This window comes from Rana temporaria, chromosome 12 (assembly GCF_905171775.1).
Source record: "Rana temporaria chromosome 12, aRanTem1.1, whole genome shotgun sequence".
NCBI classification, from domain to species: domain Eukaryota; kingdom Metazoa; phylum Chordata; class Amphibia; order Anura; family Ranidae; genus Rana; species Rana temporaria.
This window is the reverse complement of record NC_053500.1, coordinates 125913981-125986069: the sequence shown is the minus strand read 5'-3', so window position 1 is coordinate 125986069 and position 72089 is coordinate 125913981. Positions and strand designations below refer to the sequence as shown.

General features: G+C 45.4%; 1 protein-coding gene across 2 annotated transcripts; it reads left to right on the top strand.

The window, feature by feature from the left end:
* Nucleotides 1-21316: 21316 nt before the first annotated feature.
* Nucleotides 21317-65444, top strand: LOC120918788 (glutenin, high molecular weight subunit DX5-like). Of its 2 annotated transcripts, XM_040330582.1 has the most exons (9): nucleotides 21317-21419; nucleotides 25252-25369; nucleotides 26589-26676; nucleotides 32447-32551; nucleotides 36024-36134; nucleotides 36950-37058; nucleotides 47432-47492; nucleotides 52407-52483; nucleotides 64110-65444. In XM_040330582.1, the coding sequence occupies exons 2-9, from the start codon at nucleotides 25279-25281 to the stop codon at nucleotides 65220-65222; spliced, it is 1755 nt and encodes a 584-aa protein (XP_040186516.1). In that variant the 5' UTR covers nucleotides 21317-21419; nucleotides 25252-25278; the 3' UTR covers nucleotides 65223-65444. The 2 variants fall into 2 exon arrangements, with proteins under 2 accessions (XP_040186516.1, XP_040186517.1); XM_040330583.1 differs by lacking the exons at nucleotides 21317-21419; nucleotides 25252-25369; nucleotides 26589-26676; ... (2 more) ...; nucleotides 36950-37058; nucleotides 47432-47492 and having other exon boundaries at nucleotides 52404-52483.
* Nucleotides 65445-72089: the final 6645 nt, after the last annotated feature.

Genomic DNA, 72089 nt, shown 5'->3' with positions numbered 1-72089 from the left:
CCGTTGCCGACTTGGCTTCCCTAACTCTCCCTTGGACTCTGATATTTACCTGATTGCTTGGTTCCTGATCCTATTGGACTTCGCCTCTGCTGTTTCCCTGATTACCACGCTGCCCGTCTGTTACCAAACCCAGCTTCCCTCTGACCTTGTTCCTGTTTGATGATTTGGTACTCCGCTGTCCGTGTGTGCTCCGACCTGGCTAGTCTACTTACCTCTGCATCCCAGCAGTTCCAGCCAGCTCCTTGTCCTGATCCTGCGAGAGAGTTGGAGTTCCCCTTATTCCAACTGGTTCCTTCAACTTCGCCTGTGCTCTGTTCCTGCTGGCCCTTCAGCATCTGCAAGTCTTCACCTGCTTCCGGCCACTCTGCAAGCAACGCACAGGCACTCGTGTTCCTCCTAGCCCTAACCGCCGTCTGTCTCACCTTTAGAGGGGTTTGGGCTGGAGATACAAGAGGGGCTGACCTCGTCATACCAGACTCCTACCAGGTACGTGACACCTCCCTACAGTGCAGACCCCCCTGCCTACAGTACAGACCCCCCTCCCTACAGTACAGACCCCCTCTACAATACAGATCTTCCTACCTTACAGACCCCCTCTACAATACAGACCCCCTACATTACAGCCCCCCTCTACAATACAAACCATACAGACCCCTCCTACATTAGAGACGTGACCTGCGGCCCGTGGGTCATCGCGCGCTGCCGCGGCCCACCAGGCATATGCCCGGTATGCCCTATGGCCAGTCTGGGCCTGATGGTCAACCCTCCCAGTTCCTGATCATTAAGACGAAACCAGGAGCTGAGGATGACAACTTTTTTCTTTGTGCTGGGAACATGCCATGAAGCACACTTCCAGCATAAATGGAGAGTGGATATCACTCCAGCTCTCCTATACAGTGCAAAGGATTTCACTGTGTTCTGCATTTTACAGCTCTTTCATAAAATGCAGGCTGTGATGAATCAATCACCTTTGTTCTGCATAACACAGTAGAGAAAACTCCATAATGTTACATGAATTTGACAAATCACTTAATTGGGCACTTCTCTGAGGCCTCGTACACACGACAGAGTTTCTCGGCAGAATTCACCGAGAAACTCGGTCAAAACCCGGATTCTGCCGAGAAACTCTGTCGTCTGTACAGTTTTGGCTCGATGGAGCCGCCGAGGAACTCGACGAGAAAATAGAGAACATGTTCTCTATTTTCTCGTTGTTCTATGGGAGAAGGCGGCCCGCCGAGCTCCTCGGCGGCTTCATCCCAAAACTCGACGAGGAACTCGACGTGCCAAGCACGTCGAGTTCCTCTGTCGTGTGTACGGGGCCTCAGGTTTATTTATTTACTTTAACATGTATTCATTATAATAGCACTATGCTGGCTTTAGAGTCCAGTTGAGATCTAAGTAAATTTGCAAAGCACACCAGTATGCTTCTTACATGTGCATTTTCTTTAAACTTGAACTTTAGGCAGATATAAAAGATGCCAAAGAATGCAGCTATGTAATCATGAATTGTTTATTAAAGCGGAGCTCCACCCTGAATTGAACTTAATCTCAATATTAATAATGCTCCTACACAATTCTTAATTGGATAGTTTCATATAAAAAAGTTTTACAATACCATCTGAACTAGATAGGCTTCCGGTCTGCAGCCCCTCGGGTTTCCGTCGGGTTTTCTGTTGTTTCCTGTCCCGCGCTGTGTCTTCTGGGTGCTTGAGTCATAGCTCCCTAATTATCATATTCGGCCCTGTTACAGCAAACATCGCGCGACTTCGTTTACCAGGAAGTGGCGCGGATGTAAACAAAAGGAGGGCGGGCCTTTTCAAAAATCGACATTACAGCACAGTTACTGATGCTGTAATGAGAAGGGCGGTAACGCTAGCCGTTACTATGGGAACAGAGACGCTGACGCCGCCGCTCACGGGTGCGAGTGCGCGCGGCAGATCGAGCGGTGGATGCTGGGATTACAGCATCGCCGCATCCAGGAAGTCTCTGCTGGTGGGATTCACAATGCCCACAGCGAAGATGGCAACCGCTGACGCCTGCAAATATAACTTATTATTACAGACGGCTAAAGATAAGGACGGACACTAAACACCAGAAACGTGAGTTTATTTAAACAATGCCATGTACTGTTTAACTAACCCCCCATTTAAAAAAAGCAGCGTAATAACCAGAATCTTACCAGGTAACAGTCCCTGTACAAAAGAGCTGGAATGTGAGAAGAAGAAGCAGCACAAGCCTCACAGGTTCTGGCTGGAGGGCACTCTGCCACTTGGGGACAGGGGTGGCATTTGCCTCCTAAGAATTCAAGAAGATATTTATATCCTATACCTACTTTACTTTGCACCCAGGGCTAATCACTGTTTTTAAAGTATATTGGGTCTGGCATGCAGGGCCGCCATCAGGAATTATGGGGCCCCTTACACAGCTTCAGGCATGGGCCCTCCTGGAGCAGAGAACCGGGGGGGGGGGGGAGCTGCCGCCTGAGAAGCAGGGGGGTGGCTGCTGCGACTTGAGAAGCGGGGGGGCCCTTTACAAAAAAAGAAGAAATAAAGAAATGTATATATAAAAAAAGGGGGTTGCCATCCAGGGCCCTGGGGACCTCAGGGCCCTTTAATAATAAAATATATATATATGTAAAAAAAAATAAACAAAAAAAAGGGGGTTTGCCACATGGGGCCCTGGGGACCTCTGAGCTCTTTAATAAAAAAATATATATATAAAAAGAGAAATAATATAAAAAAATATATTTTTTTTTTATACAAAAAAGGGGGGTTGCCATCCGGGGCCCTGTGGACCTCTGGGCCCTTTAATAAGAATATATATATATATATATATATATATATATATATAATAAAAGAAATTAAAAAATAAATAAAAAATATATAATAAATAAATAAAAAAAAGGGGGTTGCCATCCGGGCCCCTTACAGGTGTACTGCCTGTACCCCGCTGTTGGCGGCCCTGCTGGCATGTATGCCCTTATACATGTCACCACCTTTCAGAGTATATGCATGTTTTTCATCATAGAGAGTAGTGGTGTTCCATATACACATAGGTGTGCACAGCCTGTTGCATGAGGGTGTGCACCTCAAAGCTCCAACACATATGCGTTGGCGACATATTTACCGGCCTTTTCCCCGATCTCCATCCTGAAACAATGGGGGGACCTGGGCAGCAGAAAGAAGAGGAACAGGAACAGGAGAGGTGGCATATATTGATACCAGTCCCTTGTATTTTCCTCCTGTGGCAGCTGAATGTCAGCGAGAGGGAGAGGAGGAGAAGCCTACTTTCAGCTGTTGCAGGAGGAATATACAGATTGGTTCCACTAAATTTTACCCCCACCAGCTCTTCTGTCCAGGTTCTGCGGGTTGGCAAGGAAGCATCATGGTTGACCTGTCACTTGCCTGCAATTGACAGGTTGCCAACCCCAGGATTAGGGTGTGCCCAGGCACACCCCTTGCGCACGCCTATGCATATGCATTATTTTGTATAGGGATATACCATGACCATATGGAGACAGTTCTACCAATATACATGTATCTAATCTTTACATTATTCAATATATAAGGCTCTAATTGGGTGCTGGATGAGCAAAATACCCATACAAGGTGAGTTGTCTTCACCTTGTGAAGAAGAGGGTATATGGGGTAATCAGAGTTCCACCGATACCAGTTTTTTAAGACCGAATACTTTTCCTCAAGTACTCGCCGAGACCGATTACTGATACCTATTTTTATTTATTTTTTATTTTCATTAAAAAAAAAATTGGTGGGGAGAGGGGTTACTGTTTAGGGTGGAGAGGGGTGTTATTGTTTATGGTGGAGAGGAGTGTTCTTGTTTAGGGTGCATAGGGTGTTCTTGTTTAGGGTGCATAGGGTGTTCTTGTTTAGGGTTGAGAGGGGTGTTCGTGTTTAGGGTGGAGAGGGGTGTTCGTGTTTATGGTGGAGAGGGGCGTTCTTGTTTAGGGAGGAGAGGGTGGAGGGGGTGTTATTAGGATGGAGGGGCGGGCAGAGGGTTATTGTTTTGGGTGGAGAGGGGGGTATTTGGGAACCCAATCACTGCACTATAACACCCAGCAGACCTGCCCTCCCCCTCCAAGGTTCTGCAACAGCAAAGCCTGGCCCCCCTCTTCAGGGGTCCCACATCGGCGCTGGTGGCTCCTCTCCGCATCGAGAAACCACCTAGGAGAAATTCTCTCCTTGGGAGTACCCATGCATGCGCACTCCCGAGTCCAGCATTTGCGTCCATAGACATAGAATGCCGGCTCGGCCCCGCCCCACGCCACCCTCATCATTGGATTTGATTGACAGCAGTGGGAGCCAATGGCTGTGCTCAGGGCTGCCATCAGGGGGGTACAGGCAGTACACCTGTAATGGGCCCGGAGGTCCCCAGGGGCCTGAATGGCAACCCCCCCCTTTTTTTTTTTGTAAGTCTTCCGGAGGTCCCCAGGGGCTGGAGGTCTATTTTTTTGCCCCGGATGGCAACTCCCCTATTTTTATTTATTTTTTATAAAAATAAATAACAAATAATATAACATTTTATTTTTTATTTTATATACATGTTATTATTTAAAAAAAATGCTATATGTATATAGTTTTGGTCCACAGGGCCCCATGTGGTAACCCCCCTTTTTTTATATAAATGTTTTTTTATTTTTATTTTTTATATGATTTTTTTTTATTAAAGAGCCCAGAGGTCCCCATGGCCCCGGATGGCAACCCCCCTTTTTAAAAAAAATATATATACAATTTTTTTTTTTTTATATATATATATATATTTTTCTTATTAAAGTGCCCAGAGGTCTATTTTTTTTTCTTTTTATCAAAAGGCCAAGAGGTTCCCATGGTCCCGGATGGCAACGCCCTTCTGTTTTTTTATAAAACAAAATTGTAATTTTTATATATATAATTATGTATTTATTTTTTTATTAAAGGGCCTATTTTCCTTTATTTCTTTTTTTTTTGTAAAGGCCCCACCCCCTGCTTCTCAATTAGCGGCGGCAACCCCCCCCCCCCGCTTCTAAATTTCAGGTGGCAGCAACACCCCCCCCCCCCTCCCTGGTTCTCTGCTCCAGGGGGGCCCATGCCTGAAGCTGTGTAAGGGGCCCCATAATTCCTGATAGCGGCCCTGACTGTGCTTCTATCAATCTATCCAATCAGGACAGGGGACACCGGACGGAGCTCGCTTGTTCCTGGTGTGGGAATTACGGGGCTCAGGTAAGTATAAGGAGGGCTCAGGGGAGCTGTAAGCACTACAGAAGGTTTTTCGCCTTAATGCATTAAGGTGAGAAACCATGAGGGTTTACAACCCCTTTCAGCCATGTCTCTGCACTTCCTGGTTGCCAGAATATTTTGACCATATCTTTGCTACTATTCGTTTCCGACCTTTGGCTTGTTTCTCATCTATGTTTCTGTTGAATCCAAACCTGCAACTATTCCTTACTGACCTTTGGCTTGTTCCTCCACTACATTTCTGCTCGATCCCAACCTGCTATATCTGCTACTGGACCCCGGATTGCTCACCTTCTGGTAGGGCAATCCTGAGAACCGCGACCTGGTACTAACAGGAAGCAAATCCCAAAGCCAAAGTGACCTGCGTGAATATCTGGCCTACTTGTCGGTGGGTGCTGCTCCGCTGCTGCTATATCTACTGGCCTCCTAGCCCAACTCCAGTTATGACAGTATGTATGATAACTGCAGCCACCCTGGGTGTAATTTCTAATGAAAGGTCACGCCGCTACTTTGCAGCCCATTTTTTATGACAACAGTTTTACTTTTTGTTGTTATTTTATCTGAATACATTTTGTTCCTGTTTGCAATAAATACTATCCTATGATGCACTTTTATTGTTTATTGCCTTTGCTATTTGGGGATATGCAAACTGAATAAATCCTATGAGAGGAAGAGAGAGGATTCTTTGGAGGACCATATACAGCTGCCTGCAGTTATCATACATACCCTGCTACTGAGATTCCCATGGCGGTGAGTATGCACTGTATAGTGGATGGTGGTCACTGGTTGGCAGTACCAACACAAATTCTGGCATGGTGTGTCACATTGGATTTTATGTGGATTTCACAGATAATTCTACTGCTTTATGTGACAAAAAGATATGTAAGTGTAGCGCTTATAGTGATATGTTAAATATCAAAATACCATAATATATGTAATAAAAATTACACAAAAATAAATAAATGTGAAACATAAATAAACAATGTATGCAACCCTTTGGGAAAAGGGAAATGCCAATGAATGATGTGATATACTTGATGTAATATCCAGTGAAAAACAAAGTCCAAAAAAACTTAGTGTTCATAATAGTTGATAATGTTGAAGTTCATTAATTCCACATTTCATTCAAGTGAGTGAGAAAAAATGAAAAAGATGCGTGACTTCTAAATCGATAAAATCCCACCACCGATAAAAATGCAGGCTTACCAGAACTTATTGACCGCTAGTGGCGTACGCCAAGAGTGGTCAATCAAGGCTTATTATGACGGATGTCAGAAAACGATCCTTAGCCAGGAATTGTAGACCCAATTGGATGATGTATCCGTGGATGGAATAGGTCCCCAGAGACAGACTGGAAACTGTACTGGTGTAGGACTCTCAAAACCAATTGGTTCAGTGAAGTAACGGTGCATAAGAGGGAGAAAAGAGAGGTGGCTACATAGCGTGACTCCGTATGATAAAAAATTGCGAGTTTATTCACAGCTGACAAACTTACATTTGGCTGATGTAAAGATTTCTTGCATGCAAAAATGGGGCGACAGTGGAGTCCTCCCGACGCGTTTCGTGGTCAAAAGCACATCATCTGGGGTGACCCTCCACTGCAGCCCACTCCAATATATATACAGTTCATGTATCCATAGCCAATTAAGTGAAGATCTGACTCACCCTTAACACTTAGCACTCACAAGCAGCTATTCACCTATCCAAGATGGCGCTGCAGCTTGCACTCCAAGCCTCTATATGAAAACTTGTCAGTGAAAACAGGAAGTTGATATAATAAAAACTATTTTAGCTATTAAGTAAAACATCAGAAAAGGAAACATGTAAAGATGACCACAATAGCAATAAATGACCAAATTGTTGAAATCTTTGTAATATGTAGTCTAACTGTGGAGTTTAATAGGAAATAATAAACCGCTGCGATCAATAGCTGGGGAATGCGCGTGCGCAGTACCCAAGCCTCGTTTTCATGAGACAAGACAAGAAAAACAGCCTCTATATGACGATCATGGCTGATAGTATGTTTCCGCGCGTGCGCGGCAACCAAGCCTCGCTCTCGCGGTAACCAAGCCTCGCTTAGAAGGCTGTAACGTGATGTCATCATGCACGCTCTGAAGTTAGAAAGCGCGCGCGTGCGGGCCAAGCCTCTCTCTAGAGGGGCATGGTCACTGAATACCGAAGGCGCGCGTGCGTGTAAATCGAAACGCATTGTAAAAGGGACCGCGCTTATTTGGACCTGGAAAGGCTCCCATACACAGGAGACGGCTGTCCAATCGCAATAAGCATTGTGATACCTATCTGTTCATGATAAACCATGAACTTGTCCAAAAAAGCTGCCCACCAAACGAATGTATTATAATTGCAGAACAAATATGAAATAAAAATTGAATATAAATGTCTATAGGCACTGCTTATAATACCAATCATAAAAATTTAAAAATTTGATATAAAAGTGTCAATTGTGAACCGGAAAGGTATTTATTAACGTAGACACCAAATGAAAAACGATGTATATGAGTAATATAAGACTCATATATAATATTTTAAAATAGACTGTAATAATTTCTATAGAAAATAAAAATAAAAAATAAAAAATAAAAAATGAAAAATAAAAAATGCAAAAGTGTCACTGAATGACTAATCTAATGCGATAAAATGACATAGATACAATGTACCTATACGCCCTCATATACTGAGATTACTGCCTCATGTTTGATGTGAGCCAGATCGTCACTTATAATGACCTACATAACATCAATATTAATAATAATACTAAATGAAAAAATAGAACATTGAGCGCATGTATGGTCATTGAACGCAATATATAAAATTTCCAAAGACCCAGAATATATGAAAAAACAATATACATAAAAAATAGGATGAATACTCATGACATATTAATAAAGGAATTTATGTCCCATTCGACATTCATTCCGAACGGGATATATGTCTGGAGTTCATATATCCAGAAAGTTTCCAAGCGTGAAACACCCCTAGTCATGGCTCCACCTCTCCATGGGGGGGTATATTTGTCTATGATAACAAATTGTGTTCCCTTGGGGTTTCTCTGGTGGAATTCTCTGTAGTGTCGGGGGACTGGATGTTTAGTGTCCCCACCTATTATGAGTGCAATGTGTTCACTCACTCTAATAGAAAAGGTGCGGATGGTCCGGCCGACATATTGTTTACCGCAAGGACACGTTAATAAATATACAATGTACTTGGTCGCACATGTACAAAAGGTCTTTATACTGTACTTCTTATTGGTAATATTAGAAGAGAATTCCAAATTTTTTTTCATAGTTAGAGCATTATGTTGGCACACCTTACATTTCCTACAGGGGAAGAACCCCACTAAGTTGTGGAAGAAGGAGCTCTTAACAGGAGGGTTAATTATATTAGGAGCAATTTTGCTCTGTAAGGAGGGTACTCCTCTAAAAACCACTCTTGCCTGTTCGGGTAATAATGGACCTAGAACTCTATCTCCTCTGAGTATATTCCAATGTTTATTAAAAATACTCTTAATTTGTTTATACTGAGTAGAGTAGGTGGTCAGCATTGAAAATTTAAAACCCTCGTCTATAGGACGTTTAGTTTTGGCACATATTAGTGAATTCCTACTTAATGAAAGGACTCTTTGTAGTTCTGAGTCTACATCACTAGAGAGGTATCCTTTCTCAAGAAGGTTGCATTATGGTCACTGCTGATGTCGCCTCATTATATACTTGTATCCCTCATCATCTGGGTATACAAGCAGTAAAACATTTTCTAAACAGTGAGGTAACTCTTGCTTCATTTCAAAGTGATTACTTAATCGAACTTTTGGACTTCGCCACTAAACATAGCTATTTCTGGTTCGACCAACGCTACTTTTTACAACTAAGGGGAGTGGCGATGGGCGCCAAATTCGCACCAAGCGTTGCGAATCTTTTCATGGCCAAATGGGAGGAGGATGTCGTCTATGCCCAGACGGTCCCGTCGTTGGGCTTATGGGCAAGATACATAGATGATATCCTCCTCCTATGGAATGGCAGCCCAGAATCTTTAGAGTTATTTTTTAACTCTTTAAACAGCAATGATAGAGGTATCACTTTAACGTATGAGTTTAGTCCAACCAAGATTCATTTCTTGGATTTGGAGATAACCATAGTTGATAAGAAGTTTCATTTTCAAACATACTTCAAACCGACCGACCGTAATGGATACATCCCCACGGGGAGTTGCCATCATCCATCTTGGCTTCGGTCGGTTCCTCGCAGTCAATTCCTGAGACTTCGTCGGAATTGTACAGATGATAATACCTATCTTGCTCAAGCAGAGATTCTTAAAACTAGGTTCCTTGAGAAAGGATACCTCTCTAGTGATGTAGACTCAGAACTACAAAGAGTCCTTTCATTAAGTAGGAATTCACTAATATGTGCCAAAACTAAACGTCCTATAGACGAGGGTTTTAAATTTTCAATGCTGACCACCTACTCTACTCAGTATAAACAAATTAAGAGTATTTTTAATAAACATTGGAATATACTCAGAGGAGATAGAGTTCTAGGTCCATTATTACCCGAACAGGCAAGAGTGGTTTTTAGAGGAGTACCCTCCTTACAGAGCAAAATTGCTCCTAATACAATTAACCCTCCTGTTAAGAGCTCCTTCTTCCACAACTTAGTGGGGTTCTTCCCCTGTAGGAAATGTAAGGTGTGCCAACATAATGCTCTAACTATGAAAAAAATTTTGGAATTCTCTTCTAATATTACCAATAAGAAGTACAGTATAAAGACCTTTTGTACATGTGCGACCAAGTACATTGTATATTTATTAACGTGTCCTTGCGGTAAACAATATGTCGGCCGGACCATCCGCACCTTTTCTATTAGAGTGAGTGAACACATTGCACTCATAATAGGTGGGGACACTAAACATCCAGTCCCCCGACACTACAGAGAATTCCACCAGAGAAACCCCAAGGGAACACAATTTGTTATCATAGACAAATATACCCCCCCATGGAGAGGTGGAGCCATGACTAGGGGTGTTTCACGCTTGGAAACTTTCTGGATATATGAACTCCAGACATATATCCCGTTCGGAATGAATGTCGAATGGGACATAAATTCCTTTATTAATATGTCATGAGTATTCATCCTATTTTTTATGTATATTGTTTTTTCATATATTCTGGGTCTTTGGAAATTTTATATATTGCGTTCAATGACCATACATGCGCTCAATGTTCTATTTTTTCATTTAGTATTATTATTAATATTGATGTTATGTAGGTCATTATAAGTGACGATCTGGCTCACATCAAACATGAGGCAGTAATCTCAGTATATGAGGGCGTATAGGTACATTGTATCTATGTCATTTTATCGCATTAGATTAGTCATTCAGTGACACTTTTGCATTTTTTATTTTTCATTTTTTATTTTTTATTTTTTATTTTTATTTTCTATAGAAATTATTACAGTCTATTTTAAAATATTATATACGAGTCTTATATTACTCATATACATCGTTTTTCATTTGGTGTCTACGTTAATAAATACCTTTCCGGTTCACAATTGACACTTTTATATCAAATTTTTTAATTTTTATGATTGGTATTATAAGCAGTGCCTATAGACATTTATATTCAATTTTTATTTCATATTTGTTCTGCAATTATAATACATTCGTTTTGGTGGGCAGCTTTTTTGGACAAGTTCATGGTTTATCATGAACAGATAGGTATCACAATGCTTATTGCGATTGGACAGCCGTCTCCTGTGTATGGGAGCCTTTCCAGGTCCAAATAAGCGCGGTCCCTTTTACAATGCGTTTCGATTTACACGCACGCGCGCCTTCGGTATTCAGTGACCATGCCCCTCTAGAGAGAGGCTTGGCCCGCACGCGCGCGCTTTCTAACTTCAGAGCGTGCATGATGACATCACGTTACAGCCTTCTAAGCGAGGCTTGGTTACCGCGAGAGCGAGGCTTGGTTGCCGCGCACGCGCGGAAACATACTATCAGCCATGATCGTCATATAGAGGCTGTTTTTCTTGTCTTGTCTCATGAAAACGAGGCTTGGGTACTGCGCACGCGCATTCCCCAGCTATTGATCGCAGCGGTTTATTATTTCCTATTAAACTCCACAGTTAGACTACATATTACAAAGATTTCAACAATTTGGTCATTTATTGCTATTGTGGTCATCTTTACATGTTTCCTTTTCTGATGTTTTACTTAATAGCTAAAATAGTTTTTATTATATCAACTTCCTGTTTTCACTGACAAGTTTTCATATAGAGGCTTGGAGTGCAAGCTGCAGCGCCATCTTGGATAGGTGAATAGCTGCTTGTGAGTGCTAAGTGTTAAGGGTGAGTCAGATCTTCACTTAATTGGCTATGGATACATGAACTGTATATATATTGGAGTGGGCTGCAGTGGAGGGTCACCCCAGATGATGTGCTTTTGACCACGAAACGCGTCGGGAGGACTCCACTGTCGCCCCATTTTTGCATGCAAGAAATCTTTACATCAGCCAAATGTAAGTTTGTCAGCTGTGAATAAACTCGCAATTTTTTATCATACGGAGTCACGCTATGTAGCCACCTCTCTTTTCTCCCTCTTATGCACCGTTACTTCACTGAACCAATTGGTTTTGAGAGTCCTACACCAGTACAGTTTCCAGTCTGTCTCTGGGGACCTATTCCATCCACGGATACATCATCCAATTGGGTCTACAATTCCTGGCTAAGGATCGTTTTCTGACATCCGTCATAATAAGCCTTGATTGACCACTCTTGGCGTACGCCACTAGCGGTCAATAAGTTCTGGTAAGCCTGCATTTTTATCGGTGGTGGGATTTTATCGATTTAGAAGTCACGCATCTTTTTCATTTTTTCTCACTCACTTGAATGAAATGTGGAATTAATGAACTTCAACATTATCAACTATTATGAACACTAAGTTTTTTTGGACTTTGTTTTTCACTGGATATTACATCAAGTATATCACATCATTCATTGGCATTTCCCTTTTCCCAAAGGGTTGCATACATTGTTTATTTATGTTTCACATTTATTTATTTTTGTGTAATTTTTATTACATATATTATGGTATTTTGATATTTAACATATCACTATAAGCGCTACACTTACATATCTTTTTGTCACTTTTGCTTTTTTGAATAAGCTGTGTTAGCAGCTACCATTATCGCACTACAGGCAGCGCAGGGTATTCACTTTTCTACTGCTTTATGGCATTTCAATTTTTTATGATGCTAAATGTGCACTACTCAGGGGGCAGTGGTTGCTAGCTGGTGTTGGTAACACACAGAGAGCACACCTTGGTGTCACAAATTCATTATTTGTAAACAATATCACACTATATGAGTTTTTTTTCTGGATATACTTATTAACCTCAGATGCATAGGACCTTCTCATGTGGCTGGAGACAATAATTCCACTTTTGTTATATAAGACAAGATTGCGAGTTTTCTGCACTTAATTAGGCAGCTGGGATTTCTGGTGAGTTTTATATCTAGCTGGCTGGAGCATCCATGTACTTTCCATTCACGGATTTTATCTATTTTTGTTTTTGGGCATTTGAACTTTATCTGTAATATGGATACCTTATGTATAGTGGAAATTTTTTGCACTTTTATTGGATACCATATGCACATTGGACATTTTTTGCACTAATAGTACTACCACTTATATTTGGTACATATTGTATTTTATTATTGTGTGGAAATGTCTTCCTGTTTATTCTTGGATTTTTGTTATGTAAAGCTTGTTTTATATATGTTAAGACATATTATATAAAATATATAAAAGTCAAGTTGTTACAGAAAGATTGCATTTGCAATTGTTTTTTTGACTTGAATGAACTCTTCATTTTTCCAATGCATATATAAAATATGACAATAGTGTCTTCAACATCCTGGTATTGCTTTAGTCCAAGTTAAATATGAATGTTGCTTCTCAGTTAGATTTAATTATAGGGACAGTGAGTGCTTCTGGAAAGTAAATACCTTTCTAATGTTAAGCCAAACGTTCAGTGGAAAGTAAATGTTAGCACTTTAATTGGCTTTTTTTTAAGTTTATAATTGCTCATTGCCACGTAAGTTCTTTGAACCTAAATTAACCCCCTATAGTCTTTTTCATTATTACGGTTCCATTTTTATACTAAATTCATATTAATGGTGCATACATGTCCTGGCTCACATGTGAAGATTGGTCACAGGAGAAGGGTAGATGCACGTTTAGTCCCTAGAAGTGTCATTTTATCTTAGCCTTATTGGCTTAGTAGGGACTTTCTGTACTATAGTCCTGTAACCAACAAATGGTAGAAATTAGCATTTTATAAAGTATTTATTCTATTTTATTCAAACATTGTGATTAACAATATTAATTTGATCTGTGTTTGACGAGTTTTTAAAGAAAAAAACATTTATAGACTCCCAGGATCTCTGTAACCCCTCAATGGCTGAAGGTAAAACAAATCTTAAAGTATAAGAGGATAAGTTCAATTTTAGTAACATGTTACACCTATATTCAGGGTGTAATATTTAACATATTACTAAAGCATCTGCTCATTCCCCACCATGCACCCATTGTGACAGTGGGCGCGGGACCCTCTTCGTGCACCTGCTGTCACAATTTGAAAACCGTACAGCTGTGAAGGCCTCCAGCACGCAGTACCGTCTTTCATTGCCGCAGGTGACTTGTAGTTTGCAAAGAACTGCAGAGGCACTAATGAGAGCTCTCTTAGTTCATTGATCTTCCTGGACTTCAGTAACTGCCTGCCCATATGGGAGGTATGGGAAGGCAGTTACAGTATATTAACAGTCTGCAGGAGCCTGAGAAACAAATAATAAATGTACATGTTTTTACCTGCAAAAAAATGTGCATGTATTATTTTTTCTAAAAAGTGAACTTATCCATGTGTTAGTAAAATTTGCATATATCATCAAATAATTTATTTTATTTCTATCAGACATTTAAAAGAGACCATCGTGTTAACGGTGGAGTGAGCTGGCGATACCTGGGAGCAATTACTGCAGGCCTGTTACCCCAAGCGGGGACCTCTATCTGGTGAGTGGGTAACCCTGAGGGGAGCACCGGGAGCACCTCGAATCTGTGCAGTTAGGATCACCTCCTCCACAGCGCTTGACCGATTGGACTCCATATATGTCTTTCTATTGTTTCTGAAACCAGTAGAAGCTTATGCTGTGTTGAGCAACAGTAGTGTGGACTGACTGTATTGTATTCCATTATACACACCAGGAGCCGGACTGCTATTATCATACCTGGATCGATGCTGGCTCATACTCCACATTATTGTTTATTGCTTTTTATTTATATTCACACAGTTTAGGATATGCTCGTGTTGGTAATACACTGATGTATGCATTTATTACCGTTTTTTTGCTTATACATTTCATTTATGTGCCTATGAGGTTAGAGGTTTGTGTACTTCTTGGACTGTTTATAAGTGAGCACCACAGACCCTGAGCACATTACAGACTCTGAGCACTCCACCAGCACGCAGCCTAGTAGCACGCAGACATACCCCCAGCTGGGTTGCTGATTGGGTCTCTAGACCAGTAGACTCAGGCGTGATTAACCTGAAGACGTGTCAGGTCGTTATGTGAGAAATGAAATGTCAAGATGCATGAAACGTATGAGAAACGGATGAGGAGACTTGCCCCGTACAAGCCAATTAAAACGCTCATCTCAATCCGTGAACACCCATAGACGTGATGGGTGACCCCCCCAGCGGTGGAACCCATGAATCCAAATGACCATACCAATGCTACCAACTAGACATATCCCAACTGTGACCTGCATGAGAAACGTAAGTTGCATGAAACGTACCCACCCGAGAACAAGAATAGCATGGGAAACAAAACATGAGAAACATAAATACCTGAGAACATAAAATACCCTGAGAAACTTAATCGTATGAAAAAGCGTAATCGCGTAAGAGCGTGAAAAACGTAATAGCATCATGACTGCAACCTGTATGAGAAACGTAAACACTAAAGAACATGAATAGCGTGAGAAACGTAATCGTATGAAAAAGCGTAACTGCATGAGAACTGTAATGCATCACTACTGAAACCTGAATGAGAAACGTAACACTTGAGGACATGAATAGCGTGAGAAATGTAAGAAACGTAACGTAACATGGAACTAACCAACGTAAAATTGCATGAGAAACGCAAAACATGAGAACATAAACGGCATGAGCAACGTGAGCCCCTGAGAACATGAGTAGCAAGGGAAACGTGTACACCTGACAACCATGAATCGCAACCACACAAGAACAAGACTAGCATGAGCCACGCGATTGCACGAGAACCTACCATGAAAACGTAGACGCATGAGAAACGTAACCGCATGAGAAAATACCATGCAAAACGTAAAGCATGGGAAAATACCATGAGCAACGTAATGCATGAGCAACGTAATCGCATGAGAAGACGTAATCGCATGAGAAGACGTAATCGCATGAGAACCTACCATGAGAAACGTAATCGCATGAGAACTATCATGAGAAACGTAACCGCATGAGAAAATACCATGAGCAACGTAAATGCATGAGAAACGTAGACGCATGAGCAACTACCATGAGGATTGCAATTGCATGAGCAAATAACATGAGAAACGTCATCGCATGAGAAACGTCATCGCATGGGAACTACCATGAGAAACGTCATTGCATGAGAACGTCATCGCATGAGAACTACCATGAGAAACATAATCGCATGAGCAACTACCATGAGAAACGTCATCGCATGAGAACTACCATGCGAAACGTAAACGCATGAGAAAATATCATGAGCAACGCAAACGCATGAGAAAAGTCATTGCATGATAAACAACCATGAAAACGTGACCGCATGAGCCACTACCATGAGAAACGTCAATGCATGAAACCCCATCGCATGAGAAACCCCATCGCATGAGAAACACCATGAGAAAAACCATGAGAACGTAATCGCATGAGAAACGTCATTGCATGAGAAAACACCATGAGAACGTCATTGCATGAGAAATGTCATCGCATGAGAACCCATGAGAAACGTCGTCGCATGAGAAACGTCGTCGCATGAGAAAAACACCATGAGCACGTCATTGCATGAGAAAACACCATGAGAACGTCCTCGCATGCGAAACGTCATCGCATGAGAAAACACCATGAGAAACGTCATCGCATGAGAAAAACACCATGAGAACGTCATCGCATGCGAAACGTCATCGCATGAGAAAAACACCATGAGAACGTCATCGCATGAGAAAAACACTGTGAGAACGTCATCGCATGAGAAAACACCGTGAGAACGTCATCGCATGAGAAAACACCGTGAGAACGTCATCGCATGAGAAACGTCATCGCATGAGAAACGTCATCGCATGAGAACGTCATCGCATGAGAAACACCATCGCATGAGAAACGCCATCGCATGAGAAACGCCATCGCATGTCAGTTGAAAATAGGAAATCAGGGAGAATAGTAGGATATCCAGGTACAAAGAACAAGATACTTTGGTACATGGTACAGCAGACACACATTGGGAACATAAAATGTTGTGGCAACATACTCTTGAGATTTGGACACATGGTTATGATGTTTGGCAACTTCAACTTTGTAATTGAGCATGGACTAGCGACAGGCGGCTCCCTTCATGCTGGAGGCAGTAATACAGTGGGCGGGCGGAGGTCCCCCCCCCCCCTCCCCCCGGCGTGAACACCGGAGGAAGCGGCGGGCGGCTCCCTTCATGCTGGAGGGAGTAATACAGTGGGCGGGCGGAGGTCCCCCCCCCCTCCCCCTGGCGTGAACACCGGAGGAAGCGGCGGGCGGCTCCCTTCATGCTGGAGGGAGTGATACCGCAGGCGGGCGGAGATCCCCCCTCCGCCCGGCGTGAACACCGGAGGAAGCGGCGGGCGGCTCCCTGCATGCTGGAGGGAAAGAAACAGCGGGCGGAGGTCCCCCCTCCCCCCGACGTAACCACAGGAGGAAACGGCGGGCGGAGGGAGCAACACAGCGGGCGGAGGTCCCCTACCCCGGCGTGAACCAAGAGAAGCGGCTCCAGCTAAAGGGAGCAATGCAGCGGGCAGAAGTTCCCCCTCCCCCCGGCGTAAACACCGGGAGAAGCGGGCGGACAGGTGGCTCGCTGCACGCCAAAGGAGCCATACACGCGACCCCTGGAAGAAGCGGGCGTGCAGCTCCTCAGCATGCCAGATGGAGCCCTGAACAATAGTGGGCAAATGAATCCCCTCTCCCGGGCAGGCAGGTCTCCGAGCCAGAGGAGCCCTGGTCAATTAAACGGCCGGATGAACCCCCAAGAGGGTGGGAGTGGGAGGGAGGTTGGATGGCCCCTCGTGTACCCGGAGAAATGCAGTGTGAGCCTGCATACAGCCCAGGGTGGAAGGCGGCTCCCGCTCCCCCCATACAGCCTGGTACTCGCCCAGGGAGAAGCTGGTGGGTCAGCACAAAACGTGGAGCCGCCATGAGCGGGCGGACGACACCTCCCTCCTCCAAAACCGACAGCTGAAACATCTGTTGACACCGACATGACACGCCCCCCTCCTACACCAGAAACCGACGCCCAGAAGGAGGAAGGAGGGTGGGTTTAAATACAAATACAGGCTAACCTGCGGTCAGCCTTACACAAAAGGTCAGTTCTAACCTTGTGTAGCAGAGGGTATATGAGATATTGTTTGCGATTTCCCATGACTCACTACAGTCATAGACTAATTCTAAATGAAGTCAGTGACTACTGAATGGTTTGGCTGACCTCCCCAAAGCCCAACATACCACTGCTCCAAATTCCAGTCTGCATTCCTCTCCAATTTGTAACCAAACCTTTCATCCCCCAAGAAACATAGAGCTTTATTTCAATCTTCGTTTATAGATCAGGGTAACTCCCCAGTAGAATGTTGTGCAAAAATGAGTGCAAAAAACCCTCCCAAAACCCAACATATTTCACTGCATATTTTGTGGCATCATTAGGGGTCAAAATAAGAGTGCTCAGTGCAAGTGCTCTAAATTGGCAAAAAGCATTTTGAAAAAATGAATAACTAAATACTAAAAAATGTAACTGTAAAAAAATAATAATAATAATAATAACATACTACTGACACCATCCTGCACATACTACTCACCTCTTTACACTCTGCACTCCTCTCCTGCACATACTACCCACCCCTGTGTACCCCATACTCCTCTCCCTGCACATACTACCCACCGCCATACACCCCATACTCCTCTCCCTGTACATACTACCCACCGCCATACACCCCATACTCCTCTCCCTGAACATACTACCCACCGCCATACACCCCATACTCCTCTCCCTGCACATACTACCCACCGCCATACACCCCATACTCCTCTCCCTGCACATACTACTCACCGCCATACACCCTATACTCCTCTCCCTGCACATACTACCCACCGCCATACACCCCATAGTCCTCTCGCTGCACATACTACCCACCGCCATAAACCCTATGCTCCTCTCCCTGCACATACTACTTACCGCCGTACACCACATAATCCTGTCCCTGCACATACTACCCACCGCCATACACCCAATACTCATCTCTCTGCACATACTACCCACCACCGTTCACCCAATACTCCACTCCCTGCATATACTGCCCACCGCTGTACACCCCATAATCCTCTCCCTGCACATACTACCCACTGACGTACACCCCATACTCCTCTCCGTGCACATACTACCCACCACTGTACACCCCATACTCCTCTCCATGCACATACTACCCACCACCATACACCCAATACCAGCATCAAATCTCTCCACTCAAACAGACAGGCATATGATGATTTGGGGTTGATGCCAATATATTGCTGGGCATATAAATTGGTCTGGTCCACGATAAATTGCAGCAAAGTGTTGGACAAAGATAGATAAAAGCAATGCATTTTGGAGAAATTTGGGGTATTGGCCTGCACACCTGGCTGTGCGGTGAAAGGGGGACTACTTGCTGTTCCCGAGTCGGAAGGCAGCCATGTTGGGTTGGCAAAACCATCTGGGAGGTATGTAGTGACTCTGGCTCTTGGGGGACGTGACACTCCTGTGCTGGTAGTTTTGGGTTTTAAAGTGCTGGTACTTGGGCATGATACTGCAGCGCTGGCAGCAGCACTGGTACTGGGTCTGGTCATTTGTTCCCAGGGCCTATTGCTGGCGGCAGCGCTGGTACTGGGCATTTATTCCCAGGGCTTATCGCTTGCGGCAGTGCTGGCAAAGCACCTGGGAATTTCTTCTCTGGGCCTATCACTGGCGGCAGCAATGGTACTGGCCCTGGGAATTTGATCCTGGTTGCTGGCGGCTGCCGGGTTTCCAGAGCCGAACCCATTTTCCCTCCATTTCATGTGCCGATCCACTGCTATCAATTGGTTCAAATGCTGAACTTGATTCAGAATTAGTATTTGAATCTAATGAGAACTCCCCACTGCTCTCATTGGTCATGGAGAGCATCTGGCATGTCTCCTCACTGCTATATACTTTTTTTGACAGCTGATGGCTGTGCGACAGGTAGCAAGTGACGGTCACTGATGGGCTGTGCGATAGGTGACAGATAAGTGGCAAGTGACGGTCACTGATGGGCTTTGCGATAGGTGACAGATAAGTGGCAAGTGACGTTTACTAATGAGCTGCGCGATTGGTGGCTGGTGATGTTCACTGATGGGCTGTGTAATGGATGGCTGGAGATGTTCACTGATGGGCTGTGCGATGGGTGGCTGGTGATGTTCACTGATGGGCTGTGCGATGGGTGGCAGGTAATGTTTACTGATAGGCAATGACGGTGTGACTGGTGTCACTGACGGGTGACTGGCGTTGGTCACTGATGGGTGGCTGGCGACAGGCCACGGTCACTGGCGATGGTCACTGATAGGTGGCTGGCGACAAGCCACGGTCACTGATGGGTAACTGGCGATGGTCACTGATGGGTGGCGGGTGAATAGTTTACAGCCAATCATGTGGTAAAAGCCACCGGCCAATTGCTGTTTACCAGTGTTGGTGACAAGCAGTGTTCCCAGGAACATGCCACCACCAACATGCACACACAGCGCGCTCTCGTGGGCATGTGCCGAGTACAAAGGGGAAGCACCATCTGTGATCGGCTGTGACTGGATCACGGCCGATCACTCGGTAAACAGCCATGCACATTGGCAATCCAGCGAGTAAATCTGTTGTATTTCAAAAGAATAAGCTCTCCTGCAAATGCATCAGTTACGGGGAAGAGACAAACCACTTACCATGCTTATAATTGTCAGCATTTAGTTATCTATGTAAAACCTTTATCCCAAAGGGGGAAAAACTAAAAATGCTTTAACTGCTTATAACATGTTAGCTCTTGTTTAGCTACAGCTTGTTAGTGTATTTAAAGCTGCAAGTTCATCTAACACTCCCCTCCCCCCAGAATGACAAAGCTACTGTCCAAATGTGCCCCCTGTGCTCATCCAGAATTGGGGCATTCTTATACAGGAGGTGTGTTACTGGCTAGATCAAGAGGTGAAAACATAAGGAAATAACCCAACACAAGAAAACGAATGTAACCACCATATCTAATGATTGGTAAGCTCCAATATTATAAATTTTTTTATTTTGGGTTTAATACCACTAAACAGTTTGCCATTGTCCCCCTGCTCACTTTCTTTTATATTGCATTCAGTGTAATTGTGTAGATACAAGAAATATGACTTTTCATTTTTCTTATCCCCAGAGTCTATAATCCACTTCTGTAGTTTAATGAAATCCAAGACAACAATTAATGCACAGAGATATACATTAATTAAAAAAAATACAAGAATGGTGTTCAGTGATGCAATTATTTTAAATAATATATTCTAATTTCAATAAATAGATTTTTTAAATGTTGTAAATCTTCTAGATCCCTAATACAATGGTATGTGCTTATTGGCTCTGATAGAAGGATGTTGGAAAAGGATGAGTTTACAGATGACAAGGAAGCAGCTTGTGACGTTTTGCGACCTTTGCCAAAAAATATTTGATTTGGACAACAGCACAGGTGGGTGTTTCCAAGTCAATCAAGGACATTCCCTTAATTCTATTGGATTTTGAACATATAAAAAGAAGAGATACCCCATGCCACTTCATCAGTTTCAGTTTACCAGAAAGTCAGCCTTCTTTGTTTGACAATTCAGGTAAGACTCTTAACAGCACAGACAGCAACTAGGTAATATGGCACGAATAAGATAACTGAATGTATATTATAGATTTTATAGCATTGCTTAACATTTTGCAGTAATTACAATGTCAAAACAACACCATTTTATTTTAGTAGAATGCTAGACATATAGACCATTACATTCAGTGCTGGGACAAGGGTGGGGGCTGAGTGGGCACTTGCCCCAGGTGCCATGTTGAGGGGCAAGTAGCCACTCGTGATCCATTCCTGTCAGAAGAGAGGATTCAGCTTTTTTCTTCCCTCCAGCCTGTAGTAGGAGATAGAGTGCTGGCACTTATACTAAAACTGACCTCAAGGCGGTGCTGCTGTGGAGTGAGGGAGGCTACTCTTCTTCCTCTTTCTCCATGTCATATGACATATCAAATGACTGGAGGGGGTAAGAAGAAGCCGCCTGTGTGTTATCTGTAAGTACAAGGGGAAAGGTGTGGAAAATTCAGCCCTAGACCTTCCTTTTCCTACTCAAACCCCCTAGACCTCCCCTCTCCGATCCCCCTAGACCCCCTTGCCTCCTAAGACCCTCCCACACCTCCCCTTTCTTCATCAGAAACCTCACACCTTCATTCTCCTCCTCAGACCCCTCCCAGATCTCCCCCTCCACCACAGAGCCTAAAGACCTTCCCTTTCCCCCCCGCCACCCTCCCAGACCTCACTTCTCCTACTAAGACCCCCCACCTCCCCTCTCTTCCTCAGACCCCTAGACCTTCCCTTCCATCTTCCCCCCAGACCCACCTCTCCTTTCTTCCTTAGACCCCCCACACCTTCCTTCTCCTTCTCAATCCCCCTACATCTCACTTCACCCATCTCTCCTTTCTCCCCAGATATCGCTTCTCTTCTTTAGACCCCCCCCCCCCCCATACATCCCCTCTCCTCCCCAGACCCATCTCTCCTTTCTCCCTCAGACCCCCCACACCTCCCCTCTCCTTCTCAGAGCCCTCCCAGATCTCCCCCTCCACCACAGATCCCTTCCAAGGCCTTGCCTCTCCTCCTCAGACCTCCCTTCTCCAATTCAGACCCCCCACCTCCCCTCTCTTTCTCAGACCCCCAGAGCTTCCCTCCCCTCTCCTCTCCTCCTTAGACCTTCCCTCACCTCCCCTCTCCTCTTCAGACCCCCCACCTCCCCTCTTCAGACCCCAAGACCTTCCCTCACCTCCCCTCTTCTATTCAGACCCCCCCCACCTCCCCTCTCTTCCTCGTACCCCCAGACCTCCCCTCCCCTCACCTCCCCTCTCTTTCTCAGACCCCCAGACCTTCCCTCACCTCCCCTCTCCTCCTCAGACCCCCTCACCTCCCCTCTCCTCCTCAGCCCCCCCTAGACACAGCCCCCCTGTAAACACACAAATCCCTGTTCTGTTCTCTGAGGAATGACAAATCGTGAGTTCCTAATAGCTAGGAACCACGATCTGTAATTTCCTCTAGGTCAATCCCATCCCCTTACAGCTAGAAACACACAAGAGAATACAATTAACCCCTTGATCGCCCTTTAGTGTTAACCCCTTCCCTGCCAGTGACATGTTTACAATAATCAGTGCATTTTTATAGCACTGATCACTGTATGAATGCCAATGGTCCCAAAAATGTGTCAAAAGTGTCTGATGTGTCTGCCATAATGTTGCAGTCCCAATAAAAATCGCAGATCGCCACCATTACTAGTAAAAAAAAAAATAATATAAATCTATCCCCTATTTTGTAGATGCCTTAACTTTTGCAGAAACCAATCAATATACGCTTATTGCGATTTGTATTACCAAAAATATGTAGAAGAATACATATCAGCCTAAACTGAGAAAAAATTTGCTTTTTAAAAAAAAAAAAAAAATTGGGGATGGTTGTTATAGCAAAAAGTACAAAATATTAGTTAAACACACAAGTGCTTTTTTTTAGCACTACTAGTCCTTTATACTAACTTTTGAAATGTACAAATGCAGCAATTTAAAAATTAAAATGAATAGTTTCGCACTGCGTAAAAAAATTGAAAGATAAAAAGTGCATTTTTATATACAACTGTATAGATCAGACCAAAATTAGGGACAAATGAGGAGGAAAGAGGGACAGAAGGACTTTGTTATAATCAGAGGGAGCTATAGTCAGTGGATTAAAACATGCAGCAAGAAGGTGACATATCGCCTCCTCACTGCCTATAAAACACCCTCTGAAAATTGGTCTGTCTAAGAAAAGCAAACAGACATTCAGGAGACGGCAGTATCACATCCTGAATGTCTGCCATCCATGCCTACCCAGCACTCTGAAAAGTGATCCACTGAGGATTGCTCTTTAACCACTTAAGGACCTGGCCTGTTTTTAAGAATCCGTGTTTACACATTTAAAACTATTTTTTTTTGCTAGAAAATTACTTAGGAAAAAATGTATAATGTTTGGGGGTTCTAACACCATAGAGCAGGGATATGCAATTAGCGGACCTCCAGATGTTGCAAAACTACAAGTCCCATCATGCCTCTGCCTCTGGGTGTCATGCTTGATGCTGTCAGCGTCTCGCTATGCCTCATGGGACTTGTAGTTTGGCAACAGCTGGAGGTCCGCTAATTGCATATCCCTGCCCTAGAGGATAAAATGGTGGTCATTGCAATACTTTTTGTCACACCGTATTTGCGCAGCGGTCTTACAAGTGTGCTTTTTTTGGGGAAAAAAAAAACACTTTTTTGAATAAAAAATAAGACAACAGTAAAGTTAGTCCAATTTGTTTTATATTGTGAAAGATAATGTTACGCCAAGTAAATTGATACCCAACATGTCATGCTTCAAAATTGCGCCTGCTCGTGGAATGGCGTCAAACTTTTACCCTTAAAAATCTGCATAGGCCACATTTAAAAAAAAATCTACAGGTTGCATGTTTCGAGTTACAGAGGAGGGCTAGAATTATTGCTCTCGCTCTAACGATCGTGGCGATACCTCACATGTGTGGTTTTAACACCATTTTCATATGTGGGCGGGACTTATATATGCGTTCGCTTCTGCGTGCGAGCTCGTTGGGACGGGGCACCTTAAGAAAAAAAAATCGTATTTATTTTACTTGATTTTATTAATTTGTATACAGTTTTAAATCAAAAATTGGATCACTTTTATTCCTATTACAAGGAATGTAAACATCCCTTATAATAGGAAAAAGCATGACAGGTCCTCTTAAATATGAGATCTGGGGTCAAAAAGACCTCAGATCTCATATCTGGGCTAAAATGCAATAAAAAAAAATTGTCATTTGAAAAAATGGCAAAAATAAATTGTCTCTTTAAGACATATGGGCGGAAGTGACGTTTTGACGCTGCTTCCGCCCTGCTATGTCATGGAGACGGGTGGGGGCCATCTTGCTCTCACTCGTATTCATGACAAGCCACGGACAGGACCCGATCGCCTCCGCTGCTGCTGACGGCTCCGGTAAGCGGCGGAGGGCGCGGGAGAGCGGCGGGAGGGGGCCCTCTCCCGCCGCCGATAACGGTGATCTTTCGGCGAATCCGCCGCGCAGACCACCATTATCATTTAAAGGACCGGTGCCCAAAGAGATGGCGTTACCGAGATATTCCATTTCAAAAAGAGAACGTATATCTGCGTGCGCAGGTCCTTAAGTGGTTAAAGAGCATTGCAGGTGTTAATGAGTTCCAAAGAAAAAAAATACATAACTAAATTCAATTACTGCAGATATTCTATTGGAGAGAAATCTTCCCTCCATTGTTTTGGAACTCCCAACCCAACTTAAATTCCACTATAATCTGTGCACTCGCCTGTTCTTCTGTTCAGCCAACTATTTTGTTTACTATCTCCATTATTCTGTCTAGTGCTGCTGTTCAGCTCAACAATTGAAGATGAATCTATGGACCTTTGTGTTGCTGGGATTCCTGGCTCATTCTTCTTGTAGTGAAAACTATGCAGTAAATGAAGAAAAATTTAAAGAAAGTAAGACCTACTTATTTACTTAATGTATTTTTTCTTTGTAAAAAAAATAATAATAATCAATGTACTTAGGTATTATAAGGGTACTTTTTGTGTCATAACTATAGCAGCCCATACAGCTACTACTAAGGGGCTCAGGTATAGAAGGGGGTCCTACAAAAGAGGCTGTTGACGCAAATTAAATATGGGAAATCTGTGAGCATGTGAATATAACACCAATACAGAGCTGTATCAATAACCTCTTGACACCCACCTAACAAATGTGAGTTACAGCAGAGAGGTTGGGCTTTAACACCCACACACTGGACTTGTGTCCATGGATGGCCGAGGTCTCTGTGCTTTCAAAGTGAGCTTTTCTTGGTGAGCCGGGCAAAACATGTCGGGGGGGGGGGGCTGGAGTGATGCCTTCATCTACATACTAATGCACTGGGTTGCTGAGCAGCGCCTTTTCTTCTCTTTTGATAAAACTGTGATATACAGACTGATTTTACTGTTGTGGGTTTAGCAACACTTTAATTCTTTGCTTAATTGGGTACATACCCACTCCCCATTGTCACTTCACCCCCCCCCCCTTGCTCTCCAAGTCTCGTTTCAGTCATTTGGATCATAATCTTCCCCTTTTCTTTACAGCAGCTTCAGGGTTTCCTGGTATGTTAGCTTTGTGAATTGACTCTACAGTATATGGCTGCAAAAACATTGTGTCATTGTGGAATTTTTGACTTTTACCCATAAAATAATAAATTTTGCTTTGGTAACCCTAAGGCCCCGTACACACGTCGGAGGAACTCGACGGGCAAAACTCAGCGTTTTGCTCGTCGAGTTCTGTGTGAAGCCGCCGAGGATCTCGGTGAGCCAACTTTCCTCATTGAACAACGAGGAAATAGAGAACATGTTCTCTATTTGGCTCGACGAGGAACTCGTCGGCTTCCTCGGCCGAAAGTGTACACACGCCGGGTTTCTCGGCAGAATTCAGCTCCGATCGAGTTTCTGGCTGAATTCTGCCGACATCGTGTGTACGGGGCCTATGTGGTTGGTGGGTGACATCAGTGGTTTAAAATTTGCAAAAGGACGAGCACCATGTTATTGGACAAACGAAGAGAGAAATGTCCTAGAACAATTAAATATTATATGTATAAAGGACGTGGTAGACTTGTCCTGGTAATTAGACTTACTAATGGAAAAATAAATTCTATACTGACCATTTTACATTTTTTTATTACAGAAGTATGTGATATAGTGAAGAACCAACTTGCCAACAATGACGGTCGTACTTTTCCTCCAGTTGTTATTTCTGGTGTTGGTCAAGTAACGTAAGTTATCATAGAAAACAAAATCATTCATTTATTTTTTGGAACATATGTGTTATCACCATCTTGTAGTATTAATGTGTCCGGTCATCTTAAACGCATGTTTAATTGGTATACTGTATGCTAGAGAATTAACCTGCCATATAGTTCTGCAGAGACTTCAGAAGGATTTCTGCTCTTAAAGATGAATTTCAGTCTTTAGAAAAGAAATGTCAGTCAGCTGCTACAAATACTGTAGCTGATGTCTTTTAACAAACAGACACTTCCCAGCCCAGGGATCCAGCACGGTCTTCACCCGGGCCAGTTCTTCGGTGGTCTTCTGGCCCCCTGCGCCTCCATCTTGACTGTTCACAGCCAGCTGCCCACTGCACATGCGCGAGATGCACTGTGCTTTCTGAGTGGTCCTGCAGTCTCCCGGGATGTGTGACGTGTCCCAGGAGGTTGCCGGCGGGTAGAAGAAACTGAACTTGTCTAGGTGAGCAGAATGAGAGTGGGAGCGGGTACCTGTCATAAATCGGTTCCTGCTCCCTACAAAAAAATAAAAAATAAATTCCAATACAGGCAGAGGATGGGGGAGGAGTGAAGTTTTGCTTTAAAGGCTAAGTTCACCTTTTTTTTCTAAATTCCAGCTTCCCTATGTACCAATATCGCATTCATGTACTTTTTTTGCAAAAATATCAAAGCTTTCCATAAAATCTACAGACACCTTACTGTCCTCCATCCATGATTCCAGACGTATCTATTGCTTCTTACGTCCTTACAGACTGTAGGTCATGGCACAGGAAGGAATTGACCAGCGAACCTCATTATCGCACACCCTGCATCATCGACCCTCCCACTTCCAGGTTCAGGTTTTTTAAATGACATTCAATCAATCAGTGATCACCCTTCTCACTGAATACACAATCAGATTGCATAGTGTATGGCCATCTTTATACAAGTACATTGGAGGGAGTACAGAAACACTCAGCTGTCATGCCCCGTTAACATCTCTGCATAGCGGGAACTCGCATTCCCACATGCGTTTTTTTTTTTGCGAGAAGGGAGGTGTTTTGGAGCATTTTCACTCATCACACATAGGGCAGCCCATCCACCTGAATGTGCTCCCCTACACACAGCAATCGCCCCAAAGAAGCTTCAGAACTTTTTTTTTAGAGCGGAGCTTGGTGCATTTTTACTGCGATTTTTGGTGCAGCGCATTTCTGAAATACAAAGAAATGCACAGATGTGAATGAAGCCTCTTTGTTCTTGTATTATCGCACCAATTTTACTTTCAGGACCCATTCACATCTAGTATAGTGGGAGCGAACGTTTTGTGTCTCGTTTTTCCTGTGACACGCATAGGGCAACCTGCTGATTTAAATGGGCTGTGCTATATGTGGCTTATGGGACATGTTGGCGTTTTGTGGGTTGCGTATTTTTTACTGTGCGTTTTGCAGCATTTGCCATTTGTTTTTTCACATGGCAAAATGTGTGTTTGCTTCTGTGTTTGGTGTGCCGTTACCAATTAATGGCACTGAAAGCACAACTAGTAATTTTAGGTGTATAATGGTGCCTTTAGCAAATTAATATAATGGGAGGAAACGCCCATCTAGCCAATTACTCTGTATCTAATCAGGCAGGCTCTTGCACTACATAATTAAAGGGTCACTAAAGGAATTTTTTTTTTTTTTTTAAATTACAAACATTTTACACTTACCTCCACTGTGCAGTTCGTTTTGCACCGAGTGCCCCCGATCCATGTCTTCTGGCGTCCCTCGGCGGCTGTCTCTGGTCCTCCCCGCAATTAGTAACCACAGTCATGCGAGAGCTCGCATGGTGGTCACTAATTGCGGGCGCGCTCCCGTGATACAGTGAGCGGCCATAGCCGCTCACTGTATCACTTAGCCCCGCCCCTCGGCGCGCCGCGTCACTGGGTGTGATTGACAGCAGTGCCAGCCAATGGCTGCGCTGCTCTTAGGCCGGAATCAGACTAGTGCGTTGCGTTTTGGAGCTGCGTTCTAGTTGCGAATTTCTCTAGAGGGTGTTCTGCAGATCAACTGCGGTTTAGCTGCAGATCAGGTGCGAATTTGGAGACCTGGGAGAACTTCCGGGTGAGAGGAGAGTGGGGGAGAATTGTATTGAGCTGAATGAGAGAAATTCCTGCAGAGAACTGAACACATGTGCGAATTAGATGCGTACACATAGAAGATAATGGGACTGAATTCGCACCTGAGCCGCACCGCAAGACATAAAAACCGCATGCGGTTTGGAGGCAATACGCAGTGCGGATGCATCGCACATATGTGAACCAGCCTCATTGAAAACAATGTATTTTGAAATGTCCTGCGAATTAGATGCGGTTTAAACCGCACTCAATTCGCATAGGTGTGAACCTAGCCTCAATCTATCCGCGCTAGCCAATCAGTGGCCAGGCTGAGCGGCAAAGAGGATATTGGGACCGCGCGGGACTTTCGAGGGGTCAGGTAAGTATAACGGGGGCTCGGGGGGCAGCAACAGATGTTTTTTCACCTTAATGCATAGATTGCATTAAGGTGAAAAAACATTTTCCTTTACAACTCCTTTAATGTCAGATCTAAAGGAGATTGTACAATCTGATTGTACAGTGTATGGCCACCTATATACACCTAATGTTACTAGTTGCGCTTTCAGTGACACACATTTTGGCATGTGAAAAATGAATGGCAAATGCTGCATTCATTCAGGTGGATGGGCTGCCCTATGTGTGATGAGTAAAAATGCTCCAACACACCTCCCTTCTCGCAAAAAAAAACAAAAATGCATGTGGGAATGCGAGTTCCCGCTATGCAGAGATGTGAACGGGGCATGACAGCTGAGTGTTTCTGTACTCCCTCCAATGTACTTGTATAAAGATGGCCATACACTATGCAATGTGATTGTGTATTTATTGAGAAAAGTGATCACTGATTTAATTTCATTTAAAAAACGTGCAGCTAGGAGTGGGAGGGTTGATGGTGCAGGTTGTGTGCTAATGAGGTCTGCTGGTCAACTCCTTCCTGTGTCATGACCTACAGTCTGTAAGGACGCAAGACAGAAGCAATAGATACATTTGGAATCATGGATGGAGGACAGTAAGGGCTCTTTCACATGGGCAGACCGTATGTCTGCTTTTTCATCCATCCGTGTACGGATGAAAAAGGGACATACATTGGTCCCTATGAGATCGTGGGTGTCAGCGGATGAACACCCGCTGAAACCCGATCTCGCCCAGTGCCGCAATCCTCCGATTCTGCAGACGGAGGAAAACCCTATTTTTCCATCCGTCTGCGGATCGGATGAACACGGACAGACGGTTCGTGTTCATCCGGTCCCCCCCATAGAGGAGAGCGGAGAAATGACAGGGCGGTCCCTGCATATCCACCGGCTCAGCGGGGATCAACGGATCGATCCCCGCTGAGCAAGCGGAGGTTCATGGGGCGTATCATCACTGATCCACCCCGTGTGAAAGAGCCCTTAGGTACATGTATGTAAATTTTATAGAAAGCTTTGATATATTTGCCAAAAAAGTACATGAATGCGATATTGGTGCATAGGGGAGCTGGAATTTAAAAAGAGAAAAAAAAGGTGAACTTGGTCTTTAGGGGCCAGATTCACAAAGGAGATAGGACTGCGTATCTCCTGATACGCCGTCGTATCTCTGAGAGTATCTATGCGGGCTGATTCATAGAATCAGTTCCGCATAGATAGCCCTAAGATCCGACAGGTGTAATTGACTTACACCGTCGGATCTTAGGATGCAATACTTCGGCCGCCGCTGGGTGGAGTTCGCGTCGTTTTCCAGCGTCGGGTATGGAAAATTTTTTTTACGGCGATCCACGAAGGTACGCGCGTTCGTTACGTCGTCGCTAGTCGTTTTTTCCCGTCGCAAAGTTAGGCCTGCTTTTTCATGGCTTAACTTTACACGAGCCATGTTAAAGTATGGCCGTCGTTCCTGGGTCGAATTTCAAATGTATTTATTTTTTCCGTAAGACGTCCGGGAATACGAAAGTACGTTACGCACGTCGCCATTCAAAAAACACGTCAGGGCACCGTAATTTCACGCAATGCACGTCGGGAAATTTCCTAACGGAGCATGCGCAGAACGTTCGGCGCGGGAACGCGCCTAATTTAAATGGTACACGCCCCATTTGAATTAGGCGGGCTTGCGCCGGACATCTTTACGTTACTCCGCCGCAAGTTTGCACTCAAGTGCTTTGTGAATCAAGCACTTACGAGGAAAACTTGCGGCGGTGTAACTTAAAGACGATACCTTACGCCGCCGCAGTTCTCTATGAATCTGGCCCTAAGTTCCCACAGTATTACGAATTTTCTTTAGATTCGTTAACTTTTCGTAAAATTACGAACATTCGCTATGATGAATTTAAAAAGCAACCCCAGGAAGTCAGCATCAGCAGCACTTCTGACTTCCTGGGTTGGCTTTTTAAATTCATCATAACGAATGTTCGTAATTGTTACGAAAAAATAACGAACCTAACGAAAATTCATATTTAATCCAAATTGAATTTCGGACACAAATTACAAAATACGAACAGCAACGGGCTACAAACAAACCCAGAAACTCAGCACAGCACAGGGATGGTGGGAGCCCCTCATAATGAGCACAGCACAGGGATGGTGGGAGCCCCTCATAATGAGCACAGCAGGGGTACAGCCCCAGGAGGAAGTCGGCACAGCACAGGAATGAATGAGTGACTTATATAGCGCTACACATGCAAACTGAATCGCCTCTAGGCGCTTTTTGCAGCCAGTGTCTTCTGGGCTAGTGCAGTCACTTACCTCGTAGGTAAGTTTGGGACACACAGCCGTACACACATATATACTGGGCCAATTTGGACAGGATCTAATTAACCTACCAGCATGTCTTTGGAGAGTAGGAGGAAACTGGAGTACCCGGAGGAAACCCAGGCAGACACAGGGAGAACATGCAAACTCCGGGCAGATGGTGTCGTGGTTCACCAGCGACCCTTTTGCTGCTAGGTGAAAGTGCTAACCACTACACAACTGTGCTGCCCCAGGAGGAAGTCAGCACAGGGATGGTGGGAGCCCCTCATAATGAGCACAGCAGGGGTACAGCCCCAGGAGGAAGTCGGCACAGCACAGGGATGGTAGGAGCCCCTCATAATGAGCATAATGAATCGACAACTGCCATATTGAGAAAGGTATTGTAGCCGGGCTGTTCGTATTTTGTAATTTGTGTCCGAAATTCAATTTGGATTAAATACGAATTTTCGTTAGTTTCGTAAACTTTTCGTAACAATTATGAATATTCGTTATGATGAATTTAAAAATCAAAAAATATCTCTCGAATTCGGATCCGAAATTCGTCAATGAAATTTCGTAAAAATTCGGAAGTGTATAAATTCGTATTTCGGATGCTTCCGAATTTTCGGAAATGTATTTTGATTCGTACGAAACGAATCGCACATGTCTATTGATTAGGACTGGAATCATTTCTCTTGTCTTGTGATTGAGAAGTTGCACACTTCCCACAGGCGCATTGCTTTTTGATGCATTTTTGCCACAGATTCCATTCATTTCAATGTGTTTTTTTTAACTGCACCAAACATGCTGCAAGCAGGATGTTTAAAAATGCAACTGACTGGTGTGAAGAGTTCCATAGGATTTAAAGGGATGCATCACAGATCCGTGTGAAAGGGCCCTTATGATCCACTTTAATGTAAACTGTGTGATCCTTCTGACTTTAGCGAGATTTCAGTGTTTATTGAATAGATAATTCTTTTTTCTCTGGCAGTACAACTGGTAAAGGCTACAAAGATCTTAACATAACCATGACAAAAGAAAGCGATGGTACCTATAAGCTCAAGTGTGGAGGATCCATTACTGTCACCAGCCCTCAGTAAGTGCTTTTTAGACATGTTTTGAATTCTGTTTCTGGATAAACATTCATGCAGTGATTGCTTTTCTCAAATGTTAAAGCCCAACTCCAGACAAATATTTTTGGCACAGAGCAGAAAAGACTAACAAAAAAAGTTTTATTATTATTAGGTTCTCATTTGGGACATTTCTCCTTGCTTGGCTGTAGTGGAGCATAGACATAGCAATACTTCTTCTTTTTTTTTTTTCTCAATCAAATTTTTATTTGAGAATTAACAAGTATAACAGTGTAATACTTCTTAACTAGAGGTCGACCGATATATATCGGCCGATATTTGGCCTTTTTTAGGAAATCGGCTGATTATTATTCACATTTGGCGGATTTAATCGCGCTGTGCCCGCCGACCCACAAGTGTTCCTCCCACACTCCATTGGCAGAGCGGCGCTTGCCAGAGCCGCCGAGTGTGTAAAACTGACATGCAGAGAGAGAGAGAGGAGCTGTCAGAATTCAGGTTGATGACCCAGCAGCTATCAAACACAAGCCAATGGGATGAATCTGGGCGGGCCGCTACGTGTATGTGGCCCGCTCCCTTTCTTAAGCAGCCCAATCATTGGCTGGTGTTTGATAACTGCTGAGTCCTGCCCACCCCCGGGCCCTGCCCGCCCTGACATCACCCCTGAATTTTAACAGCTGGTCTGGTCTCTCTTTGCATTCAGTTACATAGTCGTTATAGTGTAACTGTGTGAAACTGACCTAAGTGTGAAACCTGCCAGTGCCAACACCAACCAATGCCACCTGCCAGTGCCAACCAGTGCCACTCAGTTCCCCCTGCTAGTGTATGCTAGTGGCAATCAGTGACAGCCAGTGCCAACCAGTGGCACTTACCAAAAAAAAAAAACGGTCTAAAATATCGGCCGCAAAAATTTCTAAATATCGGCATCGACCAGAAAAAAAACCATATCGGTTGACCTCTATTCTTAACCCTTTAGATACCAGTGACCAGCCTCCTATTTTTTTTTTTACTTGATGGCTGGACCATTTTTTCTTTTCATTTCTTTTTTACTGTTTGTCTACTTTTCACTTACATACCTACAAACTCTGGGCCAGATTCAGCAAAAACTGCGGCGGCGTAACGTATCGTCTTTACATTACACCGCCGCAAGTTTTCAGCGCAAGTGCCTGATTCACCAAGCACTTGCGTGTAAACTTTCGGCGGCGTAGCGTAAAGCCGTCCGGCGCAAGCCTGCCTAATTCAAATGGGGCGTGTACCATTTAAATTAGGCGCGTTCCCCTGCCAAACGTTCTGCGCATGCTCCATTTGGAAATTTCCCGCCGTGCTTTGCGCGAAATTACGGCGCCCCGACGTGTTTGTGAATGGCGACGTGCGGAACGTACTTACACCGAAAAAAAAAAATGTAATTAGACGCGGGAACGACGGCCATACTTTAACATGGCTGGTCCAAAGTTAAGCCTTGAAAAAGCAGGCTTAACTTTGCGACGGGAAAAAACGACTTGCGATGAAGTAACGCACGCGAGTACCTTCGTGGATCGCCGTAAAAGCTAATTTGCATACCCGACGCTAGAAAACGACGCAAACTCCACCCAGCGGCGGCCGAAGTATTGCAGCCTAAGATCCGAAGGCGTACGAAGCCGTAAGCCTGTCGGATCGAAGCCAAATGCCGTTGTATCTTGTTTGTGAATCACAAATTAAGATACGACGCGGCAAATTTGAAAATACGCCGGAGTATCAGCAGATACTCCGGCGTATTTCTTCTGTGAATCTGGCCCTATGTATTTTTTTTTTTTTTTTTTTTAAACACAGGGCTTGTAGAATTAAAAGATGGCACTTCTGATTTTGTCCTATGATTGTTGCACAAATGTTTATCATATCTATATTTTCAATAAAAAAAAGCACTAAAAGCAATATTACTGCAAATAAATACAGCATAACTTCCATAATTCTTACTAAATCTTAAAGATAAAACTGTATCAATGTTAAAAAATAATAAATATTAGTAAACTATAGGTTACATTCACACCTGTGTGTTTTGTAAATGCATGCAAAATCGTGTTGTGTTTGCGGTTCCATTCGTTGTTAATAGCATCCCAGAAGCGGCAAGTCTGCGCACAACAAATGTGGAAGAAGTGAGTACCAGGTGGACTAAAAGTATGTAATGGATAGTGTCACAGGCCTCGCTGCCCTCAAGGATAGGGGTATTTTGAAGGCCACTTTCATCTGACGCATTTTTAAAGGAATACCTTCTGTCTCAGAGCCCAGCAGAAACTGTGTGGTCTCTGAGGAAGAAGGTATTTCTTTCAAAACGCGTCAGCCGGCAGTGCGCTTTAAAAATCTCCTCTGGTACCATCTGGAGTCTGCTGTTTCTAGACCAAGCGCTGTCATCTGGAGATCACCTGTATTGCGATTTTTCTATATCTGTCTGTGAGCAGTTTAACTTTATTTTAAACAAACATACTTAAAGATAATGCACAAGGATGGGGTGCCCTCTTTTCTCTTTTTCTCTGTTAGAAACGTACGAGGCCCAATGCTGTAAAGAGCCACATGAGCTACTTTGTCGCGTTTGTGGCATCTAGGAAAGCCCATTGAAATAAATGAGCTAATTTATGCGTGTCGCCCGTAAATGCGCAAACAACTAAAATGTGCAAAAAAATAAAACATTTGCAAAATGCTAGGTGTGAATGGAGCCTGAAATTGTTTATTTCTTGCTAAAAGGTGAAAAATCAAAGGAACCCCAAAAAAATTACACTAAAGGTTCGTTTTTTTATAAGATCAATTGATTGCTGTAAGCTAGAGCATTTAAATATCACTTACCTCGTTTTTCCTTTTGACCTCCAAAATACAGTAATCCAGGTTTGAAAATGCCATTTCCTGTCACTCTTCTTGCTTTCCACCAGCATCTGAGCTGTTTTGCATGGTGGAAAGCAGAATGTGCCCACCCCCTCCCTATGACTACAGCCCTGCGTGAAGATGGTCGCTTATCCCTCACAGGCACGGAGGCTAAGCCTAATGGGAACTGTAGTTCCCATTAGGCCGTGATGTAGAAAGAATGAATGCGCACCGCGAACCAGGAAGTCAGTGAGAATAATGGCTGGCTTCACAATTGTGCATTGTGGTAATTCATAGTTTGCAGTGTGGTGAGCTGCAATGTCATTCATTTTTAAATGGCAGCCCCAACACACATTGCCAGCGCTTCTCAAAGTGATTGGCATCAGAATGCAGCAATGCACGCAAGATGAATTATGATAATGCGCGTTACCACTACACAATAGTGTACGCTATTGATGATATTATGTAGATTGACTTCCATTCTTCTTTAGACAAGATATTCTTTAACTACCTGATCAATAGCAATGGCTTTATGAGCACACCTAATTTACACTTTATTTTTATTTCTACTTCGTTTTCATGATTTACCAGAATCAAATACTGAAATATGTTCTAAACTATCTCCACTAACATTTTTCTCTTTATTAGGACTACTGATTTAGTCCTCAACCTTGATTTAACGGCATCACTCAGTTTGGAACTTGTTAATGGAATCCCCCAATTGACACAAAAAACAGTTGGGGTCATCACAAGCGTAGTGTAAGTATCCACAGCCAAAGCAATTGTCGATCTGTAAATAACTGCATCACAGCCAAAAAGACAATTCATCTTTTCTAAAGCCAAATGTAACTCCACATTAGAATGTTAATTTCAGTTTAAATGTTATTTTCAATCTTATAAAAATTTGCATGTTTCTTTCCAATAATACCCTTTGATCCTGCCATGAAGGTCCTCCTTCAGACACTCACCATTGTGGGAAAACAACGGTCTCCCAGCTATTCTCCTGCTTTGTCACCTTATCACTTGTGCAAACTGATTGAGACTGCAAGTGTCCATGTCAACACACAGGTGTGGTCCAACATTGTCACCATGAGGGAGACAACCCTGAGCAATGACAGGGAGCCAACAGTGATGAATATAAGCAGGAAATAGCTGAAAGAGGCTGGAGGTGATCAGCAGCACTGAGTCTCAACAAAGAATGAAAAAAGTGAAAACAGTATTTATAACAAAAACATGGCTACTGTTTATTATACATGGGGTTTTAATATACAAAATGTTCAGTTTGCATTTAGATCTACTTTAATTACAAATTCCAACACCTTCCCCCTACCTTTATCTGTAAATATCTATTCGCCCCTGGCACGTTTAAAACATGGGAACTTTCTCTCCGAGGGACTTCAGAATTGAGGGAAGCTCAGTGATTTTTAAATTATAGAGAAAACATCCACAAGGCTTGTCTAATAATGTACTGTATCTATAATAGTATATCTGTACAATTACCACTTTCTGTGTATATATAAATATAGTATATATAAATAAATAAAATACACACACATTTTCTTCTTCTTTTGTAGAAAAACAGTTACAGGTCTAGTAGGAGGCATTCTGCAGATTCTAGGGGGGATTCTACAGACTGTACTGGGCTTATTTACACAATCTTGTAAAGAAGGTGTTGAAGAACAAGTAAGTGTTTATAGACATTTTAAAGAGCATTTTCTTTTTTCTTCTCTTGTTTTAGTTGAATGGCAAAAAATAAAAATAAATAGTCATATCACATTGTACTTAAATCCCCCATTCATCTCATTCCTCCCTTCTCATAATGCTTCAGATATTAATCTAGAGAACCATAACATTTTCTAAATTTCCTACATTTTTATACCCCTCTTACTTTCTTACTTGTTCTTCCAAATTATTATTTTTGGTTCAGCTAATCTGACAATTATGGAATCCTATGATCACTTTGTAAAACAACCCATTCAGTTTAAAATAGAAATGAAAGGAAAAACATTTGTGTATAGACATAAAAACAATATAAATACTTGTTTCATCCTCTTTTTTTATAAGTGATCACATTCCCTGTGTTCCCTCTGTTCTCAGCTGCATAAGAGCTGGGGGGAGAACAACAGTGAATGGCTGTGCAGGGGGAGGCGTGTCAGGACAAGTCTGATCATTGGATGAGAGCAGCCTGATTTACCAGCATAGCTAGAGAACTGACCACGGTGTGTTCTGCTTAGTGTGGTCAGTTTTTAATAGGAAAGCAGAGGGACTGACAGGAACACCAGGGATTTCATACAAAGAGCAAAGAGAACAGGATATGTTTTCATACAAGTACATGGTACAGCAGGCACATATCAGGAATATGAAATGTTTTGGTAACAAACACTTTAATTTCAAGAATTTAAAGGCTAACATTTTGGGTGTAACATATAAACTTCTAAGCAAGCCCCCGCCCAACCCCCCCTTTCTCTGTGACAGCAGGTTAGGGTTTCTATCCTCCACAGCTGTGGTCATGTTTTAAAATCGGCTCAGAGATCTGTGAATTAATGAACTAAAGTCCAGTCTGCCACCGTGGAAGGTGGCTTGTAGTTCTCAGTGGACCGCAATGGCACTAATGGGCACCCTCACAGTCCACTCACATCTCCTCCAGCTTTCAAACAGAAGGCCTACATAGAGGCATGGGCAAGAAAGTTGGAGGAAATGTTTGCAGGAGCCCGACATTGCACCCGCCATCCACTTATTGCAGGTGCAATACTATGCAGATTCCACTTAAGCTCTGGAATGTTTTACCCCCTTTATGACCAGGCCATTTTCTCTTTCGTTCATAGACGGACACAGCCTTCATTGACCTTAGGGTTATGCTTCTTCCTACCAGGAGATAGGAAGAAGCATAACCCTAAGGTCAATGAAGGCTGTGTCCGTCTATGAACTCAGAGAAATGGATTTTACGGTGAGTACAAAAATCCTTTTTTTTGCTATTCGGCACTGCGCTACTGTGCCTCCTGCACATTTACGTCGGCAGAATGGCACGGCTGGGCACATGCACGTATAGGTACGTCCTGTGCTAGTACCCAGCCGTGGGTCCAAAGCTCTGTGACTGGGGCCGCAGGGCCCGCAGACCCGATCGCCGCTGGAGTCCCGCGATCGGTTCCCGGAGCTGAAGAACGGGGAGAGCTGTATGTAAAACACAGCTTCCCCGTTCTTCACTGAATGCATTTTTAATGCATTTTTTGCTGTGAAAATGACAATGGTCCCAAAAATGTGTCAAAATTGTCCGAAGTGTCCACCATAATGTCGCAGTACCGAAAAAAAAAAATCGCTGATCACCGCCATTAGTAGTAAAAAAAAATAAAAAAATAATAAAAATGCAATAAAACTATCCCCTATTTTGTAAACGCTATAAATATATCTATATCTTTCTGCTATAAAACATATTCAATAAGACATTTATAAAATAAATATTTTTTCATAAATTTAGGCCAAAATGTTTTAACCGCCTTAGTACCGCACCCCGTCAAATGACGGCGGTATCCCCTGTTGTTCTGACAGGACGTCATATGACGTCCTGTCATTAGAAGCTGCTAGGGGGCGCGCGTGCGCCGCCGGCGGCGTGCGCGCGCACCCGTCGCGTTACTGGGAACACTGTGCGCGTGCCCGGCGGCCGCGATGGCCGCCGGGCACCCGCGATTGCCCGGTAACTGAGCGGGGACGTGGAGCTCTGTGTGTAAACACAGAGCTCCACGTCCTGTCAGGGAGAGGAGACAGATGCTGTGTCTCTTGTACATAGGGACACAGATCGGTCACCTCCCCCAGTCACCCCCCTTCCCCCACAGTTAGAACACTGATCAGGCTACACATTTAACCCCTTCCCTGCCCCCTAGTGGTTAACCCCTTCCCTGCCCCCTAGTGGTTAACCCCTTCCCTGCCAGTCACATTTATACAGTAATCAATGCATATTTATAGCACTGTTCACTGTTCACTGTATAAATGTGAATGATCCCAAAAATGTGTCAAAAAATGTCCGATGTGTCCGCTATAATGTCGCAGTCCCGAAAAAAAATCGCAGATCGTCGCCATTCCTAGTACAAAATAAATTTAAAAAAAATCATAATTATGTCCCCCTATTTTGTAGGCAATTTAACAAAAATATGTAGAAGAATACGTATCAGCCTAAACGGAGGTAAAAAAAAAATGAAAAAAACAATGGGATATTTATTATAGCAAAAAGTAAAAATATTGTGTTTTTTTTTCAAAATTGTCACTCTTTTTTTGTTTATAGCGCAAAAACTAAAAAACGCACAGGCGATCAAATACCATCAAAAGAAAGCTCTATTTGTGGGGAAAAAAAGGAAGTCAATTTTGTTTGGGAGCCACGTCGCACGACCGCGCAATTGTCAGTTAAAGTGACGCAGTGCCGGAAGCTAAAATTTTGTCTGGGCAGGAAGGGGGTGTATGTGCACAGTAGGCAAGTGGTTAAAAAGTGTTTTTGTTACACTATTTGGATCTACTGGATGGTGGAAGATCTTTTTCTCTTTCGTTCATAGATGGACACAGCCTTCATTGACCTTAGGGTTATGCTTCTTCCTACCAGGAGATTTAGGCAGAATTCTACAGCACTTAAGGTGTTAAAAACTTTCCTTCATGCCGCTCCTCCCAGGGGGCGTGGCTCCCCCAGGCATAACCCCCACTCTGCTCTAGCAGCTTCAGTTTGTTTCTCCCTAACCGTCAGGAGAGTCAGGCTCTCTCTGGAGTCCTGGACTCTGGAGTTTTTTCTTGCAAATTTTTTTGCATTTTGCGAGTTTTTTCCTCGCTTTTTTATTTTATTTTTATTTTTGAATCCTGCGATTATTCGGCGGCCATTTTCTTGTGGCCGGCGCCGTTTTCAGCACTAGTTCGGCCTCTAGTGGCCGTTTCGGCGGGGGAAAAAGACCGCTAATCATCTGAGGGGACAGACGCAGCGCTGCAGCTTCTCCTCAGCACACACTTGCCTTCACAGACCGCGCTGTACCAGAGGGTGGTGAGTCTCAGGGGGCCCCATACTGTGCTCTAGCGGCCGGGAGGTGACCTGTGGGGGACTTTTTTCCTGCCCTTGGCAGTAGGGGTGAAATGGCAACGGCAATATGGAGCCTCATTCCTTACAATGCCGGAATTAACCCTTAGCGCCCCTTCCCCTGCCACATCTGTTGAGTCGGTGTCGGCTGTCCTGGAGTCTTTTTCTCACCAGGTTTGAAGCAGCCAGTGCTCGGTTGGGGGGTAAAAAAGCGCCCCCCCCCGGAGGCTGTTTCTGGGGATATCTGACGCAGAATCTGATAACGCTGTTGCTGCTTCTGGTTCTGTCATGTCTGAGGATGCAGGCTTAACCCACATGGACAGCAAGGATGACTCTGCTGCGGAGTCTGCTGATAAGGAATTTGTTGGAGCTCTTATTACTGCGGTGCGTGAGACTCTTCATTTAGAGGATGTGGCGGAGACACCAGCGCTGTCAGTCCCTTTTGGATTCCGCAAACCACCGCGTACCGCTAAAGTATTCCCCTGTGTTCCTTATTTAGACAATATGTTGTATAAGGAATGGGATACACCGCAAAAGGCTTTTACGGTTCCTAAAAGCTTTGCTACCCGTTACCCCCTGGAGGAGGACTTTTTTAAAAAAGTGGGTCACTCCTCCGTCGGTGGACCCTCCTGTGTCCAGACTGAGTAAGGCTACTACGTTGCCTGTGGAGGGGGCTCCTGCTTTCAAGGACCCCGCTGATAGGAGAGTGGAGGCCGTGGCCCGCTCCCTGTTCTCGGTGGTGGGTTCGGTGGTAAGGCCGGCTCTGGCCGGAGCCCTGGTAGCTCAGACGCTGACTGAAAGGGCGAAGCTCCTGCGGCAGGACCTGGAGGTCCAGGGGGCTTCCGAGTCCTCTAGGGACCTGGCTGAACAGTTGATTCAGGGTCAGAAGTTTCTCTGCGAGGCGGATATGGATTAGATTCCTTTGCTTTCCAGGGCTTCTGTCTACGCAGTGGTTCTGCGCCGCCTTATATGGCTGAAGTGCTGGTCGGCTGACCAGTCCTCAAAAAAGGCCTTGGTAGATTTGCCCTTTAAGGGCGGACGGCTTTTGGGGGCATCCCTGGATGACATCATTAAGGATGCCACTGGAGGTAAGAGCACCTTGCTCCCTCAGTCGGGGAAGGGTAGGGAACCTCGCCGCAAGCAAGGTCCTACTTTTACTACCCCCTAAGCGTTTTTTTCGTGCGCCAGCGCGGCTGGAAAAGGTCCGCAAGGTGCAAAAGCCCTTGCTACCGGGCGTAAGCGCCCCTGGTTCAAAAAACCGAACAAGCCTGCGGAAAAGCCTGCTTCCGCATGAAGGTCTGCCCCCGCCCGGGTCTCGGGTGGGGGGGCGGCTTCACCACTTCGTGGATCGGTGGAATTCTCTTCTATCCGACCGTTGGGTTTGCGAGGTGGTCGCCTCGGGGTACAAGATAGAGTTCCTTTCTTGTCCCCCAAACAGATTTTTTCCATCCAACCTCCAGCTTCCTCCGGATCGTCGGCTAGCCCTGTCCGGGGCTGTCCAGGATCTTCTGGACAGGGGGGTGGTTGTGCCGGTCCCCTCGCTGGAACGGTTTCGGGGGTTCTACTCCAATCTGTTCGTGGTCCCCAAGAAGGGAGGGGTTCGCCCTATCCTGGACCTAAAGGCCCTCAACTCCTTTGTCAAGGTGCAGCGATTCAGGATGGAGTCGGTCCGTTCTATCATAGCGTCCCTCCACCAGGGGGACTTCATGGCGTCCTTAGACATCATGGACGCATACCTGCATGTTCCCGTTTGCACAAGCCACCAAAGGTATCTGCGCTTTGCGATCGGGGAGGACCACTATCAATTCGTGGCCCTCCCGTTCGGGCTGGCGTCGGCACCACGGGTGTTCACCAAGGTGCTCGCCCCGATCCTGGCCTTGCTACGGCAGCGAGGGATCGCTATCGTGGGATACCTGGACGACCTTCTCCTGAGAGCTTCTTCAGGCTCAGAGTTAGAGGAGGACGTGTCCATCACGTGTCGGACTCTGCAGGAGTTCGGCTGGTTTCTGAATCTCAGAAAATCAGTGTTGGTTCCGTCCCAGAGGCTGGAACACCTGGGGCTGGTTTTGGATTCGGGGGAGACAAAAGTGTTCCTCCCATCGAAAAAACTGCTGACCCTGCAATCTGCAGTGAGACAGTTGTTGACCCAGAAGTGGTCATCTCTTCGCTTCTGCATGCGGGTTCTGGGTCTGATGGTGGCCTCCTTCGAGGCGGTTCCGTATGCCCAATTCCACACCAGGGTACTACAGAAGGAGATTCTGTCACGATGGGACAGGGTCCCATCTTCTCTGGATCGCCAGATTCGGTTGAGCCATCTGGCCAAGTCTTCCCTGGCATGGTGGCTGACGTCTCCGGTGCTTCGGTCCGGGAAGTCTTTTCTTCCGTGCCGCTGGACAGTGGTCACGACGGATGCCAGCCTCTTCGGCTGGGGGGGCGTCTGGGGCACCCAGTCAGCCCAGGGGCGCTGGACTCGGGAGGAGTTCGCCTGCCGATCAATATCCTGGAGCTCCGAGCAATCAAGCTGTGCCTTGTCAGGTGGTCCCTGGAGCTACAGGGTCGTCCTGTCAGGATCCAGTCCGACAACGCCACGGCCGCGGCGTACTTCAATCATCAGGGCGGCACAAGGAGCTTGGCCGCGGCGACGGAGGTCGCTCACATACTTCGGTGGGCCGAAAGGTCCGTTCCGGCCCTGTCGGCGGTATACATTCCGGGAGTTCTGAATTGGCAAGCCGACTTCCTAAGTCGCATGACTCTGGATCAAGGGGAGTGGTCTCTCCACCCGGAGGTGTTTCAGGTCCTGTGCCAAAAATGGGGCACTCCAGACGTGGACCTTCTGGCGTCCCGTCTCAATCGGAAGGTACCACGGTTTGTGGCCAGGTCAAAGGACCCGTGGGCAGACGCGTCAGACGCGTTAGTGGCTCCCTGGGGTCAATATCACCTGATTTACGCCTTCCCTCCTCTAAGGCTCCTACCCCGCCTGCTGCGCAGGGTGGAAGCCGAAGGTATTCCAACGATCCTGATCGCCCCAGATTGGCCGCGTCGCTCTTGGTACGCGGACCTGGCACGTCTGGTGGCAGACGCCCCCTGGCGTCTGCCTCTGAGGGAAGATCTCCTGTCTCAGGGCCCGATCTTCCATCCTGCTTTACGGTCACTGGCTTTAACGGCGTGGCTGTTGAGAACCAGGTACTGAAGGACCGGGGCCTGTCGGGCCCGGTAATCTCTACCATGCTGCGTGCACGGAAGTCCACTTCTCGAAAAATTTACCATCGTACATGGAAAGCATACATCTCTAGGTGTGAGGAGATGAAGTGGCACCCCCGTACTTGCGTGGTGTCCCGGATCCTGCTGTTCCTACAGCGGGGAGTGGACCAGGCTCTTGCCTTGAGCACGATCAAGAGTCAGATTTCTGCTCTGGTTGTTTATTTTCAGCGTCCCTTGGCAGCGAATTCTTTGGTTCGCATGTTTGTGCAGGGGGTCCGGCATGTGGCCCCCCCGGTGCGCCCTCCGCTACCTTCTTGGGACTTGAATTTGGTCCTCTCGGCGCTTCAGCGTGCCCCCTTTGAGGACATTCGGGAGATCCCTTTGCTGACCTTGTCGCAGAAGGTGGTCTTTCTGGTAGCTATTACCTCTATCAGACGAGTGTCTGAACTGGCGGCCTTGTCTTGCAAGGCCCCCTACTTGGTCATCCATCAGGATAAGGCGGTGCTGCGCCCGCAGCCCTCTTTTTTCTTCCGAAGGTCGTTTCGGCCTTTCACATTAACGAGGACATTGTTGTTCCATCATTATGTCCTCAGCCAAAGAACCCGAAGGAAGCCATTTTACATTCTCTGGATGTGGTTCGGGCCCTTCGAGTTTACTTGTCGGCGACAGCTCAGTTCCGGAAGTCGGACTCGCTGTTAGTGTCTGTGTCCGGTCCCAGTAAGGGCCTGGCAGTCTCGTCGGCCACCATTTTCCAGGTGGATCCGACAGGTTGTGCTTCAGGCCTACGCCCTGAAGGGGCGGGCACCTCCCTTTCGGGTCACGGCGCATTCGACCAGGACGATCGGGGCCTCCTGGGCTTTCCGTCATCAAGCCTCTGTGTTACAGGTGTGTAAGGCTGCGACCTGGTCGTCGGTCCACACTTTTTCAAAGTTTTATAAGGTGGATGTGAGTGCATCTTCTGATGCCTCCTTCGGCCGCAGGGTGTTACAGGCGGCAGTTTAAGGTTGGAGTTCCTCCGTTGAGTAACTCCGGTTTTGTTTGGGGTGTAACCTGTTTTTGCTGTGTTATTTTCCCACCCCTCGAATTTTTTTGACACTGCTTGGGGACGTCCCTAAGGTCAATGAAGGCTGTGTCCGTCTATGAACGAAAGAGAAAAAAGGATTTTTGTACTCACCGTAAAATCCATTTCTCTGAGTTCATAGACGGACACAGCACCCACCCCTCCTTGGTTTGTACTGCTTGTTACGAACTGAAGCTGCTAGAGCAGAGTGGGGGTTATGCCTGGGGGAGCCACGCCCCCTGGGAGGAGCGGCATGAAGGAAAGTTTTTAACACCTTAAGTGCTGTAGAATTCTGCCTAAATCTCCTGGTAGGAAGAAGCATAACCCTAAGGTCAATGAAGGCTGTGTCCGTCTATGAACTCAGAGAAATGGATTTTACGGTGAGTACAAAAATCCTTTTTTTTTCTCTGAATATACACTCACCAGCCAATTAGGTACACCTGTTTAATTGTGGTAACACAAATTTCTAATCAGCCAATAACATGGCAGAAACTCGATGCATTTAGGCATCTAGATGTGGTGAAGACAACTTGCTGAATTTCAAACCGAGTATCAGAATGGGGAAGAAAGGGAATTTAACCCCTTCACGCCGACCGTACGCAAATTTGCATTCATGGCACGAAGGAGTTATACCGGGGTGATACCTGCAGCTGCAGGCATCACCCCAGTACTGTTTCTTTAGAGCGGGCGGTTGGCTCTTTAGTGATGACAACTGAATCGGCTGAAAGAGGTTTGGCTATTATCCTAACGTAGCGGGAGGGGACTACTGCCAGGAGACCCGAGCCGGCGCATGCGACGGCTGTGTGGAGACCCGTAAGAAGCCGGATTAGTCTCTGATCAGCTCTCCGATGTACAATCCCTGAAGCGACATCACAACGTCACTTTCAGTTTAATCGGCTCCCAATGGCGCAGTCCTGCGCTGGCAGGACATCAAAAAAAGTCGTGCAAGCAGCATCTTTGGAGCAGTGAAGGAGTGGTGAATACAGCGCTCCTCCACCACTCCTGCCCATTAAAATGAATGGGCACCGATTCGGCAGCAACGCTACACAGGCTCATTTAACTCTATATTCGGCCACAAGCGGGGCTCAAATGTGCCCCCCGAATAGCGCCGCTAAAATGACGGTAAAGCGCCGCTAAAACTAGCAATGTTTTACTGTCAATGCCGTGTGAAATGGCTCTTAGTTAAAAAAATAAAGTGTTTTATTTTATTTTTTTAACATTGATAAATGTTAAAAAACGTTTTAATACATTTTAAAATGTTTGTTCACATTTATTTATAAGAGTGCGCGTGTGTATTGTAAGCTGGGGGATAGGTAGCAGGTACAAAAGCTCCCTGGGATGAGCAGGCACAGATACCAAGTCCATGGGATAAGTGAAAACAGAGGGTGTTTATTGGAGTCCTTGCATGTAATTGGCTGTTGCTACATTTGACTGGAGGCTGTCAAATCCTCACCGAGTGACAAAGCTGGAACAAGCAAGTGTGTGTTGGAGGAAGAAGTGGAAGCTGTAAATATGTAAATAAAGACTCTCTATAGGAAGAATTAGCTTGAAGTTTTGCCGAAGTTAAAGTGGGAATCCCATAACCTTCCATCCCTATCCAAGTTTTTAACCCTCAATAAATAACAAAAACAAAACCACAGACTGTTCTCTGTCTCTGGAGTGCCTGTGAAAATTTGGTGTGCCTAGCTGTGCAGGAGTGGGGGATCCAGTTCATCTGCGGTTACTTAGGGGGTGCGTTACACTGGTTGGAGATGATAGAAAGGCAGCAGCGACTTTAATTACCGCTCGTTACAATCAAGGTATGAAAAATACCATCTCTGAAAGCACAACACATCAAACCTTAAAGCAGATGGGCTACAGCAGCAGAAGACCACACCAGGTGTCAGCTAAGAACAGGAAACTGAGGCTACAATTTCCACAGACTCACCAAAATTGGACAATAGAAGATTGGAAAAACGTTGCCTGGTCTGACGAGTCTCGATTTCACCTGTGACATTCAGATTGTAGGGTCAGAATTTGGCACAAACAACATGAAATCATGGATCCATCCTGCCTTGTATCAATGGTTCAGGCTGGGGGTGGTGTAATGGTGTGGGGGGGGGGATATTTTCTTGGCACACTTTGGGTCCTTTAGTACGAATTGAGCCACGGCCTACCCGAGTATTGTTGCTGTCCCCATCTTCTGATGGCTCCTTCCAGCAGGATAATGTCACCATGTCACAAAGATCCACAATCATCTCACCACTGGACAATGAGGTCACTGCACTCCAATGGCCTCCACACTCACCACATCTCATCCAATAGAGCACCTTTGGGATGTGGTGGAACAAGAGATTTGCATCATGGATGAGCAGCTGACAAATTTGCAGCAACTTTGTGATGCCATCAGGTCACTATGGACCAAAATCTGAGGAATGTTTCCACCACCTTGTTGAATCTTTGCCAGGAAGAATTAAGGCAGTTCTGAAGGCAAAAAGAGGGGCCAAGCCAGGTGTAGCGAGGTGTACCTAATAAAGTGGCCTGGTGAGTGTATATAGACTGTGACAATTGGGCTGACTTTGGAAATTAAGCTCTTCCCCAAAACAATGTAAAAACTATTCTCTAAGTAGTTTAATACTCCAACATCAACATAAAATAGAAAGCGCGGTTCTGGTGGGCGGGCCCTTTATGATTTTCACATTTTTATAAGAATTCACTTCTTCACCTGTGTTTTTGTGTTGTCATTAATGCAATTATTTCTCCTAACAGATTAAACTAGAGATTACAAAGGTCCTAGGTGTCATCAACGCTGAATTACAAGGATTGCTAGGTAAGACAATTCATTAATCTTTGTGACTACAATGGTCTTAATGCATGTAATGTTCTGAAGGAAAGGGTTCCTGTTGCCAATAGTAAATTTAGATTCCAAATGTCATTTTCTTTCCAATGCAGGTTGTTTTAAAAAAAATGAAGATTCTGATTGGGTGCAATGTGATTTCTTTAAAGTGATTGTAAAGGCAGAAGGGTTTTTTTTATCTTGATGCATTATATGCGCTTGAATGGTTCAGTCAGCTTGTGCTACACCAAAAAGGGGTATAATTGCAGCACCTGAACATGACCAGCCACTCCCCCTACAGCTAAAAGGTGGTAGCGGTTAAGGGGCGGTAAAAGAATGGCTCAGCGGCAGCGTTTTCCTGCCCCTCAACCACAAGTGTAAACAATTAAATGTTTTAATAAGACCCCTTTCACGCTTTACAGGCGCTATAGCGCTAAAGATAGCCCCTGTAAAGCGCCTCTCCTGTCACTCCAGTGTGACTATTATAGTGTAAGTAACAGTTAAACCGAATTGAACACACAGCAGGCAGGTTAGCAATAAACAATGCATATAAACTTTAAATGCAACAAGGGTATTTATAATTCCACACTAGGTTTTGAGTGCCCTCAAACCAATAGACAGAGGTATAGTACCCCTTTAAACAGGCCAGCAGATAGAGCATCAAGGTCGTTACAACTAGGGGCAGTCCTTAGTCCTAAGTGTCGTTGGAGCTGGTTGGCGCACGTTGCGGCCGTCAGTAAGGGCTGCAGGCAGTACTAGAGCAATGGGGTCATTGGCTAAGTAGCTCCTAGTGACTTTATTCCCTAGCAGTGATAGCAAGTATTTTTCGGCAAGGCCCGCTTACCAGTCCCGGTAAACTGATTTAGTTGCCTCTTCGATCAGGCGCTTCATCTCGCTTAGGTTGCTTAGGGTGACTCTGGCAGGCAGCACGGCAAAAACAGCATCCCGGGAGTGGCTTTGTCTCTCCGCGATCTGGTCCCAGAATTGCTTCCCCACATTGTAGTAGCTTCCAATTTCACCTCGTCCTTTCTCCACACTGGCTCCGATAACTTGCTGCAGACTGAGGAGATTCCCCAAATGGCTGTGGATTTCTGCCAACGGAGGCTCTCTCTTTCTCTGGCTGACAATCTTGGGCACAGTTGTTCTCTCCTCACTGTCTCTGCACTGTCATGTCAGAGCCTTTTCTTTTCCACTCATGAGCTCCTAGATCTCCGTCTCTCTCTCTCTCTCCTCAGATGCTTTTTTACCTCAGACAGCTCTCCTCAATCTTTTTCCTCAGAAGTTCCCTTTTCCTCCCCTCAGCACTCCCCTTTCACTTCAGTTTTCTGGCAGGACAAGTCAGCATCTCTCTGTCTCCATCTTGTGGCCAAAAGGAGAAATTGCATTGCAAAAATGACTGATACATACTAGTAGGAGTGGATTTTTTTGGGGGGGGGGGGGGGGGATTTGAGTTTTGATGGGCGAGGATTTGTGCAGAGAGGGGCATTTCACCGGGGAGGTGAATTTATACTGGGAGGAGGGGATTTATGCTTAGGGGGTAAGCATGCAGATCAGAGTTCAGTGTTTTTGTTGGGGGAATTTTGCTCATACATCTTGGGGGGTAGGGAATGTTCGCACTGGACTCTAGATGATCTTGTCTATATGAAGTAGAATGAAATGCAGGGGAAAATTTACATAATTTTCTATTCATAAAGCACTAGTGCTGACAGCCAGTGCAGAAGCAGATATTAGCATGCCCCTCTTCAATAACCTCATCAGACCCTCATTCACCCCCCCCCACCATGCTCACAAGTTTTAGTTGCTATCATTTAAAAAATAATTTCATGAGTATAACGCAAAAAAAAATAGTCAAGAATAAGCACTTGTAGATGTTCCACTCCTAATAATATTTTCTGGGCCAAGGGTGGACTGATAACTCATGGGGCCTCAGGGCAATTGAAGATCATGGGTCCCCAGGTTTAAAGATGGCTGTCTCATGGGAGCCAACATTAATGTGGCAGGCCGAAGCTTAGAGGCCCTGAGCTCTGCGACATGCAGAGTGGCAGAAGGAGTGTGGTGGGTATGATGAAGGTATGTACAGGAGAGGAGTGTGGAGGGTATGATGGGGGTAGTATGTATAGGAGAGGAGTATGTAGGGGATGATGTGGGAATGTATAGGAGAGGAGTGCAGAGGGGATTGGGGGAGTACTATGTATAGAGAGGAATGCAGAGGGGATGGTGGGGGTAGTATGTATAGGAGAGAAGTGCGGAGGGGATGGTGGGGGTACTATGTATAGGAGAGGAGTGCGGAGGGGATGGTGGGGGTACTATGTATAGGAGAGAAGTGCGGAGGGGATGGTGGGGGTAGTATGTATAGGAGAGGAGTGCGGAGGGGATGGTGGGGGTACTATGTATAGGAGAGGAGTGCGGAGGGGATGGTGGGGGTCACACACACTTTCGGAACCCAGAAGCCCAAACACACACTACCAATCACTCACGATGTTCATTCAGAAAGGGAAGGGGCTGGTAAATTACATATTTACCGGCCCCATCTCCACTCCTAAAACATCCCAGCAGCAACAGCCGATAGGAGAGAAGGGAAGCTGGCAGCGCTGCGGGGGGAAAGATGGGACCCAGGGCAGTAGGGGGAATCTGTGCTGCTCAGGGTGATTAGGGTATGCCTGGGCACACCTGGCACACCCTGTGCGCACGCCTATGCATGGATGTAAAGATTGCTTAAGCATCCATGTACAGCTGGCTTAAGGCCCTCCCAGAGGCTGACCCATATCCTGCCTGGGCACAAGCTGATAATGAACACTCAGTATTTGTATCACCCCCTCAACCCCTGTATACTTACCTGAGTCCTATTTCAATCCAGTGCTGGTAGCAATTGCTGTCAATCAAATCTTGTAAGCAGGGAGAGGTGCTGCGCTGCCCTTTGTGTGTCTATAGATGCACATAGCCCCTCTCAGGAGTGAGCCCCCACATGCACCCCCATAGAAAGCAGCTTCCTATGGTGGCACACCGAGAAGAAGAGGAGCCCAGAGTGCCAGTAGGGGACCCCAGAAGAGAGGGTTTAGGCCTAGGGCCACTCTGTGCAATACCTTTGCAGAGAACAGCTATATATGGACATGTTTTTTATTTTAGGAAAAAAAACTTTTACTACTTTAAGTGTGAGAAAAGAACAGGGAAAGAAGACAAGTAAATAATTAATCCTTTAGGCTGGACTTGGATCCAAATTTTTAAAAAGGATGGTGTCTGGTTCTCTGTAAGCCCATAAAGTGAAGCGGAGAACCAATATTACCAAGAAGGTGCGCAAAATATTCAGCTGCAACAAATGTGCTTCCATTATTACCCTGCAATCAGCAAAACACATACACCCTGCTGATTGTTGAGCTCTGACTCAGCAGGGGAATGTTGGAGCCCAGCAGAGAGGTCACTGTTTCTCCACATGCTGCTCTCAGGAGTAAAGATGAGCTCCGGCGTGTTCGCATATAACACGTGCGGAGCCCGCCAGGAAGTTGGCACCCGCGCTGCGCTAATCACAGCCAGGCAGACATTGTCCGATCTCTGCAGCCGAGCATCGGGAAATGTCTGCCTGGCTGTGATTAGCGCAGCGCGGGTGCCGACTTTCCGGCGGGCTCCGCATGTGTTCTATGCGAACACGCCGGAGCTCATCATTACTCAGGAGACATGTAAATGTAATGCCGCGTACACACCATCATTTTTAGGCATGTAAAAAACAACGTTTTTCAGCATCTAGAAATAACGTTGTTTTTTCCAACTTCATCATTAAAACGAAGTTGCCCACACACGATCGTTTTCAAAAAATGCTCTAGCAAAGCGCGGTGACGTACAACACGTATAACTGGCACTATAAAGGGGAAGTTCCTTGGTGTTTTTATTATTATTCGTTTTTTTTTACTAGTAATGGCGGTGATCACCAATTTTTAGCGGGACTGCAACATTGCTGCGGACAGATCAAACACCTAACTGACATTTTTGACACTTTTAATGACACCGGCAGGGAAGGGGTTAACATCAAGAGTGATCAAGGGGTTAACTGTGTTAACTGGGTGTTTACTAACTGTATGGGGGATGGGCAGCCTGGGATAGCAGAAAGACAGGATCTCTGTGTCAGAATGGAGATCTGCCTTCGACAGATTCCTGTTTTATCGCTGCATGGAACAATCGTGGACAGCCGGCGGACATCGAATCCACCGGACCTGCTCCCCCCGCTGGCCAATCGGTGCACGCACATGCCCACACAGGGCCGTGAACGAGCCTGACGTACAGCTATGGCAATTCACGCAGCCGAGCCAGCTTTCTGCAGTATAACTGTGGTGGCTGGTCGACAAGCGATTAAGCTGAAAGGTCATTTGGTGCTTTAATGATTTTTATCTGTCCAGCCGTGGTTGCTGGTGCTCCAGATGGACCTGACCACCCCTTCCCCCCCACTGTACCCCCCAACGCCAGCTCACTCACCCTGTGCTGACAGGTGGAGATGGCGGCGGCAGCTCCCCTCAGACTCCTCTCAACCTTCTTCCTGTTTGGCTGGAAGGAAAATTAATCTGATAATAGCGAATATTAATTTGCTATTGTCACACAACTGGATGGGATCAGGGCGCAGTGCTCTGCACCCTGAGCCGACCCTTTCTTGAAGCCTATTAGAGCCTCTGGCTCTAATCACATGCCTAACCCCCCCCGCCCCCCATTGGAATCCATGGTCCGGAGCCCTATATGTAGATCAGGGGGCTGGATGCATTAATAAGTGGGAGGCACCGTGCGCTTCTAATGAATGGGCCACCACTGTTGTCCAGTACATATTTTAGATATAGAAAATCAATAAACAAGTATATATATATTTTAGCTATATGCAGTATTTTGGGCTTTTTTAATCCTAATGGTTTATACATTGTTTCTCTGCAGGTTCATCAGGAACGGGCATTTTAACTGCTGGAGGTATCTTGAAATTCCCATCTGAGTTTTCAATTATAGGACAAAATGTAAGTTTTTATTTGGCTTTTTAAATTTAAGTGTTCAAGCTAAACCTTCACCATTTACTTGCCAAAGTCATTCTGTTCAGCCACTCTTCTAATCCAGACTCCCCCTGCAAGATATAATAGAGTACTGAACCTCCTTGCAGAATGCACTGTCAGCTTAATCCAGGAACCACTGTTATTGGACATTGAAGGAGCAGCAGTTCACTGGTGAAGTCATCACTCTGCTCTCTCTTCTTCTCAGCACTTATGGAATTGGGCACTGACCACATTATGTAAAGTGATATTACTTTATTGGCTCAGTGTTGCTCCTCCCCTTTTCAGTGCAAAAGATTTCAGGAGGATGATATTAAGACAGGTTTGGGGTATATCAGCAATTGTATGGAAGAATTTGTGTACTTTTAGAACTGAACACCTGGAAAACGTGTAGGCAAGTAGAAGTGTCCCCTTTCAAGGTTGCTCCCCCTTGTGGTGGAGTGATGAAGTAGGTGCCACATGAGGTGGGTAAGATGAGGTTTGTCAGATGGAGGTTCTTCCTTGGAGAGACTGTCTGGCACCACCAAGAAAAGGGAACCGGAGGGAGTTTGGTGTGCTGTTCATTTGGGTTTTAGATTGGAAATCCAAAACAGCATACTCTGGGCTGAAGGAATGCACACACTCCAAACGCGTTAGTACTGTACACCTTTTCCTGATGAAGTGGCAACTAAAGAGCCACAAAACAAGTTGATGGTGTTTTAACCTATTTTCATGATCAATAAATACCAATCCTGAAGAATCCACTTGGAAGCACCTTTTTAATAAACGGCACCTCTGATATCCAGACATTGGTTCCATTTTGGGGCCTTATTCTACCAGCCTTATAGAGAACATCCAAGCATTCAGAATCTAGCATAGCTCCCAACTTCCCCTGATTTCGAGGGACTGTCCTCCTCATTTGTCCCTCATTTTGGTCTGATCTCTATAGTTGTATATAAAAAGCACTTTTTATCTTTCAAAAAGTGTTTCCCAGAGGTAAACCTTTCATCCAATTTCTAAAGTGCTGCATTTTTTAAATTTTAAGAGCCAATATAAAGGAATAGTAGTGGTAAAAAAAAGCTCTTGTGGATTTAATTAATCTTTTTTTTGGTTAATTCTCCATTAAGGGGGTGTGACAGGGGGCGTGTCCTATGCCTACATACATTTGCTAGTAGGTGTCCCTCATTTCCATCAACATGTTGGGAGTTATGATCTAGTACTACAAAACCTACATCAACAATAAAATTCTGACAGGGCTTTTAATCCATCCCCAGTCCAAGCTTCATGTTACATTCTTTTCTGGGTACAGAGGCAAGAGACAGTTGTAGTTCTGTTGGGGCTGTATGGATCTTCCTGCACACCCGAGTGTTTACATCCATACAGGAACAGATGTACAACCATGGAGCAGAGGGACGGCAGCCAGGGCTGGACATCCATCCCTTTACATATGTAAACATACCTCCCAACTTTTTCACATGGAAATGAGGGACACCTATCAGCAAAAGTATGCAGGCATAGGACACACCCCTTACCACGCCTCCTAAAGGAGAATTGCACAAAATAAGATTGGTTAAACCCACAAGTGCTTTTTTTACCGCTACTATTCCTTCGTATTGGCTTTTGGAATTTACAAATGCAGCAATTTAGAAATCTGATGAAAGGTTTAGGGCCGGAAAACACTTTTTGATAGATAAAAAGTGCATTTTATATACAACTAAATAGATCAGACTGGAATTGAGGTGGAATAAGGGACAAAGGGATTTTGGGGGCTCTGCCAAAAATGATATATCACACAAAAGTTGAGAAGCAAGGGGGGGGGGGGGGGGGGGCGCTGCCGACAGTGACATGTCACAATAAAGATTAAAGTTGAGAAGCGGAGGGAGGGGGTGTTCTGCTGTCGGAAATAGCATCTTACATTAAAGTGAGAAGCGGGGGGTGCTGACTTCTTACCTCTTCTCCCATGCAGCTAGCGAGTTGAGAAGCAGGGTGAGGGGCCGAAAATGACTTCTCACCAGGCGGGGCCTCTAGTAATTTGGGGGGCCTCCGCGGCTTTGCGGGGCCCTAAGCGGCTTGCATAGTGAACCTGTACGGCGGATCGGCCCTGGCTGCATGTAACATCTGTCACATAAACACATGCTGTATGGGGCTGTGGACCTGTGTAAATGAGCCCTTAAAGATATTTGCAACATCTTCTGTGTCTGCTCCAAGGTGGGACATTTACTTTTAAAAGTTTAAAGTAAGGATCAGTTGGTGTTGGTATTAATAACAAGGATGTGCTATGAAAATGTCTTTCTTTATCGTACATCATGGGACACAGAGTAGCCATAATACCTAACTGGGTTATACGCCACCTATAGGTTAATGGACACTGGTAAATCAAACAAACAAAAAGTCCTCCCCTACATATCCCCTTCTACACAGGCAGTATCAAAAAATTTTCGCCAGTGTCTGCTAGGTGGATGGTCACAGACGTGACATGTGCTCGTGGGAGCACACTTGGAGGTCTGAACGGTTCTATTAGGGATCATGGACTTTAATCTGATCCATTCAAAAAGGCTATCAGCCAAAATGGATGGTACTCGAGCCTCATTGGAAGGAGAGAAGATTCTTTGAAGTTTTGCCTGTAATGCAGTCTTAGGCCTCGTACAGACGGACGGACAGTCCGCTGAAACTGGTCCGCCGGACCGTTTTCAGCGGACATGTCCGCCCGGAGATTTCTGTCTGATGGTTGTACACACCATCAGACAGAAATCCGCGCGTACACGATACACGGGGACGTGGCCGCGCCGTGCGCGGCCCTGGAAGTTCAAAGCTTTTCATTTCGACGCATGCAAGGGATGGCGGCTGATCGGACATGTACGGTGAGTCTGTACGGACCAGTTTCAGCAGACACGTTCGGTCGTGTGTACAAGGCCTTATGGTGCTGGACCCTGCATAATGGAAACCTGTGCAGTGTTTGTTCTAACCAAGGTATTTTCCTGCAGGGTGCTATACAGGGCCAGGGGAGTGGATCCCAGATTAAGGGGAACCCAGTCTCTAAATGTCTTTTTATGACAAAGCTTGCTGTTATAGGTGAAGATTGGACTCCTGTTATGTTCAGAGTCCTGCAGCCGCAATGGTAAGTCTGCATTTTCTCTTTTAAAGCGGAGGTTCACACACAAAGCGAACCTCCGCTTTTTGGAACCCTCCGGTGTCACATTTGGCACCTTTCAGGGGGGATAGGTGTGCAGATACCTGTATAAAACAGGTATTTGCACCACTTCCGGTTCTGACTCCCGCGAGTCCGGCTATTTCACGTCACCCCCCCCCCCCCCCCGCTGTCTTCTGGGAAACACTGTTCCCAGTGATGGCGGAAGCATCCGCTCCCCACCCAGTAGTAGCCAGGGCCCGGAGAGTGAGACTTGAGAGGCTGTGAGGTGGGCAGGGGGCGACGGCAGTGATGGGCAGAGAGAGGCAGCTGAGCTCAGCTGACGGTATCCAGCAGCAGGAACAGAGGGGAAGCGGATCGGATTGTGAGGCTTGCCAGTGCCTTTAAGGCTTCAACACAGGAGTGCTTTGGGGGTGTCTGCGAATAGACTACATTGCACTGTGTCTGTCTCTCTGGCATCATGGATGGTATCATAACTCACAGGCAGCAGGCACTCTATCATGGCTCTGGCTGGCTCTGTCACAGTGTGTGACATAACTTGTCTGCTGGGTGCTGATTTTGGTAACTTATTGGTCATATGTATCAGCACCCAGTAGCCATGTTAAGTGACACACTGTGACAGAGCCATGATAGAGTGTCTGCTGCCTGTCAGTTATCATAATGCTGATGTTAACCAGCTGCTGATCGCCTGATAGCAGATTTACTACTACAGGACGGCCGCGCTGCACAGGATCACGTATATATGTAATCCTGCATTTCTGGGTATGGGAGCCAATCAGCGGCTCGGGTGGACTCTATGTCCACCGGTACCCACTGATTGTTATGTTCAAAGACAGAACTGTGATCTGTCTATGTAAACAGTGAAAAAACACTTGTCAGGCACACATTTAACCCTTTGATTGCCCTAGATGTTATCCCCTTCCCAGCCATGTCATTAGTACAGTGACAGTGCATATTTTTAGCACTGATCACTGTATTAGTGTCACTGGTTCCCACAAAGTGTCATTAGTGTCCGATTTGTCCTCCGCAATATCGCAGTCCCGCTATGTGTCGCTATTCACCGCCATTACTAGTAAAAAAAATATATATATTCCCCGGATTTCATTTAAAAAAATCTGGTGACTTTAGCCTTAATGCATGCTTAAATAAAACACATATTTTGCATAGATGTTGCATACATACATGTGACATAAACACGTTTGGAGGAACTTGGGCATCAGAGCGCTTGAAGGAGTTGAGTCTCCAGAATAGCATGCATTGGGTCTGCAATAGCTTAGTTTTTTGGGTTCCCTTTCCACTCTTGTCTTGTGCGATTTGAAAGTCATGCATTTTGGCCGCAACTTTAATGCAATTTTTCAGCGATGTGAAGCAGTGCCTGTGTAGCTTTGAGGTCTATTACCTCAAGTCGGGCCAAGGTTGGATCGGAGTGGTGCAGGGGCTTCTTTTGAAGGTTTGAGGAGGAGCTGAGACAGCCGCCGAGGGACCCCAGAAGACAGGGTTAGGGGACACTCTGTGCAAAACGAGCTGCACAGTGGAGGTAAGTATAACACAATTGCCTTTAGTGACCCTTTAAGTTAATTTTTTTCCTCATTAATGTACACACAGCACTGATATGTTGACATTTTTGCAGATTTTTTAAAAAAAGAAAAACTGAAATATCACATGGTCCTGATTATTCAGACCCTTTGCTCAGTATTTAGTAGAATCACCCTTTTGATCTAATACAGCCGTGAGTCTTTTTGGGAAAGATGCAACAAGTTTTTCTCACCTGGATTTGGGGATCCTCTGCCATTCCTCCTTGCAGATCCTCTCCAGTTCTGTCAGGTTGGATGGTAAAAATTGGTGGACAGCCATTATTAGGTCTCTCCAGAGATGCTCAATTGGGTTTAAGTCAGGGCTTTGGCTGGGCCATTCAAGAACAGTTATGAAGTTGTTGTGAAGCCACTCCTTCGTTATTTTAGCTGTGTGCTTAGGGTCATTGTCTTGTTGGAAGGTAAACCTTCGGCCCAGTCTGAGGTCCTGAGCACTCTGGAGAAGGTTTTCATCCAGGATATCCCTGTACTTGGCCGCATTCATCTTTCCCTCGATTGCAACCAGTCGTCCTGTCCCTGCAGCTGAAAATCACCCCCACAGCATGATGCTGCCACCACCATGCTTCACTGTTGGGACTGTATTGGACAGGTGACGAGCAGTGCCTTGTTTTCTCCACACATACCACTTAGAATTAAAGCCAAAAAGTTCTGTCTCATCAAACCAGAGAATCTCACGTCTCACCATCTTGGAGTCCTTCAGGTGTTTTTTAGCCAGCTCCTTTCATGTGTCTTGCACTGAGGAGAGGCTTCCGTCAGGCCACTCTGCCATAAAGCCCCAACTGGTGGAGGGTTGCAGTGACTTTCTCCCGACTGCATCTCTGGAGCTCAGCCACAGCGATCTTTGGGTTCTTCTTTACCTCTCTCACCAAGGCTCTTCTCCCCCGATATCTCAGTTTGGCCGGACGGCCAGCTCTAGGAAGGGTTCTGGTAGTTCCAAACATCTTCCATTTAAGGATTATGGAGGCCACTGTGCTCTTAGGAACCTTAAGTGCAGTAGAATTTTTTTTGTAACCTTGGCCAGATCTGTGCCTTGCCACAATTCTGTCTCTGAGCTCTTCAGGCAGTTCCTTTGACCTCATGATTCTCATTTCCTCTGACATGCACTGTGAGCTGTAAGGTCTTCTATAGACAGGTGTGTGGCTTTCCTAATCAAGTCCTATCAGTATAATCAAACACAGCTGGACTCAAATGAAGGTGTAAAACCATCTCAAGGATGATCAGTAAAAATGGACAGCACCTGAGTTAAATATGAGTGTCACAGCAAAGGGTCTGAATACTTACGACCGTGTGATATTTCAGTTTTTTTCTTTTTTAATAAATCTGCAAAAATTTCAACAATTCTGTGTTTTTATGCCAATATGGGGTGCTGTGTGTACATTAACCGCTTAAGGTCCGCCTCCTGCACATATAAGTCGGCAGAATGGCACGGACAGGCATATCAACGTACCTGTACGTCCCCTTTAAATGCCTGCCGGCGGGGCACTTGCGACCCTGCCGCCATCCCCATGAGTCGGACCATGGGTCCCGCGGACTCAATCGCCTTGATCGTCTCACAGAAGTATAGAGCGGGGAGATGCTTGTGTAAACAAGCATCTCCCCGCTCTGACTAGTGACAATGACACTGATCTCGGCTCTGTGTACTCGGAGCGGAGTTCAGTGTCATGTAACACAGAGCCCATCCCCCTACAGTAAGAAACACTATGCAGGGAACATTTAATCCCTACAGTGCGACCTAGTGGTTAACCCCTTCACTGACAGTGTCATTTTCACAGTAAACAGTGCATTTTTATAGCACTGTTCGCTGTGAAAATGACAATGGTCCCAAAAATGTGTCAAAAGTGTGATTAGTGATGTGTCATTCGTAGCCACTCCCGCTAACACTTAGAATAACTCCCTAGGACACACTTAACCCCTTCAGCGACCCTACAGGTTAACCCCTTCACTGCCATTTTTTTACAGTATCAGTGTATTTTTATAGCACTGATCACTGTAAAAATTACAATGGTCCCAAAATGGTGTCCAATGTGTCCGCCATAATATCGCAGTCATGAAAAAAAATCACTGATCGCCGCCATTACTAGTAAAAAAAAATGCCATAAAACTATCCCCTATTTTGTAAACGCGATAACTTTTGCGCAAATCAATCAATAAACACTTAAAATATGTAGAAGAATGATTTTTTAGGTATTTTTTGGGGATCTTTATTATAGCAAAAAGTTAAAAATATTGGGCCAGATTCAGGTACCTGCGCCGCGGCGTAACGTATCCCGTTTACGTTACATCGCTGCAAGTTTTCAGCGTAAGTGCTTGTTATGTCCCCTGGACACTCTGTGTCTCTCAGGTGCTGCTGGCAATGCTGCCAGTATCTGCTCAGCAAGTTACACACACAGGCCGATGTACTACTTAACCAGAGCAAGCTTTATTACTCAGAACATTATGGCATTCTTACATGGAGGAGTCTTATTCCAAACAGCTTCTGTCCTTATCAGATGTAATCCCTTCTCAGCCTCATGTGTCTGCTTCCAGTTCCCCTCACACACTGTCTGACTTCCTGGTACAGCTCCTCCTCCCCCATCATGCATCAGGAGAAAGAGGGTAAAGGTCACAGTGATCTATCACAAACATCACAGTGCTTGATTCACAAAGCACTTGCCTGTAAACTTACAGGGGTGTAACGTAAAGGCGTCCGGCGCAAGCCCACCTAATTCAAATGGGGGCGTGTACCATTTAAATTAGGCGCGCTCCTGCACCGGACGTACTGTGCATGCTCCGTTTTCAAATTCCCGCCGTGCTTTGTGCAAAGTGACGTAATTTTTTTGAACGGCGACGTGCGTAACGTACTTTCGTATTCCCGGACGTCTTGCGCAAAAAAAAAATATTTTGAAATTCGACGCGGGAACGACGGCCATACTTTAACATGGCTCGTCTAAAGTTAAGCCATGTAAAAGCATGCTTAACTTTGCGACGGGAAAAAATGACTAGCGACGACGTAACGAGCGCGAAAACCTTCGTGGATCGCCGTAAAAGCTCATTTGCATACCCGATGCTGGAAAACGACACGAACTACACCCAGCGACGGCCGAAGTATTGCAGCCTAAGATCCGAAGGCGTACAAAGCTGTAAGCCTGTCGGATCTTAGCCAAAAGCCGTCGTATCTTGTTTGTGAATCACAAATTTAGATACGACGCGGCAAATTTGAAAATACGCCGGAGTATCGGTAGATACTCTGGCGTATCTCTTCTGTGAATCTGGCCCATTGCATTTTTTTCAAAATTATCTCTCTATTTTTGTTTATAGCGCAAAAAAAAAAAAAACGCAGAGGTGATCAAATACCACCAAAAGAAAGCTCTATTTGTGGGGGAAAAAAAAGGACGTTCATTTTGTTTGGGAGCCACGTCGCACGACCGCGCAATTGTCAGTTAAATCGACGCAGTGCCAAATCGCAAAAAGTGGCCTGGTCCTTTAGCTGCAAGATGGTTCGGGGCTAAAGTGGTTAATGAGGAAATAAAATAAACTAAAATGATTTTAGCAAATGGCTGCAATATAACAGAGTGAAAAATTTAAGGGGATCTGAATACTTTCTGTACTCACTGTATTTTAAGCACATACTTACATGTTACCATAAACGCATTTTTCCCTAAATGCATGAGGCTTAAATGCATGCTGGCATGTTTTCATTTATACTGCATAAATATATGCCTATTATACAGTTTAATCCAACTAAACACATATGTGCTTGGTTGCATTAAACAACATACATATGCAGGGCAGATCTGCCCTATACACTAGCTACGCAAGCTGCATAGGGCCCCGAGTAATACTCGGGGCCCCCCCGATTTTTCCCCGCAGCCGCCGTCACCAGAGGGCCGGGCGGATACAATGTCTCCCCTGGTCGCCATTTTCTTGTAGACCAAATAATAGGAATTGAGCTGGGATCACTACTGAGATGGGCATTGATACATGTACTAGGAGGGGTACTGGGGCAGGCACTGAGACAGGTACAGGGAGGAGTAATGAGAAGGTACTGGGAGGGGTGATGGGAGGAATAATGAGAGGGGTAATTGGAGAGAAACTATGAGGGGTACTGAGAGGGGTACTGGGATCACTACTGAGACTGCATTGATACATGTACTGAGAGGGGTACTGGAACAGGCATTGAGATAGATACAGGGAGGAGTAGCGAGAGTGGTACTGGGAGGGGTGATGGGAGGAATAATGAGAGGGGTACTTGGGGAGAAATTATGAGGGGTACTGAGACAGGTACTGAGAGGGGTACTGGGACAGGCACTGAAACAGTTACAGGGAGGAGTAATGAGAAGGTACTGGCAGGGGTGATGGGAGGAATAATGAGAGGGGTACTTGGAGAGAAACTATGAGGGGTTCTGAGACAGGTACTGAGAGGGGTACTGGGATTACTACTGAGACGGGCATTGATACATGTACTGAGAGGGGTACTGGAACAGGCAGAGACAGATACAGGGAGGAATAGTGAGAGCGGTGATGGGAGGAATAATGAGAGGGGTACTTGGAGAGAAACTGAGGCAGGGCTCAAAATTTCAAGTCCTGAGCCACTAGCCAGGCCTTAAGAGTTACTAGCCACTAGTTGCACCACCCAACCCCTCCCCTGCCTCACCCCTAAGTCTGCCCCTAAACACACCCTTGTAAATTATCTCATGAAATTACACTGTTAAATGTTTTAAGCAGAATTAAGTTCCAAAAATAAATATTAACAACAACGTTGACAATCACGTGCCCCATGAATTGCAGCGTCACCGTGCCCTATAAATTGCAGCGTTGCAGTGCCCCATCAAATGCAGCGTCACCGTGGCCCATCAAATGCAGTTTCACCGTGCCCCTTTAAATGCAGTTTCACCGTGCCCCTTTTAAATGCAGTTTCTCCGTGCCCCTTTAAATGCAGTTTCTCCGTGCCCCTTTAAATGCAGTTTCTCCGTGCCCCTTTAAATGCAGTTTCTCCGTGCCCCTTTAAATGCAGTTTCTCCGTGCCCCTTTAAATGCAGTTTCTCCCTGCCCCTTTAAATGCAGTTTCTCCCTGCCCCTTTAAATGCATCTCACTGTGCCCCATCACTCCAGATTCACCATTGTCGCCTGGTTCACACACACACACACACACAGCGGACATCTCCCACTCACTGTGTGTTAAGGAGCTGGGTCTGTGTTCGACAGCTCCGTGTAACAAGATCCCACCCCCCCTAGACCAGCTTGTGTGATAGGCGGATCACTGAATCAATTTACTATCACACAAGCTGGTCTAGGGGGGCGGGATCTTGTTACACGGAGCCGCCGAACAGACCCAGCTCCGTAACACACAGTGGGAGATGTCCACTGTGTGCGTGTGAGGAGGAGACAGCGGCGGCTTCAGTCCAGCCATGCCGCTCTGTGTTCTCTGCTGACAGTTTCCTGGCTGATCACTTCAGCCAGGAAACTGTCAGCCTGCTCTGTCCCTATACCTAACTCGCCCTGCATTAAATTCCACTCGCAAAATGCGAGCATGTGAGTGGAATTTTTGAGGGCTGCTATGAGGGGTACTGAGACGGGTACTGAGAGGGGTACTGAGAATGCCTGGTGTAAGGGGGACTCCGCTGGCAATGCCTGGTGTAAGGAGGCACTCCGCTGGGAGTGCCTGGTGTAAGGGGGGACTCCGCTGGGAGTGCCTGGTGTAAGGGGGGACTCCGCTGGGAGTGCCTGGTGTACGGAGGGGCTCTGGGCTTCCATCCACTGATTCTGCATTATGGTGAGTTAAATAATTTCATTCTATATTACAATGTAATAATAGAAATAATGCACTTCAATCATCCTGACACCATAACATCCATGGTGGCGGGATGATTGAAGCACCAACACCAGATGTTTGGAGGATCTTTATCTGCTAATTTTCACCTAATTTTACCACAGAAAAGCTGGGAAAACTTATTGACTTGAGTATAAGCCTAGGGCACGGCCGATCCTAGGGTCACAGGCACCTGGGTGCAGAAATATTTCTGGCGCCCCCATATGGGCGTTGTCATTTTACTAACTCCCCCCCTTTACAAATGTTTCTATGGCAATGACTCAACCACAGAGCTGCTCCCCCACAAAGTCTTCATTAACCTGGGATCCTTACATGATCTCTTGACAATACAGAGTCTGTTAGATGTTCGGCGCCCCCAGCTCTGCGGGCGCCAGTGTGCAATGCACCCTGTGCACCCTTCCTAGGATCGGCCCTGGCTTAGGGTGTCCATCTGCTTGCCTCACTGTGTCCATGCGCATGCCTCACTGTGTCCTGACTAGACTTACGTTTAACATGGGAGTATATAGAAGGGGTGCCCAGCTTTGAAAAATCGGTGCTCCCCGGCCGTAGGTCCCCCAGCCAACAAACCTTGCACACTTATAGAGGAAGAGTGAGGCTATATGTGTGCCAAGATTGGGGTCCAGGGGCCTACGGACGGCCGGTACCGGGTCTCCAAAGTTACCGAAGAAATTACCGTTTAACATGGGAGTCTATGGAAGGGGTGCTCGACTTTGAAAAATCGTTGTTTCCCGGCCGTAGGTCACCAGGACAGCAAACTTTGCACACTTGTGTCCATTCACATATAGGTGGCGTATAACTCAGTTAGTTATTATGGCTGCTCTGTGTCCCATGATGTACTCTAAGAAAAGGATGTTACAGATAAGCTGTAGAAAAAAGAAAATGTATGAGCCATGTGCTTAAGTGGCTTGAGCCACCGGGTGTTGCATTCAGGCAGCCAATGTAAGTGTATGGGGATGCAGTCACTGCACAGACCCAACTGTTTGCTCTAAATTGTGTGAATGAGGCCTTACAGTATTGTCACATTTACAAACTGCGGGACCTAAACATTTTGTGTGTTTTGGTATGCAGGGCGGGAGCCAATGCGGTTGTGACCCAGGCCAACAACCACAAGACCCAGGCCAACAACCACAAGACCCAGGCCAACAACCACAAGACCCAGGCCAACAACCTCAAGACCCAGGCCAACAACCTCAAGACCCAGGCCAACAACCTCAAGACCCAGGCCAACAACCTCAAGACCCAGGCCAACAACCTCAAGACCCAGGCCAACAACCTCAAGACCCAGGCCAACAACCTCAAGACCCAGGCCAACAACCTCAAGACCCAGGCCAACAACCTCAAGACCCAGGCCAACAACCTCAAGACCCAGGCCAACAACCTCAAGACCCAGGCCAACAACCTCAAGACCCAGGCCAACAACCTCAAGACCCAGGCCAACAACCTCAAGACCCAGGCCAACAACCTCAAGACCCAGGCCAACAACCTCAAGACCCAGGCCAACAACCTCAAGACCCAGGCCAACAACCTCAAGACCCAGGCCAACAACCACAAGACCCAGGCCAACAACCACAAGACCCAGGCCAACAACCACAAGACCCAGGCCAACAACCACAAGACCCAGGCCAACAACCACAAGACCCAGGCCAACAACCACAAGACCCAGGCCAACAACCACAAGACCCAGGCCAACAACCTCAAGACCCAGGCCAACAACCACAAGACCCAGGCCAACAACCACAAGACCCAGGCCAACAACCACAAGACCCAGGCCAACAACCACAAGACCCAGGCCAACAACCACAAGACCCAGGCCAACAACCTCAAGACCCAGGCCAACAACCACAAGACCCAGGCCAACAACCACAAGACCCAGGCCAACAACCACAAGACCCAGGCCAACAACCACAAGACCCAGGCCAACAACCTCAAGACCCAGGCCAACAACCTCAAGACCCAGGCCAACAACCTCAAGACCCAGGCCAACAACCTCAAGACCCAGGCCAACAACCTCAAGACCCAGGCCAACAACCTCAAGACCCAGGCCAACAACCTCAAGACCCAGGCCAACAACCTCAAGACCCAGGCCAACAACCTCAAGACCCAGGCCAACAACCTCAAGACCCAGGCCAACAACCAGGAATACCAGGAGGACAACCAGGAGGGGAACAAGGACAAGGATAACAACCAGGCCAAGAAAAGAAGAATAGGAAGGACTTGGCGGATTTAAACTCGTGGGATGTGGCTTGTGCTTTTCTAAAAATCATTGCTCATTCTTACTTGCTTGCACAAACATTTATGAGTAACTAATCAACCCAAGGCTTGTACACGCATTTTACGCATGTCATGTGGGAGAGAATACCTTCCACATTCAATGCATCTCTGACAATAAATTTCAGCATCATACATTTTGGTATTCTGAGTCTTTCTTTTATGAGTTAAAACATTTATGTGTGTGTATCATTTTTAAGATCCGGGGTGACTGTACTTTAAAGGCTTTCCCACCCACTTTTATTTAAAGGAAACAAAGTTCTAAAAAAATAACAGCAATTTCCCTCGCAAAAGGGGTTCCACCATTACTGTATATACAAACCTTCAGGCTCCTGGCTTACTCACTTGCAGCACTGCTGCTTCAGACCTCACACCTAGGCCTTTGGGTTGCTCCCCAGAGTGTATGCTCACGCTTCCAGCAGCAGCTTCCCTCTCCTAGGGAACGTGGGTGTCCTCCTGACACTCGTACACAGGCGTTGTGTCTTTAGGGTGAAATCCTCACTCCTCGGCCAGGAATTCCAAGTGGGAGCCCTGAGCCAGGGGTGTACCTAGAGCATTTGGCACCCAGGGCGGATCTTATATCTGGCACCCCCCACGTTAAAATGTAAAAAAACACCCCACTGTGCCCCCTGCATACCTCTGCATCCCCCAATATATCTTTGTCTCTACCCCCTCTTCGCAACCTCTGGACCACTTTACATTACACAGCACCCTGCACCTCTGGGCCCCTTTTATATTATACAGCACTCTGGACCCCTATACACAGCACCCTGCACCCCTTTTACAATATACAGCGCCCTGCACCTCTGGTACCCTTTACACAGCACCATGCACCTCTTGACCCCTTTATATTACACAGCACTCTGCATGTGACAGAGACCCCCCCCCCCCCAGACACTTCCTACCTTAATCATGCAGCCAGAGAAAGATACAGCAGTGCTGAACAGAGGGCAGAAACTGGCTCTGCTCTCCCTGGCTGCCCTGTCACCACGCCGCAGCACAGGTGTGCAAATCAGCATGCCTGTCTTTGTAAAAACAAGGCTGAAAATGCTAATATGCACAGTGACATGGGGAGGGGGCTAGGAGCTGTTATTTAGAAAAGGCAAATCCACTTGGAAGTGCAGTTGCTGTAAATATGAGGGGTAGATCTGAAATGAGAGGAAGCTCTGCTGATTTTATTATCCATCCATGTGCAAGCCAAAATGCTGTTTTTTATTTCCCTTGCATGTCCCCCACAGGTCTACAGCAACTGCAATTTCAAGTGCACTTTGCACCTGTTGTGCAAAGTGGAAATGCCTTTTGTAAATAACCCCCAGGGTCGCTTTTCATATATTCATACATACATATATATATATATATATATATATATATATATATATATATATATACAGTGATGAAAATAAGTATTTGAACACCCTGCTATTTTGCAAGTTCTCCCACTTGGAAATCATGGAGGGGTCTGAACTTGTTATCGTAGGTGCATGTCCACTGTGAGAGACATAATCAAAAACAAAAAATCCAGAAATCACAATGTATGATTTTTTTTAACTATTTATTTGTATGATACAGCTGCAAATAAGTATTTGAACACCTGAGAAAATCAATGTTAATATTTGGTACAGTAGCCTTTGTTTGCAATTACAGAGGTCAAACGTTTCTTGTAGTTTTTCACCAGGTTTGCACACACTGGAGGAGGGATTTTGGCCCACTCCTCCACACAGATCTTCTCTAGATCAGTCAGGTTTCTGGGCTGTCGCTGAGAAACACGGAGTTTGAGCTCCCTCCAAAGATTCTCTATTGGGTTTAGGTCTGGAGACTGGCTAGGCCACGCCAGAACCTTGATATGCTTCTTACAGAGCCACTCCTTGGTTATCCTGGCTGTGTGCTTCGTGTCATTGTCATGTTGGAAGACCCAGCCTCGACCCATCTTCAAAGCTCTAACTGAGGGAAGGAGGTTGCTGCCCAAAATCTCGCAATACATGGCCCCCGGTCATCCTCTGCTTAATACAGTGCAGTCGCCCTGTCCCATGTGCAGAAAAACACCCCCAAAGCATGATGCTACCACCCCCATGCTTCACAGTAGGGGTGGTGTTCTTGGGATGGTACTCATCATTCTTCTTCCTCCAAACACGGTTAGTGGAATTATGACCAAAAAGTTCTATTTTGGTCTCATCTGACCACATGACTTTCTCCCATGACTCCTCTGGATCATCCAAATGGTCATTGGCAAACTTAAGACGGGCCTTGACATGTGCTGGTTTAAGCAGGGGAACCTTCCGTGCCATGCATGATTTCAAACCATGACGTCTTAGTGTATTACCAACAGTAACCTTGGAAACGGTGGTCCCAGCTCTTTTCAGGTCATTGACCAGCTCCTCCCGTGTAGTCCTGGGCTGATTTCTCACCTTTCTAAGGATCATTGAGACCCCACGAGGTGAGATTTTGCATGGAGCCCCAGTCCGAGGGAGATTGACAGTCATGTTTAGCTTCTTCCATTTTCTAATGATTGCTCCAACAGTGGACCTTTTTTCACCAAGCTGCTTGGCAATTTCCCCGTAGCCCTTTCCAGCCTTGTGGAGGTGTACAATTTTGTCTCTAGTGTCTTTGGACAGCTCTTTGGTCTTGGCCATGTTAGTAGTTGGATTCTTACTGATTGTATGGGGTGGACAGGTGTCTTTATGCAGCTAATGACCTCAAACAGGTGCATCTAATTTAGGATAATAAATGGAGTGGAGGTGGACATTTTAAAGGCAGACTAACAGGTCTTTGAGGGTCAGAATTCTAGCTGATAGACAGGTGTTCAAATACTTATTTGCAGCTGTATCATACAAATAAATAGTTAAAAAATCCTAAATTGTGATTTCTGGAATTTTTTTTTTTGATTATGTCTCTCACAGTGGACATGCACCTACGATAACAAGTTCAGACCCCTCCATGATTTCCAAGTGGGAGAACTTGCAAAATAGCAGGGTGTTCAAATACTTATTTTCCTCTATATATATATAATATTTCTAGCGAATGAAGGTGTTGGGTGTGTCCTCATCCCTTAAAGTGGTACAAGATAAAGGGAATAGAGGGGATTATTACTAGTGTTGAGCAGAATTGCCATATTCGATTTTGCGATATATCACGAAAATATAGTCGAATATTCGAGATATATTCGCTAAATTCGAATATTCGTGATATTTTATCGAAATGAAATTATTGCAAATTTTTCGCTATTGCGAATGCGAAAATAATTGCGAATTTTCGACAACTGCGGTAGGAGCACTCTGATTGGCTCAGAATATTCTTGATATTTTTTCGAAATTTCGCAAAATGCGAATGCGATATTTATTACGCAGTTTCGACAAATGCTGTAGGAGCACTCTGGCTCAGAATATTCGTGATATTTTATCGAAATTTCGCAAAATGCGAATGCGATATTTATTGCGCAATTTCGACAAATGCTGTAGGAGCACTCTGGCTCAGAATATTCGTGATATTTTATCGAAATTTCGCAATATTGCGAATGCGATAATTATTGCGGAAATTCCCCAAATGCTGTAGGAGCGCTCTGATTGGCTCATTCTGAAATCGAATATTCGAGATATTTTAGCGCAATTTCACAAAATGCGAATGCGAAATTGATTGCAGATATTTCGAAAACTGCTGTAGGAGCACTCTGAAATCGAATATTTGTGATATTTTAGCGAAAAAAATATTGCGATTGCGATATATATTGCGAATTTTCAATCGCGCGAACAACACGCGCCCATTTCCTGGACCCTTGCCAGTTTCCTACTTTATGATCGCATCGCAATATCAGAATGGTTGGAAGCAATTTCACACTCGCTGAGGAAAAGATGCTGATTAGTGTAAGTATTTTGACCACTGTTATTTCATTATCTTTAACTGCATTTTAGTCTAGTTTAAAAGTTAGTATAAAAGGTCAGATATTAGTATTTCCCAAACAATGTGTCTCCTGTTGTTACAAAACTACAACTCCCAGCATGCCTGGACAGCTGCAGAAAATGTGTATTTAGGCACTTTCCTTGTTATTTAACATTTTTTTGGACAGAGGACGTATGCGAACGTCCTGACTTCAGGGTCCTCAAGGCCCAAGGACGTTCGAATACATATTGCCCTTTAGATGTTGCAGAACTACAACTTCCAGCATGCCTGGGAATGCTGGCACTTCTAGTATTGTAAGTTCTGCAGGCCCACATTTTTCAGACCTTTATGCACGGGTCTCTAAACTGTGGCACCCTAGATGCAGCAAAAGTAAAATTCTTAGCATGCACTGACAGACCGTGGCTGATGGGAGTAGTAGTTTTGCAACAGCTGGAGGTGGACTGGTCTTGAAACCCTGAGTTAGGTAACAAACTCGTAGTGTTTTGCAACCATTCTGCCTCCAGCTGTTTTTTTTTCTGTTGAAAAGCCTGTGGCGTGCAAAACACAACCCAAAAACTCCACCCGGTGCAGGGAAAAATGTGCACACACATAGAGTGACATCACAAAAAACTGCGACGGGTGCATACGTCAGTGGTCCTCCGAAAAGGACCCGTCTCTGATCCCCCGGGGCGTTAGTCTCCTGACAGGGAAAAGAGTTACTGTGGCCCATACAGCCGAAGCCATATGGACCCATCTTGGTCCAAGCAGCCGAAGCCACAAGGACCCAACATCCTCGGAGGGACTGCCGAAACAGAACCCTCCTCGGTGAGGCTCCCCCGAAGGGAGACCCCATGAGAGCCGGTAAACCTAACCAGAAGGCCGAGTCCACCAACTCCCAAGACTTTCAGAGACCGGCCCGAGGACCAGCACCCTACTCGCCACACATAAAGTGCAAGCACCAAAACAAAAAGAGTGACAAACAAAACAGAACACGGGGAAAAATAATAAAAGAAAGTGGGGAAAAGGAAGATGGGAGAGTGAGGAAAGTGACCAATGTGAAATAATTCTGCCTCCAGCTGTTGCAAAACTACAACTCCCTGCATGCAACTGGCTGCAATTACCCCCCCCCTCTCCCCCAATGTGAATGTACAGGGTACATTCACATGGGCTGTGGCTTACAGTGTGCTTCTAGCTGAAGCAAATTTGGCGCTGCAGCTCAAACCCTCAGCGGGAAACTACTGTGAACCCCATGCCCCTCTGACTGTACCTTAAAAACACTACACCACACTAAATATAAATTAAAAAACAAAACATATACACATACCCCTACATAGCCACCCTCACCTCCACATTCAAAGAAAACATCTTGTACGGCACTGTTTCCTAAACGGAGCCTACAGCTGTTGCAAAACAACTCCCCGTTATTACCGGACAGCCATTAACTGTCCAGGCATGCTGGGAGTTAAAGTATAATTGTTGTACAGCTGGTGACAGTGAGCTACATGGTGTATCAGAGCATGCTGGTAGTTGTAGTTGTTAAATAACATCAACTCCATTATTTATTCAAAATTAATTCATCAAAAAGTCAAAAGAAACAAACATATTATTGTTCCTATATAAAGATAGGGATGAAAAAAAATAATCTATTGTACAGGCCCATTATAAGTGTCCAAAAATAATTATAGCGGTCAGATGAATAGCAACGCATATCTCCCCTATACGTGTATCCTGTGTTGTTAATCATATATACATAATTATGCAAATGATAATGGCTGCTATATTTATGCAAAAAAGGTGGCGACCGAAATGGCAGGATATAAAATCTGTCATGTTACCCCTGTCATTGATTAATAAGGCGAGAATGCTTCCAATTGTTGAATACCATAGATTTCCGTCATATATCCATAAGGCTTTAAACAAAAGTATTACAATATACTTTGTTCTTCATCTTGCAGAGGTTCCTAGAAAAGGGCTACGATCAGCTGCGCAGGCAGCCTGATAAAAAGGCCGTGGTCAGCGCCCTAATGACCTGGCGATCGTTAAAAAATGGTCTGACATGAAGAGGCGCCACATGGACCGTGTCAGGCGTATCCGGGATAAATATCATCCAGGTTATTGGTGACAGTTATGTTTTTTTTTTCCAAAGTGTATTTTGTGCGTGAACTCGAGAGAGGAGCCGGACTGCGGAGTAGGCAGGCCTCCCCCAGAGGCAATCTGCCACCTTTCTCCATGCCCCGGGTGGCAATGGCGGGTGTGAGGGGGTCCTCCCACACAGACCGTCCTACCTGCTCCGCTTCGAAGCCCAACGGGGCAGAGGGACTCCCTATAAGGGAGTGAGAGGATTTGCCCGCTCAACCAGCCCCGTTAGTCCTTCGCCTCTCTTTTTAGAGACCGCGTGGTCAAAGTGCCTGCATGTTAACCCAATATCGAGTGCGTGTGTAATTGTGGTGGTTTTTGTGGGAGGGGGGTGGGCGTACTAAGCGCAGGCTTACCTCGCATAGCACACCCACCGGGGGCCGGGCTGAGACCACCAAACTCAATTCACATGTAGCCGAGAGCGGGATCCGAACCCCTAGCTGCAGAGGTGAATCGCTTGTCAGCGCAGTGGCAATCGCGTTGAGCCACCGCAGCTCCTTTGGTGACAGTTATGTAAGGTCATATGTAATTAATGTAAGGTCAGATGTTGTTAACCCAGACGCCATGTTGTGGTAACATATATCACCACCAGCCAAGGTATTCATAGTACTGTTGAAAAAAGACATGGGACAGCAGACAGGAACACAGAAGTTATGTGGGAACATACTTTTCCCATTGCTTTGCATGGGACTTTAAACAAAAACCCCGACCCTCACCAATGGGGGTAGTTAAGGGATAAATTAACGATCCTATACTTTAAGTGGACGTATA

What these genes read in the sequence shown, in the direction of transcription:
- LOC120918788 (XM_040330582.1), top strand. Translation starts at nt 25,279, where the DNA reads ATGAATCTATGGACCTTTGTGTTGCTGGGATTCCTGGCTCATTCTTCT. An exon ending in TCTGGTGTTGGTCAAGTAAC is followed by an intron (nt 26,677 to 32,446) that starts GTAAGTTATCAT and finishes TTTCTCTGGCAG; the next exon opens with TACAACTGGTAAAGGCTACA. An exon ending in TTTCAATTATAGGACAAAAT is followed by an intron (nt 52,484 to 64,109) that starts GTAAGTTTTTAT and finishes TTTGGTATGCAG; the next exon opens with GGCGGGAGCCAATGCGGTTG.